The 72089-nt window shown below is 45.3% G+C and overlaps 3 protein-coding genes and 1 pseudogene across 4 annotated transcripts; 3 read left to right on the top strand and 1 right to left on the bottom strand.

Annotated features, from left to right (window-relative positions):
- Positions 1–389: 389 nt before the first annotated feature.
- Positions 390–3535, top strand: LOC310792385 (uncharacterized protein; the record flags this gene model as incomplete). The annotated part of the gene is made up of 5 exons (XM_083654102.1): positions 390–540; positions 1999–2103; positions 2207–2290; positions 3161–3227; positions 3523–3535. 5 exons carry the CDS (start codon positions 390–392, stop codon positions 3533–3535), a joined length of 420 nt encoding a protein of 139 aa, XP_083510228.1.
- A 4261-nt stretch (positions 3536–7796) lies between these two features.
- Positions 7797–8090, top strand: LOC310791823 (small ubiquitin-related modifier 2 pseudogene; annotated as a pseudogene). The gene has a single exon. The product of its transcript is annotated as a small ubiquitin-related modifier 2 pseudogene (transcript).
- Positions 8091–10800: 2710 nt separating this feature from the next.
- LOC310792066 (E3 ubiquitin-protein ligase TRIM35-like) lies at positions 10801–13879 on the top strand. The gene is made up of 2 exons (XM_083653766.1): positions 10801–10853; positions 11308–13879. Exon 2 carries the CDS (start codon positions 11657–11659, stop codon positions 13160–13162), a length of 1506 nt encoding a protein of 501 aa, XP_083509892.1. The 5' UTR covers positions 10801–10853; positions 11308–11656; the 3' UTR covers positions 13163–13879.
- A 6911-nt stretch (positions 13880–20790) lies between these two features.
- LOC310792384 (serine/threonine-protein kinase WNK4-like) lies at positions 20791–58199 on the bottom strand (the record flags this gene model as incomplete). The annotated part of the gene is made up of 21 exons (XM_083654101.1): positions 20791–20885; positions 22295–22500; positions 24188–24614; positions 25325–25382; positions 25689–27058; positions 28785–28916; positions 30688–30742; positions 30838–30990; positions 36267–36374; positions 36793–36928; positions 37127–37200; positions 38449–38514; positions 40774–41007; positions 44303–44522; positions 46507–46595; positions 48092–48249; positions 51061–51281; positions 52803–52975; positions 53291–53470; positions 54689–54990; positions 57773–58199. 21 exons carry the CDS (start codon positions 58197–58199, stop codon positions 20791–20793), a joined length of 4884 nt encoding a protein of 1627 aa, XP_083510227.1.
- Between the last annotated feature and the right edge of the window lie 13890 nt (positions 58200–72089).

Genomic DNA, 72089 nt, shown 5'->3' with positions numbered 1-72089 from the left:
CAAAGGCATTCAACACACACACAAACAACTGCCTGACTGACATCACTTCTGTCACAAATTGCACCCGTTCACAGTTGCTCAAGTGACATCAGAGTTGACAATTGCAAAAGCATCAACACACACACACACACACACACACATCACTTCCCTAACCCCTTCCAGGTGAACTTTTCACCTTGTGGAGGGGGGGGGCTTAGCTTTACCCCACTGTCACTTTGAGTGTTTCCTGTTTAAACAGCTTCCTGAAGAGAAGTGAGAAGAAACTGTCGTATCTGCAGAGACGCATGATACTGAAGGAGCAAGGAGACTGTAGACACAAGGCTTTATTTGGACATAGATCACAAAGTCCGGATTTATTAAGTAGCTCATGATTGAGACAGAAGATGGAGATGTCTGATCATGTTCACATCTACGAAGATCCTGTAGAGGAGCGTCTACGAGAGAGGGAAGAAAGGATAGTGGACATCTATGAAAGTGCAGACAACGATGGGGGTCGTGACCTCAAATCAAATATGGAGAACACACCAGATGCGCAGCTAGGTGAGTAACACGCGCACGCACGCACGCACTAATACACAAAAACATAATTCTGGTCTCATTATTTTCTCTCCCTCTCTCTCTGTCTCTCTCTCACACACACACACACACACACACACACAGCAAAATCACAAGTCATGCTGTGCAGGAAATGCTTGCACTAAAAGTCAGTTTTAGTGCAGTGTGCAAAAACGGCATGTTCTGAGCAAATTCAGTAGAAGTCTCAGCTGATTCTAATGACACTTACAATTTCTCATTTCTTTGTGAATGCATAGAGTAGTTTTTGATTTACAATGGCAAGTCGTTTATGGATCTCACATCAATAGAACTTAAACAAAAATCATCTTAACTTTACCCCACTGCCACAGTGAGTCCATCCTGCAGCTTCCTCTGAGCTAGGTGATTGCGTCAGCCACAGCACACTGGCCAAAAAAGCCTTACAAAAATCTCAGTGCGGAGGAAGTGCGATATAGTATCTGCACAGAGATGCATGATACTGAGGCCATGTTCAGACTAGAGGCGGAGGCCAAATCTGATTTGTGAACTTTAGTGACCTATTAGGCTATTAATGACTTTATCCAGATTGGTTTTATGAGTCTGGACGCTCCAAGTCTGATTTGTGTCACTTGTCCCAAACCACATATGGAGGTAGTTTCCAATCTGCTTCAAATGTGCTTTTGACTAATGTGACTTCAGTGCGGACACGCAGATCCACCAAATTTGATTTGAACGTCACTCGCAACTCCTCATCAAATGCTTCTGCACAGGAAAACCACGTCACCAACATACGTGTTTACTGACACCCACGTTGTTACCATAACAACCCATGCAGATAGGCTGTTTAGGTCTTGACACACAGATCCGACTTGAAAATCAGATTTGTGGCAGTGCGGACACACTCCCAAATCAGATTTGGGAAACCAATCAAGATAATTATGATTAATGACTTTATCACCAAATCGGATTTGCCTGTAATGTGAACATGGGCCTGAGTGGATCAAGGAAACACACGGCTTTATTTGGACACATGTCACAGAAAATGACTTCCTTTGTAGTTTAGTTAGTATGAAGAAAAGAACGGCAAACTGAAGACAAGTCTGGATATATCAAGTAGCTGATGATTGAGACAGAAGATGGAGATGTCTGGGTGTGCTCACACAATCACAATCTATGAAACTGCAAACAACTCTGAGGGTTGCGACCATAGATCACGTACAGAGGATATATATGAGCAGCTAGGTGCGTATCACACACACACACACACACACACACACACATTCTCTCTTGCTCTCTCTCTCTCAACCACCCCCCCCCCCCCCCCCCCCACACACACACACACACACACACACACACACACACACAGCAAAACAACATCACAAGTCATGTTGTGCGTTGAACAGCAATACTCACCCTTTGATGCTTGTGTTACTAAAACATCGCCGGTCTGTCTTGTTCTTACAGGTGATGCTATCCAGCCAGTGATGAAGCTCTGCAGGGTGACTGTAGTGTGTCTGCTGCTGATGTGCCTTCTCCTACTGGCTGCTCTTATAGGCGTTGTGGTCCACTGTGAGGCATAATTTCCTCTATCACACCAGAGATTATAGGCCTACTTTAAATCATTCATTTTGCATATAAAAAATTCTACCACTGTTTTTCATTTCCTGTGCAGATACAAAAGCTGATGGCAGATTAGAAGAAATGCTCAACAAGAAAAACAGAACAGCTGAAAACAGAACGAATGTGTTTGAGCTCAGTGAGTCTGTCTTATTCTGCCTGTGTGTGTGCGTGCGTGCGTGTGTGTGTCTGTGTCTGTGTGTTTTGTGTGGTGTGAGTGTGAGTGTGAGTGTGAGTGTGTGTGTGTGTGTGTGTGTGTGTGTGTGTGCGCGTGCGAGTGCGTGTGTGTGTGTGTCTGTGTGTTTTGTGTGTGTGTGTGTGTGTGCGTGTGTGTGTGTGTGTTTTGTGTGTGTGTGTGTGTGTGTGTGTGTGTGTGTGTGAGAGTGAGTGTGAGTGTGAGTGTGTGTGTGTGTGTGTGTGTGTGTGTGTGTGTGTGTGTGTGTGTGTGTGTGTGTGTGTGTGTGTGAGAGTGTGTGTGAGTGAGTGTGTGTGTGTGTGTGTGTGTGTGTGTGTGTGTGTCTGTGTGTTTTGTGTGTGTGTATGCATTTACATGAGCGTGCATGCTGTTATTTGCTGCAGACATTTAAGATCCTCTCCTCTTGCTGACATGAGGCTGTGAATCAGTTCTGAATCCATATGAGAACAACCAGTCTTCATTTGATCAAGACAAAGGAAATGCTTTCACTAAAAGTCACTTGTATACAGTGTGCAGAAAGAAACTGCATATTCTGAACATGGGCAACTCCAGCAGACGTCTCACTTGGTTATGCAAATGATATGGGAACTTTATAATAGATTGTCAATTTACAATTTCAAATTCCTTTATGAACGCATGTATTGGTGTCCTGTCCAATGAAGAGCAAATGTTGCAGATTTACAATGCCAGGTAGTTTATGCGTCTCAACTTAAAAAAATATCGGATCTTTGCCCCACTGCCATTATAGGCCTACTTTAAATCATTCATTTTGCATATTAAAAATTCCACCACTGTTTTTCATTTCCTGTTCAGATACAAAAGCTGATGGCAGATTAGAAGAAACGCTCAACAAGACCTGTGCTGAAAACGGAACGAATTTGTTTGAACTCAGTGAGTCTGCCTTATTCTGCCTGTGTGTGTGTGTGTGTGTGTGTGTGTGTGTGTGTGTGTGTGTGTGTGTGTGTGTGTGTGTGTGTGTGTGTGTGTGTGTGTGTGTGTGTGTGTGTGTGTGTGTGTGTGTGTGTGTAGGTGTGTGTGTGTGTGTGTGTGTGTGTTTTGTGTGTGTGTGTGTGTGTGTGTGTGTGTGTGTGTGTGTGTGTGTGTGTGTGTGTGTGTGTGTGTGTACACATTTACATGAGCGTGCATGCTGTTATTAAGATCCTCTCCTCTTGCAGAGCGTTTCTGTGAAGATGGAGGATGTAGATCATTCAGCAACAGTTTTTACTACGTGTCTACTCATCAAAAGAGCTGGGAGGACAGCAGGCTGGACTGTCTACAGAGAGGAGCCAACCTGGTCATCATAAACAGTGAAGAAGAACAGGTAACCCCTCCCCCCCCCCCCCCCCCCCAGTTGATGTTTTATTGAAAAATAATCTCTTTAACGCTGTGCATTTAGTTGGGTTAAAAAGGTTTCACATTCCACACTTTGTGTGCTTCATAAGTGTGTGTTGATGTCATTTGTCTTTTAAACAATTCAACAGACATTCATCAGTACCTTGCAGAAGAAGGTTTGGATTGGTTTGAGTGACAGGGCTGAGGAGGGACGCTGGGAATGGGTGGATGATACTGTACTTCTGAACACCACAAGGTAACACATCCATTCTTCAATCCTATTTAACAGTCAGCAGTGAACAGGTTGGTCTGAAAATGCATTGTGCATCTTATTTTCCATCAAGTAGAGTTGACTATTTTTTTATTTATTTTTTACAGGTTTTGGAAGCCAGGTCAGCCCAACAACGGTAAAAAGTCGAACTGTGTTAACACACATTGGCATGATGAAGAGCCACTAAACAGCTGGAATGATGGCCTTTGTTCCTCAACTCATTACTGGCTCTGTGAAAAAGTGATTGACTTCTAACATGATGTGTCATCTTGGGGCGTCCGGGTAGAGTAGCGGTAGATTCCCTGCCTACCAACATGAGGGTCGCAGGTTCGTATCCACGTGTTACCTCCGGCTTGGTCGGGCGTCCCTCACAGGCGATTGATTGGCTGTTGTCTGCGGGTGGGAAGCCGGATTGGGGGTATGTGTCCTGGTCGCTGCGCTATCGCCACCTCTGGTCGGTCGGGGTGGAATGCAACTGGTGGGAATAGCGTGATCCTCCCACGTGCTACGTCCTGCCAGTGAAGCTCCCCCTGTCAGGTGAAACTGACATACTGTGCATGTGTCGGTGGAAGCATGGTGCTAGTCTCGGCTCTCCCCAGATCGGCAGAGGGTGGAGCAGCGACCGGGACAGCCAATAGGGCAGCATGGGGATAAATTGGCAAAGTATGATTGGGGAGAAAATGGGGAAAATAAAAAGTAATCTCAAATGAAAACATAATTGTGACTTTACACCCCACACCAAGATTGTCATTGTCATTCACAGAGAACGTGAAATGCTCCCTTTAAGGGATTATCTTTTATTGTTTTAAAGCACTTTGTCATATATTGTTGTCATAGCTTCAGAACAAGAATGGCTGTTGAGACCAGGAGGATCAGTACTTTTTAAGCATCCAGTAGAAGTGTAAATTTGCCAGTTCCTCTTTTCTGCAGTCTCGACTCAAGACTGAAAGTGATGCTGTTAGCAAGATTGTTAATAAGATTAGACTGTGCAACATCCTGCCTGTGGAACTTATTATTATTGTTCAAATTCCGTCTCTATACGCTTTCATTGGCCTACTGTAGTTTTGCATGTTTTAAATTCTATTGCAATGTTTTTATTTTTAAGCACATTTGCAAGGTGCCTCCCAATTTTTTTTTTTTTACCTCTTTTTTACAATTGTTTATTTTTTGCCGTATGAGAAAGTACATTGCAAACTTCACTTTTATGATAGAACAAGAAGAGAAGTGCTGGATAAATAAAATGTATTTTGCCAACTCATTCTGTATGGATTTGAGAAATAAAATGTTTTTAGAAACACACTAGATTGTCTGACATTCCTGTGCACCACCATAAATTGGATGTTGAATCAACAGTTGATTCAGTTTGCTCACAGATTGGTCTTTTACAGTCAAATGCTGACTATGCTGACATGAGGCTGTGTGAATCAGTTCTGAATCCATATGAGAACAACCAGTCTTCATTTGATCAAGCCAAAGGAAATGCTTTCACTAAAAGTCAGTTTTATACAGTGTGCAGAAAGAAACTGCACATTCTGAACATGGGCAACTTCAGCAGACGTCTCACCTGGTTATGCAAATGATATGGGAACTTTATAATTTATTACTAATTATTTATTTATGACTAATTCCTTTATGAATGCATCTACTGTATTGGTGTCCAATGAAGAGCAGATGTTGCAGATTTACAATGCCAGGTAGTTTATGTGTCTCATGTCAAATATCTGAACTTTGCCCCACTGCCACAATGAGTCTTCCTGTTAAAACAACCTCCTGTGAGCTGGGTGATTGGGTCAGCCACAGCACCCAGGTTAAATAAATAAATAAATAAATAAATAAATAAATAAATAAGTCTCATGCTGACATCTAGACAAGTGAGGAGAAACTGTTACATAGTATCTGCACAGAGACACATGATACTGATTGGAACAAGGAGACACAAGGCTTTATTTGAACAGATCACAAAAAAATATTTATTTTGCAGTTTAGTGTATCCAGCCTGCACTACTGCATGAGAAGCTTCAAAGGATGCAGGTGGACGCCTCCACAACCTCCTGGATTATCGACTACCTGACAGACAGGAGTTCAGGGATCTGGTGAGCCGCTTTGTGGACTGGTGCGGAGAAAACCACCTCCTCCTTAACGTGTCCAAAACCAGGGAGATGGTTGTGGACTTCAGGAGGACCAGCACTGAGCCGACCCTATCTCCATCGGGGGTGAGGAGGTGGTGAGTGTGGACAGCTATAAATACCTGGGCGTTCACCTGGACAAAAAACTGGACTGGAGATGCAACACCGAGGCTGTCTACAAGAAGGGGCAGAGCAGACTCTATTTCCTGAGGAGGCTCAGATCCTTCAACGTGTGCAGCAAGATGCTGCATATCTTTTATCAGTCTGTGGTAGCAAGCGCAATTCTCTTTGCAGCCACCTGCTGGGGCAACTGCATCAGAGCCAGCGACTCTAACAAGCTGAACAAACTTGTTCGAAGAGCGGGCTCTGTGCTGGGGACCACTCTGGAACCCCTGGAGGTGGTTGTGGAGGGAAGGATGCTACAAAAAATACTCAAAATCATGGATGACACGACACACACCCTTTACGACCTGCTGGCTGGACAACGGAGCGGTTTCAGTCAGAGGCTCCGTCAGCTTCCCTGCAGCAAGGAGCGTTACAGGAGGTCTTTCGTACCCACCGCAATAACAATTTACAATAACTCCTGGACACGCAGAGAGAGGAGGGCCCTCCTCTCCCTACCGCCCCCTCCCCTCCCGCCCTCCTGAACATTGAATCCAATGCACTGTGCACATGCCCACATTGCACACTCACTATGTATAGTAGGCTATGTATAGTCATATCTATCATTATATAAATAACAAACTGTACAGCTTTAGTTTAGTTATAGAAATAATAGAAATATAAATAATAGTATTATTCAATACTATTTAGGAGTATTTTAGTTGATTTGATTTAATTTACCTACAGTTTCTGGGAAACGTAAGATGTAAAGGCGGTGGAAGTAAAGTGGTATATATTGTATATTGTATATTTTCGCGTATCGGTTTGTTTCTTTTCTTATTGCAATATTTTAATACTGCTGTTTCTGCACCTTACCTACGGAAGTTGTGTAACTTTTTTATTTGTGTAACTTTTTTTTTTATTGTTTAATTGTTTAATGTCATTGATGCTCTTGTCATTGATGCTCTTGTTGCTGTCATTGATGCTACTGCTGCTGTAACGCCAGAATTTCCCCTCGGGGATGAATAAAGTACTCTATCTATCTATCTATCTATCTATCTATCTATCTATCTATCTATCTATCTATCTATCTATCTATCTCTATCTATCTATCTATCTATCTATCTATCTATCTATATATCTATCTATCTATCTATCTATCTATCTATCTATCTATCTATCTATCTATCTATCTATCTATCTATCTCTATCTATCTATCTATCTATCTATCTATATATCTATCTATCTATCTATATATCTATCTATCTATCTATCTATCTATCTATCTATCTCTATCTATCTATCTATCTATCTATCTATCTATCTATCTATCTATCTATCTATCTATTCTTCACACAGCTAAGAGCTCACTCATTCAACTTGCCACTCCCACTATAGCCTCAGATTTATGACATCACTGATGATGTCACAATGACTACACAATCAGTGATTTATGACATCACTGATGATGTCACAATGCCTATGACATCATCAGTGATTTATGACATCACTGATGATGTCACAATGTCTATAACATCAGGATTTATGACATCACATCATCAGTCATTTATAACATCACTGACGAGTGTGGCAGTGTAGAGAAGCGCAAAAGGATCCATGGCTGATGAAAAGCCTAAGGAAGGAGTGAAGATGGAAAACAACACGTACATAGACCTGAGGGTGGCTTGTCAGATTGGGACTGTACTGCAGTTCAGACTCAAGAGGTGCTCACCGCTCAGCAAACTGATGAAGGTCTACTGCGAGAGACAGGGGATGTCGATGAGAGAAATCCGTTTCAGATTTGATGGACAGCCCATAAATGAGACGGACACACCAGCACAGTTGGAAATGGAAGATCAAGATACAATTGACGTATTCCAGCAACAGATAGGAGGAGGCCTGCTGTATTAATTGTCCCTGCACTTCACCGCTTCCCACCTCAGGCCACCATTCCATCCCAAAAACATCCAAGACGGCTTCTTTACAACTTGCCCTCTTGTCTCAACTGAATGCCATGCAGAAGGTGTCATTTTGGAATTTCCACACATAATCTTGTTTTCCTGCACCTACATGTATATGCCCTGTTATTTTGCACTATGTTGTAACAGAGTCTACAGCAAAAGAATTTCACATGTGATACTTGATAAAAATCTTGCATCTTGAATCTAATTGCGGTTGTATAGTGTTTTAATTTTTGCCTGTCTTACCTTCCTGTTTTTGTACATAAACCATGTTGAGATCACTCTTTCAGGTTTTGTTTGTTCATGGCATGTTGTGGCGAATGTTCTGAATTCAAAAGGCTTGTGATGCAGACGATTAGGGTAGGCTTGATCGCTGTCGAGAAAATCTGCTCTAGAAGTCTAATGTTTTGGGACTGGCACTCAGAGAACAATGATATTCCCAGTTTGGGAATGGGGCTGGATTGTTTGGTTAATTTTCTGTTACGGTATATGCAGAAAATAATTGGTTTTATATTTATTTTTTTATATAGTAGCGGATGTGTAGAGAAATGTCTCATCGTGACTAATAGTTTAACTAGGCCAAGCTTAAAATGTGGGAAGCCTGAAGAGATGTTTCTAGTCTAAATAAACATCTGTATTGTCTAATATAAGATGCTTTTTAAAATAAAGCTATACGAGGGATCAGCCGAGCAGCATTTTGGTGAACAAACTGGGGGAAAAGGCAATGGGACCCTATGGAGCCAGCCTTGAGTGCTCACTCTAGCCCCAGCTGTGCCGTGTACAATTTTAAAAACTGCGACAGTTCACACAACTTTAACACGACATGCATATATTATACATCAAACTCTTGAGCTACTTCTGCTCTCACTCAGAATGTTAAAATATAAGCGAGGTCATATATACAGGTCGTTTTTTAGCTATTAACGTTTGTTTGGCACAACTCAGTCATACTAGTTAACTGCTGCGGGCTTCCGCATTTCTGGGGGATTTGTTGTTGTGACATGACGATGATTCATCCTATTGTTGTTTTTTACAAAAAAAGACCAAGTTTAGCACTGATGACATCACTGATGACATCATCGCCGTTTCAACAGCCCAAGTTGGGCACTGATGACATCACTAATGACATCATCACTGATTACATCATCACCGTTATCCATTCCTGACTGAATGAATGCCTGACTCACCCCAAAACACCTTCTCTTGACCATGCGCTGCGCAGGCTGCACACGTGGTAAAAATATGTCACAATGTCTATGACATCATCAGTGATTGGTGATTTATCTGTGTCCCTCCACAATCATCATCAGTGATGTCACAATGGCTCTAAACCATAATGTGTTTGAGAGCATCTCCTCTGTGTGACATCGGCTTGGACTCTAAGCTGATGGCATTTTATATTGCCAGGTATTTTGCTCTTGTAGCCTTAGACTCTAAGGAGGTTGAATGCTCCAGGGGGTACATGACTTTAAAAAGTTTGGGAACCACTGCCTTAGAGCAACAACAAAAAAAAAGGAAAAGATCTGGCAATATAAAATGAATAGGCATAAGGGCCTTGTTGAACTATTATTATAACCATTGCATGCAATATGCATTAATGCATAACCACCATTATGTTCAGCCAGGGTGCGAATTGCTGGGGGGAGGGAAGTCCATTCCAATCACACCTTACAGGAGAAACTTTACACCAAACCTACAGTACTTTCTGCAGTGGGGCCTCTTCCGCCACTTTTTTTTTTTTTTTCTTCTTTTTTTTTACCTTTATTTATACAGGGGGAGTCTCACTGAGAGCAATTCTCTCTTTTCAGGAGTGCCCTGTTCACATTCACACACACATTCATACCTGGAAGCTGACCAGTACAACCACAGTCTGATCTGCTGGCCACTGATCAGCTCCACTGAAGCGGTTTGGGATAAGGGCCTTGCTCAAGGGCACCTCAGTGGTGGTAATGAGGGAGGGGCAAGCGCTGCCTTTTCACTTTCCCCACCCAGATTTATCCTGCCGGTCCCCCCACTTGATCCTCCTCCTGTAACAAATAACAATATAAAAAAAACAGCATAACCATGTTGACTGAATGCGGTCCTAATCACAAATCCACAGGACTGTTCTCCTTCCCTGGGTTATAAAAGGTGTACAAAGGTTCAACTTATTTACTCTCCTATCGCAAACACATAGTCCACTCCCTTGCATCAATAAAAATGAATTACTCATTACAGGGATATGCATGCATGATATATCAAGACAGGCAGTGAAGGACCACACATAGGCTACATACCATGACAGTCTACTATGACTTCCACTTAGAGAGGACAGCTACAGGAGGCAATACTGGAATATTCTATAGCTAGAGAGGGAAGGACACCCCTTCAACCAGCTGTGAGCAGGTGCGGCCAAAAATACAAAATCTACAAAGCACTGGCTTACAACTTTTTTAAATGTAATCAAAATTTCAAAAAGTCATGGTTTAATACATGTCAGAGTTTGAGTGGACAAACTATATAACCTCCTGATAAATTGGAGGCAGCTGAACCTAATCCGCATGTACAAAAGAGTTACTTCCTGGACTCAATTTCCCATGAGCCTCCACACCTCCCACTGAACTTTACCCTATACTTCACCTTAATCACGCACCTCACTGTTCCTTGTTCCTTGAGAGCACCAGCCTACCCTTGTGTGCTGCACCTTATCCCTATGTGTGCGTCTCTGAAGAAAGTAAGTAGTGATTTAGTAGTGTCTTCTCTCTGTTTTTTTTAGAGAGTTTTACTAAGAGTGAGAATCTATAAGTGCAATATGTTGTAAGGAAGGGGCAGGACTAGATAAGCACCGCTTCTTTCTGCCCCTTCTCGGACCAAACTTTATATCATATTGTTGATTGTTATTTCTCTTTCTTTTTTATACATATATATATATATTTTTTTTAACCAATTATTGTGATATCTGTATCTGTTGGTTCGAGACAAAAAAAAATCTAATCAAATCAAATCAAATTTGTCTTGTTTAATGGTAAATCCTGCTAAGGTGATATACTTGCTTATGGTGTCAGTGTTTTGGGGTTATTGTTTGAGTAAGTGTTTGCACCTGCAGCAATGTCCACATACGGCATTGGACGGGATTTGTGTATTGTTCGTTTATACTGATTGTTATATTCTTCCTTTCACTGTTTCAGAACCACACACCCACTTGGATTATATACCCACACAACATATGAATAAAAATTGCACTTGACCGGATTGGACTGGGTCTTCATTCTCTGAGCCCTCTTTCTAACACCGCAGAGGAGGCCAACATTCCCTTCCTGATTCTAGGAGCCTCGGGAAGTGGAGTAGAGACAAACAACAAGATACTGGAATACTGACACGTCAACCCGGTGCTGACTCAGGAGTTTTAGAAGAAACATAACTGAAACTAAGTCAAAGTAACTTTCAGGGAACATTCTGAGGGAGTGGTGCCCCACAACAACTGATTGCCTGTTTGACCGGCCTGTCTGGTTTTGTACAGCTTGACTGAGAAAGAAAATGGCTTCCAGATCAGAGGAGGATCTTTCCTGTCCTGTCTGCTATGTCATCTTTAAAGACCCTGTCATCCTGTCATGTAGCCACAGCTTCTGTAAAGCCTGCCTGCAGAGATGGTGGACAGAGAAACTAATACACGAGTGTCCAATTTGTAAGGAAATATCTTCACAGAGTGAACTACCTCGTAACTTGGCGTTGAAGAACCTGTGTGAGGCTTTCTTACTGGAGAGAGGTCAGAGAGCTTCAGCAGGATCTGAGCTTCTCTGCAGTCTGCACTCTGAGAAACTCAAGCTCTTCTGTCAGGATCATCAGCAGCCAGTGTGTCTCGTCTGTCTGCATTCAAGAAATCACACGGACCACAAATTCAAACCCATCGATGAAGCTGCACAGGATCACAAGAAGGAACTTCAGGAATCACTGAAGCCCTTACAGGAGAAACTGAAGCTCTTTAATGAAGTTATATTAAGCTGTGATCAGACAGCACAACACATTAAGGTCCAGGCCCGACACACAGAGAGGCAGATTAAGCTGGAGTTTAAGAAGCTTCAGCAGTTTCTACAAAAGGAAGAGGAGGCCAGGCTGGCTGCACTGAGGGAGGAAGAGCAACAGAAGAGTGAGGTGATGAGGGAGAAGATTGAGCATCTGAGCAGAGAGATAGCAGCTCTTTCAGACACAATCAGAGGCATAGAGAAGGAGCTGAGAGCTGAAGACGTCTCCTTCCTGCAGAACTACAAGTCTACAGTGGAACGAGTCCTGCGCCGCCCCGTGCTGGAGGATCCACAGCTCGTCTCAGGAGCTCTGGTAGATGAGGCCAAACACCTGGGCAACCTGAGCTTCACAGTCTGGGCCAAGATGAAGGAGATGGTCTCCTACACTCCTGTGATTCTGGACCCAAACACTGCAAATCCAAAACTCATCCTGTCTGAAGATCTGACCAGTGTGAAACATGGAGAGAGACAGCAGCTCCCTGACAATCCAGAGAGGTTTGCATCTCTGTCCCCGTCCGTCAAGCAACATCAAGCAAGCGGCAACCGCTGGTTTGGATGGTTTGGATGGGGCTCTGAGTCTCACACTCACTCTGTCCAGGGCTCTGATGGCGTTAAATCAGGGACTCACAGTTGGGATGTTGAGGTTGGAGACGCTACAGACTGGAGTCTGGGTGTGATATCAGAGTCTGCCCAAAGGAAGAGCTGCATACGGTCTAGATTATGGATAATAGGGTTCTCTGATGGTGAATACACAGCACGCTCCCCATCAGATCGACCCACTGCTCTCCTAGTGGAGAAGAAGCTCCAGAGGATCAGAGTGCATCTGAAGTGGAACAAAGGAGAGCTGTCATTCTCTGATCCTGATACTAACACACACATACACACCTTCACACGCACCTTCACTGACAAGGTGTTTCCGTACATTGAGACTACAGACAAACTCTCTCTGAAGATTTTACCAGTGAAGGTCTCTGTACAGTGTGGGGAAACAAGGCAGGTTTTTCGCTCTTTTTTCAGGTAATTTTGACAAAAAGGTGCAACTCTGTCCCTTGTTTTCTTACAGTGAACAGATTAGACAGAGATTCTGGTGATGGGGATTTGGATATAGGTTTCATGGTGGTGATATAATGATGATAATGATGATAATGATGAAGATGAAGATGAAGATGTCATGTACATAAGCCATTTATTTCTGTAAGGGGAATACCGCTCATTCATTACATAAATAGAAATGAGATTCCGTGCACACTGCCTTGCAATACACAACTTGCTGAGCTTTCGGGCATTATTCTTATTTCTATTACAGTGAATATAATCTAATCTCTAATCTGTGATGTCATCAAGATGTGCCCATGTTAGCATGATGATGTAGGGTAGCTGTCATGGTAATGTGGGTGACATCTATGATATGATATGATGATTAAAATAAATAAAGGCAATAGTAAGACAAATATATGACATAAAATGAAAAAAAGAAAAGAATAAATACTGAAATCTGTATATATTTGCTGATTCTTGTGCTTCATTTTGCAAAGGTACACATTTAAATGAGTTTAAATGTCTTTAAAATGTGAAATATGGATCTTAAACAATTTTTTGACAGCCAAAAATCCTGTAGTACTAATGTGTGGCCTATCAAAATCAGTCCCATTGAGCCCAAAACACATTTTGAGTTGTATACACTGTTTTGAAAGAGGATTATGTAAGCTTTCTGGTGATATCAAAATTGTGTTTGTACTCAAAACTGTTTTTGAGAGGAACAGCCTCAAAGTAAGCCAGGGTTTCCAACTCGCATCCTTCTGGCATGTGACACACTCTTTCACGTTCAATCTCATGTGCTCACGCTGGCCAAATGTCAAGACAATTAACACTGACTGAGGTTGCCACATGTCCAGAGCAGCAGCAGTGTGTGGACTCCCAAGCGAGTGCAGCGATAATCTCTGCACTTGCATTTCAAATCGTAACCTGTTATTGACAGGTGGTAAAACATAGGCTTGACACAACAAACTAACCGTGAAGCTCCAAGGATTACAGAGACATTCGAATAGCAGAAATATGTTCAGGATTACTCACAGGAGATCCATGTTTAATGTACCTGCATGCGGACACTCCTGCTGCACGGATTGAGAATAGTCAAGTGGAGACGGACCCACAGCCCTGCCAGGCCGGGGTCTCATCTTCGGGCACCCTTGCTTATCACACAGTGATAGATGACAGTGATGATGAAAGATGACAGTGATATCACACAGTGATAAGCAAGAGTGCCAATCGGAGAGTAAAATACAGTATAGTAATTCAATTAAGTATTTTTTTTTTTTACCATGATACTCGTTTCGTCTCTGTGGCTTTTGCAAAAGACTACAGAGGTTTCACTGTGATGAGAGCAAGTTGCTGTTTGATGAATGCAACAGCCACAATAATAGCGGGAGGTAACAGTACCATCAGTTTCTCACCAGTTTTTTTGGCTGCTTTTTTTTTTTTTTTACATTAATCAAATAAAAAAAATACTTGCTGATGGACAGACAGCTCCTTTAAAACTGTAACACTGTAAATGCAACATGTTTCAGATGCTGTGACTGGAAAATAAAGAGAAATGCTCTGAGAACGCATTGTTTGGCGTCCGTATCTTTTATGGGGTCGGAGGTGGGCCGTGAAAAGTTTTGAGATTTTCAAGTGGGCCCGGAGTTGGAAAAGGTTGGGAAACGCTGCTCTAAACCATATAGACTAGTGTGTTTGAGAGCATCTCCTCTGTGTCACATCAGCTTAGACTCTAAATGCCATCTGCTTTAGACTCTTAAGCATCCATCTTCTCTGGCGGGGATAGGTTTTATCCCTGCTTCTGGTCTGAGTTCAATAAATGCATTGTGGTCTCTAAAATCAAGATAGGCTAATGTGACAGCAGTCATTAGTGCAAACTACACTAAAACTGTGAGGCGCGCATCAGGGCCTCCAAGCGGCCGGAGAAGTGGAACTTGGCCGAAGTTGGAAGCTGACATGCCCATTGGCTATACAGTAGTGTATCTATCAATCTGGGAACCCAACGGACAAGTCGAAAGTCTCTCTCAAGAGATTAATAGTCTATGGACACGTGGGACAAACCTACACTGCTGAGCGTACTGTGAAATCACCACCAGTCGATCGTCCCGCTTTGTTGTTCCAGTGTCTACCTGAAGCTGTGGAGTGGGAAGCTTGGCGATCTAACACTACCAGTTGTGTTAGCAGATGCTGAGAAGATGCTGAGATTTGATCTAACCCAGCTGGTTGTGTTAGCAGATGCTGATAAGATTTTATATAACCCAGCCGGTTGTGTTAGCAGGTACTGAGGAAATTTGATCTAACCCAGCTGGTTGTGTTAGCAGGTACTGAGAAGATTTGATCTAACCCAGCCGGTTGTGTTAGCAGATGCTGAGGAGATTTGATCTAACCCAGCCGGTTGTGTTAGCAGGTACTGAGAAGATTTGATCTAACCCAGCCGGTTGTGTTAGCCAGTGGCGTGCCTGACCAAGTTGGTGCCCTAGGCAAGATTTGTGCTGGTGCCCCCCCCCAAAGAAAATATAATAAAAATTATATCGCAGCGAATTCCACCACTGCAGTGCAGGCTCAGAATCGCCCTTCCCCAGTGGCGCTGGAAGTACTTTTAGGTGGCGGGTGCTCTAAGGAAGGGACTCTCGATGCTGCCCGCAAGGGCAGCGGCGAAGAAAATTTGATGTTTTTTGGACTTTAATCCATATTTAGAAGAATATTTAATTTTAAATTAACATTAGGATTATACTGTTGTGATGTCATTATTCAGTATCTTCTCCTTTTCTCACTCACTTTCATATAAGCACCTGCTCTCCCTTTAGTCGTTTTACACTACAACAGACAGCAACACAGGCATAAACACTGAACTTATTATTATTATTATGGAAAACCAGATTATGATGAAAATCAAACACTTGTGAAGAGAGAGCATATTAAATAAGATCAGAGCTGGGAAGCACAAACTGTTTTTTAATGCATTTTGTTGGTGGTATAAACACAAATCCAACAATTTTGAAAATCCCATTTCTTGCCACCAGGGGGTGCTGCAGCACCCTCAGCACCCACCTTCCAGCTCCCTTGCTCCCCCCCCCCACTCTGGGAAAAAGCTCCGAGCAGGTAAAAGGGGGCGCGGCCGCGCAGGGGGTGGGGTGGTATGGATTAGGGACCATGGTGAAAGTGCTGCAGCCCAGGCAGCCATGAAAGTCAGAATTAGAAAAATGATTTCACTATTATTTAAAGACTTAAGATGTTGTTGTGCATATTTTTTGTCTACTATTGTAAAATAATAGTAGGCCTATTATCATGAAAAAGTATTTAATTTTTTTTTTTTTTTTTTTACCCTCTCTGGCGCCCCTAACGGCTCAAGCGCCCCTAGCATTTGCCTAGTTCGCCTAATGGACGGCACGCCACTGGTGTTAGCAGATGCTGAGGAGATTTGATCTAACCCAGCCGGTTGTGTTAGCAGATGCTGAGGAGATTTGATCTAACCCAGCCGGTTGTGTTAGCAGGTACTGAGGAGATTTGATCTAACCCAGCTGGTTGTGTTAGCAGATACTGAGAAGATTTGATCTAACCCAGCTGGTTGTGTTAGCAGGTACTGAGAAGATTTGATCTAACCCAGCCGGTTGTGTTAGCAGATGCTGAGGAGATTTGATCTAACCCAGCCGGTTGTGTTAGCAGATGCTGAGGAGATTTGATCTAACCCAGCCGGTTGTGTTAGCAGGTACTGAGAAGATTTGATCTAACCCAGCCGGTTGTGTTAGCAGATGCTGAGGAGATTTGATCTAACCCAGCCGGTTGTGTTAGCAGGTACTGAGAAGATTTGATCTAACCCAGCTGGTTGTGTTAGCAGATGCTGAGGAGATTTGATCTAACCCAGCCGGTTGTGTTAGCAGATGCTGAGGAGATTTGATCTAACCCAGCCGGTTGTGTTAGCAGGTACTGAGAAGATTTGATCTAACCCAGCCGGTTGTGTTAGCAGATGCTGAGGAGATTTGATCTAACCCAGCCGGTTGTGTTAGCAGGTACTGAGAAGATTTGATCTAACCCAGCCGGTTGTGTTAGCAGATGCTGAGGAGATTTGATCTAACCCAGCCGGTTGTGTTAGCAGGTACTGAGAAGATTTGATCTAACCCAGCTGGTTGTGTTAGCAGATGCTGAGGAGATTTGATCTAACCCAGCCGGTTGTGTTAGCAGATGCTGAGGAGATTTGATCTAACCCAGCCGGTTGTGTTAGCAGATGCTGAGGAGATTTGATCTAACCCAGCCGGTTACAGTATGTTAACAGATGCGGGATTCGTTTAATGCCTTCACATGCAGGTTAGCTGCTGCCGCAAACATAGTCAGAGAAAGCAGCTCCTCAGCCTTTTGCAGGATGTTGTTCATCGTGTGCGGTGAATATATTTACTGGAGACAAATCCCACAGCTGATTCTTGACACTTTGGATGTTAATCTGCTCTATCATTTTGCTTTGCTTCGCCTTCGGTGGAGACAGCGGAGCCCTCGGGCCTGCTGGCAAAACAGTTAGTGGGTATGCCTGCCATGTCAGGTCCACACACGCACGCGCACACACACACACGCACGCACGCACGCACACACGCACGCACGCACGCACGCACACACACACACACACACACACACACGCACGCACGCACACACACACACACACACACACACGCATGCACGCACACACACACACACACACACACACACGCACAGACACACACACACACACACACACACACACACACACACACACACACACACACACACACACACACACACACACACACACACACACACACACAGTGTTGATAGTGTGATGCCTCAGCACCAATCAGTCTCTCCATTACAGCCAGCAGACATTTATGAGCTTGTCATCCAAAACAATGGAAAAGGGATGCCGTGTCCACAGGGAACATCTTTTGAACTGCCAGCGCCTTTCTGCAATTCATTTTCTTCGATAAAGATGTGCTAGGAGGACCACTCCTCTTCCAGTCAACAGGGTCCAGTGGAACTCTGATTTCTCAAATCATTTGCATAATAGCTGCTCTCTGCTTCTCGGCGAACCTCTTGAGGAAAACAGCTCATCCTCCCCTCTCTCGCTCTGTCTCCTCCACTGTCATTTCTACCAAGATCTCATTCATGATTCAAGCTGTTCTCTCTCTGAGGCCATGAAGGAACATTATCTCCTCTCTCTCTCTCCTCCCAACAAACCTTTTCATTTCCACGCCTCCCTTCTGCAATCCTATAAAAGTGTCCATCTCTGTGTGTGTGTACGTGTGCATGTGCGTGTGTGTGTGAGTGAGTGAGCAGAATTGTGTTCGACCACAGCTATGCCATTTTACGTGCGATCGGGCTGAATCTCTCAGGAAGTCTAAAGAGCACCCCTGCAGGTGACCTAAGGTGTCTCAGAGGCTTTGTAGACCACTGTGTTCCAGACCAGCGGGGCTCTAACTCCCATGAGTCCACTAGTAGTTATAAAAAAAATATCTCCAGCCGGAAACCTGTGATTCCATGTGTAATGTATGTTTGTCTGTCCTTCACATATCTTGAGAACTGTTCGTCTGATCCACTTCAAACTTGGGTGCGCTGCTGTGAACCCGGCGGAGTGCGGTGCCAAATTTCATGTAATTCAGAGATGCACATAGTCACAGCACCACCTACTGGCAACACACAAAGTGGTTTATCTCGAGAACCGTTTGTCCGATCGACTTCAAACTTGGTGGGTGCGCTGTGGGGACCCCACAGAGTGCAGTGCCGGATTTCGTGCAATTTGGACACACGCATAGTCACAGCACCACCTACTGGCAACACACAAAATGGTTTATCTCGAGAACCGTTCGTCCGATGGTGGGTGCGCTATGGGGACTCAGGAAAGTGCAATGTCGAATTTCATGCAATTCAAACAATTGGGTTGGGTGGTGGTGCAAGCAGGGGGAAGATGGGGGGTGAAGAGTGGGAGAGCATGATGTGTGAATGTTAAGCACTTGTGGAAATAAACAGACAACAGGCCATGCATTTGATCAACAATAATTTATTATATTTACAATGATGCTCACAGGAAAATATAAAACTTGTTTAAGGCACTGAGTCTGTAAATATAAGTACTGTATATATATATATATATATATATACTTTTTCCATTAATAAAATATAACTAAAGCGAGCGCAGTGACGAGTGAGCACCACCTCTGCCTCTGGGTTGGGGCAACACAAAATGTGGACTGAAAGTGACTACAACAATATAAAAGCTAGAAGAAGCCTTATGTGTCGGACCTGCACCACATTTTTTCTATACCTTTTTGGGGGTTTCAAATTCCCAAACTATTCAAGACCTGGAAATGACCGAATTCAATGTCAATATTTTCCAGACTTTCCAGACCTGCGTAGGAACCCTGTATTACACATAGACACTACATTATTTACCCTGTGGAATGTGCATTGTGTCAGAATGTAGGAGACATTCAGGTGTTATGTTTTGTCCCCAGAGCGGGCATCCAGAGACTTACGCACATCCACTGGTTGGTGCTGAGCTCAACTGTACTAAACAGGAAAATAAATGAAAAAAAGGGCTTGCTACATAGGCTAATAAAAATATATAATATAAAAAAAAAAAAAATTGAGCTATCTAAAATTATGTTGCGAGCCCTTTTTTTCGTTTATTGTCCCCAGAGCGGACCTGTGGTGCAGGTCTCCACAGCACATGGTCCTGTGGACCTGTGGTGCAGGTCTCCACAGCACAATCAGCACATGGTCCTGTGGACCTGTGGTGCAGATCTCCACAGCACATGGTCCTGTGGTGCAGATCTCCACAGCACATGGTCCTGTGGACCTGTGGTGCAGGTCTCCACAGCACAGTGAGGATGTGGAGACTCGTGGGTTTGATAAAGTGACTGCAGCCTGGAGGCTGTGGTGCAGGTCTCCACAGCACAGTGAGGCTGTGGAGAGACACCTTTACTGTGAATCTCCCAAAGCTGAAATAAAACAAACAAGCTGGGCTCTACCTTTCTCCTCAGCTCAGTTTTCTCATCATCTCTTTGGGAATCTGTCTGCATGACAGAATCTTCCATGACTGCACTGATCTGGACACACATAGCCTACAGCTTGACTAATATAATCTAACTAAACTAACTAAATGTATCTGAACTGAACTGAACTAAATAAAACAAATCTAAACTAAACTAAGCTAACATAAATTAAAGTCAACTGATCTCTACAACCTCGCTTCTGAAAATTGGCACAGACGTCATCATTTCTACACGGATGATAAATGAAAGTAAAAGTAGATTCTTCTTCCTCATATCAACGAACAAAGCTCCTTTTGGCAGCCATCTTCATCATCAAAGAGTCCAGAGATAACTGAGTAGGCCTATTCCTTTAAATCCTGATGAGTTCCCACCAGCTCTACTGCAGCTTTAATATTCTAACTGCTCCGGCAGCAGCTGCTTTCACGGCTCCACTGAGAAATTCAACTGGTTGGAGGTTTGAATCCCAGCCGGCTAGAGGTCACCGGGCAGATAGCTGTGTGTGTGTGTGTGTGTGTGTGTGTGTGTGTGTGTGCGTGCGTGCGTGCATGCGTGTGTGTGTGTGTGTGTGTGTGTGTGTGTGTGTGTGTGTGTGTGGCTAGCTGTGTCCGGGGGCAAAGGTCACAGCCTTCCCTGAGCGCTCCTGGCATCCTCCACCACTGCTACTGCTGAGGGAACTCTTCAGCACCACACCTGATGGAGAACAACACACACACACACACACACACACACACACACACACACACACACACACACACACACACACACACACACACACACACACACACACACACACACACACGGTATGAACAAGTGATTCCAACAATGGTCACATAAAACCCTCTTCAAAAAGAAAAAAATTCTTAACTTTAGTCTTTTTCTTAACTTTCTTCTTATGTGTCTTCATGAGAAAAAATATTGAAATGAAAAACTTCTCAAATTTGTTGTTGTCCCCGCTCCCCTTAAAATTCCTACAGTGAAACGATAAGCCTCTAATATATATTTCAACACATTGTAGACAAGTAGGTCATAGTTCAAAGTCTTATATGTTTCCCTACACCTAACATTAAGATTGACATACTGTACTGTACAGCTGCATTTGGTGCAATCTGGGCATAGTCAGTCTGATGGCTAATGGGACAGACGAACGATGTAGAGCCATGTCCGCTCGATGTAGAGCCATGTCCGCTCGATGTAGATCCATGTCCGCGCCAAGACTTAAGCTTCCATCATTGTTTAAAGTCCGACAACATCTCGTCTGCAGTTATCTGTTCATATAGATTAGTCGAAAAACACCTAATTGTGGACCTAAAACACCTAATTGATCAACTCCGACTCCGTTCTCATGTCAATCAGACTGTAAACGGTGCACGGAAGCACAAGTCTTGGTGCGGACGTCGGCTAAAACACCGGAAACATCATCTGTCTGTCTTATACACAGGGCAGCAATCTTCAGCTGAAGGCCTTTCCAGTTGCCAAACCAAAGAACTGAACTTTGTTACTACACCATAAAGGACATTGCTTTTAGAAAAAACGAATGATATATGCTGTTTATTAAGAGGTTGAATTGGTTTAAGTTATGATAAGATGTGTTAAGTTAAGTTTAAGTATATTAAGTTAAGTTTCTGCGTGTTATCTTCGTTTAACCTGGCAAGGACCTGTCAGGGACGTGCCAAGGCCCAGGCGCCAGACTGATAGACTCTGGCTTCCCAGATTGCATTTGTGTAGGGCCAAGTAGGCCTCTGATCCATGTCTGTTGAAAATACACTAGCACATTTTACAGTTAGCCTACCGAGAGCAACCATGTTTAAATCTTTTCCCTAGTGGCCCTGAATTTAAGTTTCCCCCCACACAACCACTGGGGACAAAGAAAGTTCTTGAATCTTGAATTTTTTTGTAGATTGAAACACTTTGGTTTGCCTCCTAGCCTCATCTCCTAGCCTCAATGGCAGTAAGCCTAAAGATTATTAACCTCTTATGTATTTTCTTAAGATGTATCTTAAGAACACATTGGTGAATCTGGGCCCTGGTCTATAACCTCAGGTGTGTCAGCCATGTTGGAGTCTTGTTACAGTAAAACAGGGTGCAGTGTGCCCTCCCACCTGCAGGGGGCGTGTCCAGTCTGTGCAGGCTGCTCCTGCGGGGGGTGGGGGGGTGGCTGCCCGTCTTGGAGAGCCTCCTCTGTCGGGTGTTGAGCATGGCGGCAGGCGACACGATGCCAGGGGGCGCCACTTTACCCATCCTCTCATACAGCTCCTCGATCTCTCGCTTCTGACTGACCTGCAGGTCGTGCACCTCGGACTGGTGTCTGTAGGGGGGAGGGGTCATGTCACATGGTAAAGACATCGCTATAAACACTCAACTACATCCTGTTCAGCTTCCAGATGATACAAACTACAGGAAACACCTTGAGTTTTCTTCTTCAGTCTCACTCTTGAGTTCTGTGTTCATCATCCACCAAGATCACACTGTAATGTTGACTTTGTGCCACTAGGGGGCAGCAATGACAATGAAGAAGAAGGGGACTGGTAAAGCAATGCAGTTGATCCAGTTATCATAGGTGATAGGAGACTGGCTTGATGTGTTGAAGTAAGAGTCACTGGAGATTTTTTTTTTTACAATTTGTATTGTTGTGTACAATGTGCAATGTATGGATTTGTATTCATTGTGTGCCTGCCCCTGGGGGTTGTGACCCTGGTGCCCTGGGGGGTGTAGCCCCCGTGCCCTGGGGGTTGTGACCACAGTGCCCTGGGGGGTGTAGCCCCCGTGCCCTGAGGGTTGTGACCCTGGTGCCCTGGGGGGTGTAGCCCTCCATGCCCTGTGACCCTGGTGCCCTGGGGGGTGTAGCCCCCGTGCCCTGGGGGTTGTGACCACGGTGCACTGGGGGGTGTAAGAAGTGGCGCCGGCAGCCGTAGCAAAGAACTTTTATGGAAAGAAATGACAGCTCCATATTGCCCCATTGCAACATCAGCGCCCAGCACAGCAGCCTCCGCCATTTTTTATTTTTGGAAGCGTGACAGCGCCAAAAGAACCTCGCACAGGCTCGCAGTGGTCAGCTGCGGTAGCGCTGGCCCCTATAATCAGCCTCTCTAAACAGTAACTCAACGGGAGAACACTCTAAACTTTGGGGATTCACATCTTTTCCGGGCGTACTGCAAATCTTGATTGAAGTGGTGTAGTGCAGGGATGTAAAACAACAACCATATTGTGGAAACTAAGCTAAATTTTTCGTTTTCTTTGTTTAGTTTTTTCAAGATAAATATCTAATGAAAAGGACCCGAGGTTCAACTCCCGTTGAGTTACTGTTTAGAGAGGCTGATTATAGGGGCCAGCGCTACCGCAGCTGACCACTGCGAGGCGCATTCTGTTTCCAAAAATGGCCGGAGTGTCGTCTCTTTCCTTCCATGCTCTTTGGCCGTAGTGCATACTTTTTTCTTCTTCTTTTTCTTTTACAACCACCCCTGTGTGTGAAACCATTCCTGCTCTGCTGCAGCACCATTACTGGACACTTAAGCTGCACGCACACCATGTTGTAGTTCAACAGCATACTGGCAGTATGCTGTTGAACTACAACATGGCGTTACTAAGTAGAGTTGGCAGTATTACTGCCAACTCTACTTAGCTCAGATGGTTCAGGGCAAAAAGGTTTCAGATGACATGAGAGCGCTCAGCATCGACCAGGAGATGGCCATGGACCATCCCCGGTGGAGGAAAGCCATCGTGAGGATTCAGTCCAACCCAGCGGAGCCTGGAAAGAGGACTTAAACAGATGATGATGATGATGATGATGATGATGAATGAGCTGATGTGTGGTGATGTTATGGCGCAAACTGGCTGCCATGCATCACCCAGGTGGGTGCTACACATGAATTGAGTCATCCCCCCCCCCCCCCCCCCACACACACACACACACACCCTGATATGTAAACCGCTTTGGGGGCCTTGAAAAGTGCTATGTACTGTAAATGCAATTACTTTTTTAACTGTGTGTTCACCTTTCACGTAGGTCCTCCAGCTCCGCCCACATCTCCTCATCCCCACCCTCTGATTCGTCGGAGCTGACGTAGGAAGCGGAGCGGGTGTAGCTCATCCATGATTGGCTGAGCCCGGGGCTCCCTGCTGGCTCCTCCCACAGGCTGATGCTCAGCCTCCTCGCTCCCCTCCTCCTCCTCCTCCCTTCCTCCTCTTCCTCTCCTTTCTCCTTTCCTCGCACACCTCCAAAGTTGCCCTGCTCCTCCGTGCTGCTCTCTGATTGGCCGTCGTCGCTGTAAGGAGGGGGCGAGCCGGCGGTGGGTGTGGCCTGGTCGAGTTGGCGGGGCTTGGCCTGGTGGTGTGGGCGGAGCTCCTGGCGAGGGGAGGGGGGGATTTCTTTTGTGGTCGTAACCTGGAAACGGCCAACTGTGACAACTGGTGATTTTTTCTCTGGAGAGAGATAGGGAGAGAGGTGGGAGGAGAGAGAGGGAAAGATACAGAGAGAGGGAGGGAGAGAGACGGAGTGAGAAGGGGAGAGACAGAGAGAGGGAGAGAGACAGCGAGAAAGAGAGAGGGAGAGAGACAAAGATAGAGAGAGGGGGAGATAAGGGTAGAGAGAGAGAGACAGCGACAGAGAGAGAGAGAGAGAGAGAAGGGAAGAGAGAGAGGGAGAACGAGAAAGACAGACAGAAGAGAGCGAGAGAGAGAGTCAACATGCCATCCAATATAAATACAGCCAATCATAATTTAATGGGAAAGCAACACACAGGCAGGCAGAGATACAGACAGACAGGCAGGCAGAGAGACAGACAGAGACAGACAGGCAGGCAGAGAGACAGACAGAGACAGACAGACAGGCAGGCAGAGAGACAGACAGACAGACAGACAGACAGGCAGGCAGAGAGACAGACAGGCAGGCAGAGAGACAGACAGACAGACAGGCAGGCAGAGAGACAGACAGACAGACAGACAGACACAGACAGACAGACAGACAGGCAGGCAGGGAGACAGAGACAGACAGGCAGAGAGACAGACAGCGACAGACAGGCAGGGAGACAGACAGGCAGAGAGACAGACAGACACAGACAGACAGGCAGAGAGACAGGCAGGCAGGCAGAGAGACAGACAGACAGTGACAGACAGGCAGATAGATGTCTTACCCTCTGATATCCATGACAGTCTGGTTGACACAGCAGGCAGGGTGAGGGGAGAGGACACCTACACAACAAGAGGACAAAAACAGAGACTGCATATCTATCATTTCATTGGCCAGCTGAGATCAGGTGACACAGGTGCATTGGTAATAGGTACACAGGAGCAGAGAGCAGCATGGGCTGCTGCTCTCCAGAATTCCAGTTTCTGATTATATTAAATAGTCAATGTGTGTGCGTGTGTATGTGTGTGTGTGTGTGTATTTGTTTGTTTGTTTGTTTGTTTGTTTGTGTGTGTGTGTGTGTGTGTGTGTGTGTGTGTGTGTGTGTGTGTGTGTGTGTGTGTGTGTGTGTGTGTGTGTGTGTGTCTTACAATGTTGTGAGGGTTGGGAGCAGCTGAGGAGGGCCTGGAGACACTGGGCAGATTGGGGACACTGGGCGAACTGGAGACACTGGGTGGCCTGGAGACAATGGGTGGACTGGGGACACTGGATGGACTGGAGACACTAGGTGGACTGGAGACACTGGGCAGACTGGAGACACTGGATAGACTGGAGACACAGGGTGGCCTGGAGACACTGGGTGGACTGGAGACACTGGGCAGACTGGAGACACTGGGTGGCCTGGAGACACTGGGTGGACTGGAGACACTGGGTGGACTGGAGACACTGGGTGGCCTGGAGACACTGGGTGGACTGGAGACACTGGGCAGACTGGAGACACTGGGTGGCCTGGAGACACTGGGTGGCCTGGAGACACTGGGTGGACTGGAGACACTGGGCAGACTGGAGACACTGGATAGACTGGAGACACTGGGTGGCCTGGAGACACTGGGCAGACTGGAGACACTGGATAGACTGGAGACACTGGATAGACTGGAGACACTGGGTGGACTGGAGACACTGGGCAGACTGGAGACACTGGATAGACTGGAGACACTGGGCGGACTGGAGACACTCGGGTCACTGGGTGGACTGGAGACACTGGGTGGACTGGACACACTGGATAGACTGGAGACACTGGATAGACTGGAGACACTGGATGGACTGGAGATACTGGGTGGACTGGAGACACTGGGTGGCCTGGAGACACTGGGTGGCCTGGAGACACTGGGTGGCCTGGAGAAACTCGGGTCACTGGGTGGACTGGAGACACTGGTTGGACTGGAGACATTGGACAGACTGAAGACACCGGGGACACTGGGTTGGGGGTGGGGGGCAGGAGGGCGGAGGTTTTGGGTGTGGGGGTAAAAGCCCTGGGTGGGGGTCCCAGTGGTCGGCATGAAGGAGCGAGCCATGCTCATGGCCAGAGAGAGCGCACTGTCCAGGGAGAAGAGAGGCTGGCTGGGGGGGGACCAGGGAGCAGGAAGAGGAGCAGGAGAGGACACCGCACCTGCTACAGACATTGGCCTACCCCCCCTGTTCACCTCCCCCAACACAGATCCATGTTTGCCTGGGGAGGGGGATGAAGAAGGGGAGAGGGGGGAGGCAGGGAGCGTCGGAGGGACCCGGGGGACGCCAGGGGAGCGGCTCTGGGGCACAGGGCTCTTGGGGGCGGGGCTCTGGGGCACAGGGCTCTTGCGGGCAGGGCTCTGGGGGACAGGGCTCAGGGGGGAGGGGGACGAGGTGTGGGTGGAGTGGTGAGGAGAGGGGAGATGATACTGAGCCGGGGGGAGGACGGAGAGAGGAGGGACGGGGTCTGGGCGGGAGTATTGGGGAGGGTGACGGGAGTGCCGGGAGGAGCCTGCAGAGAGAGAGAGACAGAGAGAGATCTCTGGTGAGTTTCCACACTGCGTACCACTCTAACCTGCACACACCTCGAGACAGGCTTTGTCTGCAGGTTTTCAACAGCTAGCGATCTGTCGCTAACGGTTAGCGGCTAGTGCTTCCTCGCCCTCACTCAATGGAGGAGCAGGGTATGTCTGATCAAGGGGAGGGCGGTTTGGCGCCGCAAGGGGAATCTAGAGCGCACAATGGCGGCACGAATGTGCTCGAACTCCGCCCCGTGTTCCTGGCTCTCCGCGCCGGGCTTCGGGCGCCCCCTGTGGGACGTTCAGTGCAACAACACCTCAGCAGTCTGCTACATAAATCAGAGAGACTTGTCACAGGTATTCAATTTCATCTGCGCTGTATGGATCCATCCACCAACAACAGCCTGCTAGAAAGCCCGTCTATATGCATGTGTGTCGTAGAGTCGTCGGTAGAAAGCTAACAGTAAAACTACAATCAAAATAACTATTCTTCTACATTCTCTCATTGTTAGCTTGTTGTAAATCAATTTGCTGGGGACCCCTCCAATCCAAAGCCCCTCAAAGGCCCCCTGGTGGTCACCGGATGTCGAGGACCACATAGTATAAATCCCAAATCTGGGAACCAAGAGTCTATTTCGGCACATAAATAGACTCTGGGAACAGCCGTACCTTTTTTTGAGGCTTCCTGTACAGCGCGAATCTTCCGGCCGGGACTTCCGCCTCCGCCCGTGCCGCTCTGTTGTTGTTCCGGTGAATATAAGAGTTCCGGTCCCGAATGCTAGTGAATATATACATATATAATATATATATATATAGTGAACGCTAGTGAATATACAGTATGTAAGGGATAATGTATAGTGAGGCGGTGATTACGGGTGAAATAATGACCGACAGGTGAATGATTGAGCCCGACGCGCAGCGGAGGGCTTAATGATTCACCTGAAGGTCATTATTTCCCAGTAATCACCGCCTCACTATACATTATCCCGCTTAGAACACAGCCTACAACTAAATCATTCAATAATCTGACAAAAATAATTATTCAAATAGATTTTTTAATAGCGTTTTCAACGACAAAGCGGTTTCATTTGTAATTGGCACACAAGACACCACAGCTGCAACTGGTTTGCCTAATTAGTAGTGTCTGCTGACAAAAGGCTCTTACCAACTGATTAATCCAGGTGTGGCAGAGCAGCGGTCGGTTGTCGAGAAATAATGACCGGTGAATCTTGTTGATTGACCAATCAGAATCGAGTATTCAAGAGAGCCGTATTCTAAACATATATAATATATATATATATAGTGAACGCTAGTGAATATATACGAATTTTGACGTTTAGCATTCAAAATAAAAGAGACGCAATGTATGTTTTTTTTCGCTGCGCAGAAGTGGAAGTCCTGGGCGGAAGATCTGCGATGTACAGGAAGCCTAAAAAAAAGGTACGGCTCTCCCAGAGTCTATTTACGTGCCGAAATAGACTCTGGGTTCCCAGATTGATAAATCCCCCCAATTTGCAAAATGGATTTTAGGCCCTGCATGTTCTCAGTGAAATCTCCACACGGCAGCATCAGCTTCAGGATTGGTCAGAAGGTCTGATGTCACTGATAGGTTTAGTGTGAACAGTGTGAGTTGTGCTGCTCTAGTTAGAGCATGCGTGCGTGTGTGTGTGTGTGTGTGTGTGTGTGTGTGTGTGTGTGTGTGTGTGTGTGTGTGTGTACCTGACGATGTGTGGAAGGACTGTGACCTCAGCGACCTGACGGGGGGCGTGGCCTCGGGGTCTATGTAGAAGTCTCCACTCATTAAGGGGGAGGAGTCTCTGGTCACATGACCAACGCTCACTGCTGCATAGTCTGAGAGAGGAAGACATTACAGGATGAACCTGTCTGTCTGGCTACGTTTAATTCTGGACGGCTAATCCCTATCGCCAGATTGGCGTGTTTTCTGCCCAATGGCATTGGGCTGGTCTGAGTTGCATTGTGCAGGGGAAGTGTGCGGTGGGTTTTTATTTGGAATATTTTACAAATTATGAGGTTTGAGTCTTCCATGTAGGCTACATAGTTCTAAGTTACATCCAGCTGTGTTTCTCAGTCAGTCCAACAAATTGCAACCAACAGCTTGCTCGCATGCTCTCTCCCTCTCTCTCTCTCTCTCTCTCTCTCTCTCTCTCTCTCTCACACACACACACACACACACACACACACACACACACACACACACACACACTGTCTGCCGACGATGAGACACAGGAAGCAAGCTGACTGTCGTCCTTTTCTATAAAAAAAAAAGACAGCAGGTTTGTTTTTATAATATTTAGATGCTTTATTGGCTTCTTGTTGGACTGAGTTCTGAGTCTATGTTTTGGGCATGTCCCATTTTCTAGGCTACTTGTTAAAATCACCATTTTAAAAGAACCATGTTTTCACATAATTTTAGTTTAAGACTAAATTCACTTCAATTGAGCTACTTTATTGCTGCAGACGAGGATTTGTAATTTCTCCTGCGTGTCGCATTGTCGCCGACATGTGGGCTATGTGCTATACTGCCTTCACAGTCTAGTTTAAAATTTAATTTCAATGTCAATTTCAATTTACGACAATGTTTTTCGTTTTCGTTTTTCGTCTTTTTCGTCTCAGTTTTAGTTTACCATGATATCCTTGTAGAAGAATTACACTGTCCAGCAGTGAACGATTATCTTATATTATATGCTTACACCCCTACTAGCTACTATTTTGGCATGTTTATTAGCTGAACTGGTCGCTGCCGGTTGCCACCGTTGTCGTTTAGCCTCGAGACGTCGCAAAGAATTGTGGGAGCAAAGTGACCATCGCGTATTCACCTGGAAAACGACCGTTACATAGAGGCCTTTGAAGGGGCCGTTACATAGGATACTTTGAAGGGGCCGTTACATAGGAGTACTTTGAATGGGCAGTTACATAGGATACTTTGAAGGGGCTGTTACATAGGATACTTTGAAGGGGCCGTTACATAGGATACTTTGAAGGGGCAGTTACATAGGATACTTTGAAGGGGCCGTTACATAGGAGTACTTTGAATGGGCAGTTACATAGGATACTTTGAAGGGGCAGTTACATAGGATACTTTGAAGGGGCCGTTACATAGGATACTTTGAAGGGGCTGTTACATAGGATACTTTGAAGGGGCCGTTACATAGGATACTTTGAAGGGGCCGTTACATAGGATACTTTGAAGGGGCAGTTACATAGGATACTTTGAAGGGGCTGTTACATAGGATACTTTGAAGGGGCAGTTACATAGGATACTTTGAAAGGGCAGTTACATAGGATACTTTGAAAGGGCCGCTACATAGGATACTTTGAAGGGGCAGTTACATAGGATACTTTGAAGGGGCCGCTACATAGGATACTTTGAAGCGGCAGTTACATAGGATACTTTAAAGGGGCCGTTACATAGGATACTTTGAAGGGGCCGTTACATAGGATACTTTGAAGGGGCGAGTTTTACACACTTTGGATTGGAACGCCCGCTGTAAAGTGGGCATTTTTTAAATAATCCTAATAATGTCCTTCTTTCCTTACTACCTCTTCCCTGTCTCCTTCACTGCCTTATTCCCTCCCTTCTGTTGCTCCCTTGTTCCCTTACCAGGTAGTGAGGAGGAGGACAGTGTTCTGGAGAGGCCCCGGGTTGCCAGATTTGGCTGCGTAAAAAAAAGAAGAAGAAAGAAAATCAGGAAAAAACATTCACAGGATGATGCATTGTTTAACACACACACATACACACACACACACACACCTGGGATTCACACAGTGCTGAGGTGAGTCTGTCGGTGTAGGCTGCTGTGATTGGCTCTCGTTGGCGCAGCGTGGACTCCGCCCTCTTGATGATGTCACTCATGCGGTTGATGAACCCGTCCCGCTCTGACGGCAGAATGAACTCTCTGTGGACCTGTAGACACACACACACACACACACACACACACACACACACACACACACACACACACACACACACACACACACACACACACACACACACACACACACACACACACACACACACACACACACACACACACACACACACACACACACACACACACACACACACTTAATCCCAGCTGGTCGAGAGGATTCCCCAGCCTTTCTTGAGATTGTTTAAAAGGGATTGTTCAGGTAAGAAAAGCAAGCAAGGCTCTGTAGCTCAGTGGTGAGTGCAGGTGCTTTGGCAGCAGGAGGCCGTAGGTTCGATCCCTGGCAGTGGAAGTGTGGAGGGAGGCTAGCTGGAGGGTCAGTGGGGTGGACTAACTGCTTGGCTATTTGGCTATGGTATTTTCCCACCCAATTCATCCATTTTGTGTCTGAAAGGCAGGAAGTAACAGGTGCAAGCAGAACACTAATGAGGGTTTCTGACTTCCTTATGTCTTGCCTGTGTTAATTCCTGCCTTTTAGACACACAATGGTTGAATTGGGTGAGAAGTGAAATAGGCTAATTGTGCGGGGAACTGGGGTTTGAAAAGCGGGTGGGGCTTAAAACCAGAAGGGGTGGGGTTTAAGCAGGTAGGGGTGATGCTTAAGCAGGAAGGGGAGGAGCTTAAGCAGGTAGGGGTGGGGCTTAATCAGGAAGGGGAGGAGCTTAAACAGAACACTTCCTCCACTCGACCCATCCTCCACATATGTCGTGGTAACCGCTCATCATGAACTAGAACGAAATCACCGACCTTGAATGAAGTTGATTTCACATTTCTGGTACAGTGAGCGGAACGCAACTCCATCAGATATTCGAGGGTAAGGTGCTTATTCTTTGTCCAATCAGGAAATGAGCTGGGGTGAGCGGTGATGGGTCCTGAGAGTCAGTATGCAAATAGGTAAGCGGCCTTGAATTGATAGGCCTTTCCAAGGACTTTTCTGATGCAGGTTTTGACAGAGCGGACAAGACGTTCCCACATCCCGCCCCACCATGCAGCTCTTTCCACTATGTATTTCCATGTGATTTTCCTTCCAGAAAAGAAACTTTTCATTTGTTCTCCCTTCACCACATTCCACATTTCCTTTAAATCCTGTTCTGCTCGCTTAAATGTTTTTGCATTGTCGGAATAGATGGTAGTGCAGATTCCTCTTCTTGCAATATATCTCTCCGGAATGACAGCAGAAACGCATCTGTGGATAAGTCAGAAACGAACTCCAGATGGACAGCTCGAGTATAACCGCACATGTAAACAGGGCGATATAAGTTTTCTGTCTGTCTGTTTGGTTTAACAAGTAAGGGACCAGCAAAATCTACACCCACTACCTCAAATGGCTGGGCTTCTGTAATGCGATCTCGTGGCAATGGTGCAAAGGGTTGTTGGCCAGCCTTAACTTTACTTTTGCGACATATCAAACATTTCTCTATACATTTCTTTGTGGTTTGCCTACCTCTTACAAGCCAATACCTTTCTCTGACTTGGGTCAAAGTGTCCTGTAAACCAGAGTGCATGACGTCATCATGGGATCTTTTTTATTAACAACTCTGAAAACTTGTCCTCTGATGGCCGAATCCACGGATGTTTTTGGCTGTAAACCCAGTTTGCCTTTTGCAGTCTGCCTCCGACTCGCATGATTTTTTTCTTCATCCAAAAAGGGTTTCAAGGTGAGAATTTCTGATGTTCTATCCAATTCCCCTTTTGTTTCCAGTCGTCTCATTTCCTTGGAGAAACATTTCATTTGTGTCAGCCTAATCCAGTATTTCTCTGCTGCTTCAATCTCCTGAGCGCAGAGCTCTCCTTGTTGTTTTTCTGTGTTGCGCAAATTGTGCACAAATCTCTTTGCCCATGCAGTTACTCTAAGCAACTTATTTAAACTGCTATAGACATTATTCAATTGACGTCACTCACGTACGGGCACGCCCACCGCCGCCATATTGTTGACATAGCGCTGCAGCTTTAAGTGACAGCCTATGTGAGAGCAGCATTTATAGGAAGCTAGTCGCCGTTAGCGTTACCTCTATCGTTCCAATTGTGTTCGGATGATGACCTGCGGCATGGCTGTAGTAATGACAGCAATAAAGTCCCCGTGGTTTGTTTCTATCTCTACCGTCCACAGGCGTGAAGGGAGCGAGACGGAGGATACAGCAGCACAGGAGAGGGGTGTGGATAGTTGGGAGAGAGACAGGTGAAACTTTCTGACAGCTCCTCACAGCAAAGTCTGTTCACCTCGTTTTTTCTTTTGTTTATTATTACAGGCATTAACGGCAGCAACAACTCTGGGGTTTTTATTGCTGTCATCACTATCGCTATTTTGTAATGGAACAGAAACGACAATAAGGCCGTTGCTATAGTCGTCAGCTGCAGGACGGTATGTCAACAATATGGCGCTGTCCGGGGTAAGCAAATAAGGTCTATAATTGTTCATTGTTAGAATGGGCTCAATTACTGAACAAACATCCTCTCCATCTTCTGTTATTTGATTTTGAGTGATACACTCACCAGTTGGTAGACTAGAGGCGTGTTCATTTCCTCTGCAAATGTTACGTCGGCTGAGTTTAACCAACTCGGTCCATTCCACCACAGCATGCCATTTGCAAGTGTGTCTCTGAACTGAGTCCACGGGTTCCGTGATCTGCAGGATTTTCTATTCCCTTGCAATGTCTCCAGTTCTCTGGCAGTGTGAGACTCTGAATCTCCACTACTCTGTTAGCCACAAACGGCTTCCACTGCTTTGCTGTGCTCTTGATCCAATGAATGGTGATCATCGAGTCTGTCCAGAAATTACACTTTACATTGTTCAGATCCAAGATCTTGCTCAGATAATTACCAAGTCTGGCGCCGATGAGGGCTCCCAACAGTTCCAGTCGGGGCAAAGTTACTCTTTTTAGTGGAGTAAACTCACAGTGCCTGTTCCATCCGGCTTGGTTGTGCGTAAATACGCAGCGGCTCGTTCACTAGCGTCACAAAACACATGAATTTCTTGCATTTCTTGGGAGATTTCTTGGCGGCTACTGGCTTCTTAGCTGCAGCCTTCTTCTTGGGGCTCTTCGCTGGTTTCTTGGCAGCAGGCTTCTTGGCTTTAGGAGCGGCTTTCTTAGCGGCGGGCTTCTTCTCCTTTTCAGCCTTAGGGACCTTGAAGGAGCCGGAGGCCCCGGTGCCCTTAACCTGCAGCAGAGCGCCTTTTTTCCACCAGCTTCTTGATGGCGATCTTGACGCGGACATTATTCTTCTCCACGTCGTAGCCTCCGGCAGCCAGGCTCTTCTTGACGGCGGCCAGAGACACGCCGCTCCGCTCCTTGGAGGCGGGCACAACTTTGAGAATGAGCTCACCGACGCTGGGGCCGGCCTTCTTCGGCTTCACCGCCGCCTTCTTATTTTGCTTACTTAGACATACTGTATTCTACTTATTTTTGCTTCTATCGCATTTACTACTGTTATTCTATGTTATGTTGTGTTCTTCTGCTTATTTTGCTTAATATCGCATTTACTACTGTTTATTTTATGCTATGTGTGTTCTGTGAGCGAGCTACCGTAACTTGTCCCAATTTCCCCCCGGGGATCATTAAAGTCTTTCTGATTCTGATTCTGATTCTGATTCTTCTTGGTGGCTTTGGCCGCTTTAGCCGGGGCGGCAGCGGCAGGAGTATAGGAGACCATATCCTTCATCTTGTCCCAGACTGTGAAGCTCAGGTTGCCCATGTGTTTGGCCTCGTCTATCAGAGCTCCTGAGACCAGCTGTGGGTCCTCTAGCAGGTGGCGCTGGATTCTTTCCATTGTAGCCTTGTAGTTCTGCAGGACCAAGACATCTTCAGCCATCAGCTCCTTCTCTATGACTCTGATTGTGTCTGAAAGAGCTGCTATCTCTCTGCTCAGACCCTCAGTTTTCTCCTTCATCACCTGACTCTTCTGCTCCTCTTCGTCCCTCAGTGCAGAGATCCTGGCCTCCTGTTCCTCTTGTAGAAACTGGTGAAATTTCCTAAACTCCCCCTTAATCTGCCTTTCTGTGTGTTGGGCCTGGACCTTAATGTGTTCTGCTGTTTGATTACACTTTCCTTTAACTTTATTAACGAGCTTCAGTTTCTCCATCTGATCTCCCTCTGATCTGGAAGCCAATTTTTGTCTCTCACTGAAGCTGAAAACCATCTACTGGTTCTATTTATCAGCAGGGCAGGATTTATGACATCACTGATAATGTCATAATGGTAAGTAGAGATAGAGTTATGACATCACTGATGATGTCATAATGGATAGAGACAAAGTTATGACATCACTGATGATCACTATTTATTTATGATGCCATCTGGATATGTCACAATGCCTGAGTAGAGAGGGATTTATGACATCTCTGAAGATGTCACAATGGAAGAAGATACCATCTTACTAATAGGGCGGTGTTCCTTGGCGGTGTATTTATTTGTTTGTTTGTTTATTTATGATAATAACACTAGAGAGAGAGATTGAGAGAATGAGAGAGAGCACTATTTTGGGGTCAATTAGCTCAGCTTTTTAGGCTGAGAGGGATTCATCTTACAGAAATGGATGCTTTGTGTCATCATCATCACCAGTCGGCTGCGGAGCCGACTGGTTTCCTACATCCCACACGGTCCCGGCAAGCTCAGTCACTTGAGATTCGGAAAGGAGCCTTTCGTTGTCCCCAAGCAGTTACATATCTCAGATAGCTTGTATTTTGTTTGCCTGGTCTTCTCTTCCCAGGTTTTGGTTTGTAGATAGCATATTGTTTTGCGGGTTCTTCATCTGGTATTCTCAGAATGTGTCCCAGGAACATGATCATCATCTCTAACTGTGCTGTTCCATTGCTAGTTTTCAACCAATAGAGGGCAGTCGCTATGCATATTTATAACACAATATGTTGATTTCAAATACTTTGCACTAAAATATCATCAATCCATCAACAACACTAATAGTTTTCTAGTCTATACAAAATTGCAAATTAACAATGTTTAAGTGAACAGCTCACCCTAAAATCCAAAATACATCCCTCTCACCTGTAGTGCTTTTTATCCATCTATATCATTTTGTGTTAGTTGCCTGAGATTTGGAGATATCGTCCGCAGAGTTTCTGCCTTCTCTCCAATACAATGGAATTGGAATACAATGGAACGTAACGCCTCCGCCGCAGCTGTCACCGGCGGAGGCGTTACGTTCTACTGAAGCAGCAACAGAACAGAGATAATGTACGATGTGTAAACACACACACACACACACACACACACACACACTAGGGCTGGCTCCTCACCATCACAGCAGCGATGTCATCAGGGTTGTCACCGTCCAGGTCAAACTTGAAGGTCACCATCTTACTGTTATGAGTCTGCAGCTGACACTCCACCACCATGTCTGACAGCTACACACACACACACGCACGCACACACACACACACACACACACACACACACACACACACACGCGCGCACACACACACACACACACACACACACACACACACACACACACACACACACACACACACACACACACACACACACTTAAAGGTTAGTGTGTGTCTGAACATTTAAACTTTTTCGCTTGTATTTGGAAGTCTAAATGCCGAAACTTTTCGGATTATTCTGGCCAGTGTAACGTAGAGCCTATCAAGGACCTAGATAGCAAATCCGAGAGTACGAACCCGTGGGTATGGATTTCAACATCACTCCCTCCCCCAGGTGCCCCTAGGGGGGCTACATAGAAGCCTACTAATCCATCCAAAACCAATACAAATTTAGACAGACAGACAGACAGAGAGACAGACAGACAGGTTTTACCCCTGTGATTCGGAGGCGGGACCTGGCTTTCCTCCTGAACAGCTTAGTGGCTGGCCTTTTGGCCATACCTGAACTGCTCTTGTCTGATTGGCCGTCATTGCTGTCACTCAACCCTGAGGTCACATCAGAGGCATTGCTAGAGAGAGAAGCAGGAAGTCAGAGGGAAACAAACTCAAAAGAGACAAAGAAGAGTCAGACACAAGCAATAAAGCGGCTCACACCCGATACTGTGATTCCTGTGTTGTGTGTGTGTGTGTGTGTGTCGTGTGTGTGTGTGTGTGTGTGTGTGTGTGTGTGTGTGTGTGTGTGTGTGTATTGTGTGTGTCTGTGTTACCTGTCGACAGGTGAAGAGAAGCCACTAGCTGTTTCAGAGTGACCTCGCTCAGCATTGTGGGATACGGCGATGCTCTGGAAAGGGAGTGAGTATACACCTTAGACCTGGGTTGACTCTAGGGATGTTTGTTTGTGTGCCTCAGTACATTTGAGATATTTACACAAATCTTACTGCAAGATTACCAACAAACCTTCCAGAACCCTGCTGACGCTCTAGAATGCCTGAGACCTTCTAGAACTCTGACATCACTTTAAAATGCCTGAGACCTTCTAGAACTCTGACATCACTCTAAAATGCCTGAGAGCTTCTAGTTGTTCCCCATTCTCTCCCCAATTGTACTTGGCCAATTCCCCCTGGCGTCCTGGTCATTGCTCCACCCTCTCTACCAATCTGGGGAGAGCCGTAGACTAGCACATGCTTCCTGCACATGTGCAGTCGCCAGCCGCTTCTTTTCAGGCTTCTATAACTCTGACATCTCTATAGAATCCCTGAGACCTTCTACCTCTGACAACTCGAGAACAGTGACTTTCTAGAACCATGCTTTAGGATGCCTGAGACCTTCTAGAAATCTGACATCACTCTAGAATACATGAGAACTTCTATAACTTGTTGATGCTCTAAAACAGCTGATACCTTCTAGAACCCTGCTGATGCTCTAGAATGCGCGAGAACTTCTAGAACTCTGACATCACTCTAATATGCCTGAGATGTTCTATAACCCTGACATAACTCTAGAACTGAGACTTTCTAGAACTCTGATCGGAATCAGAATCAGCTTTATTTGCTAAGAATGTAGACATACAGGGAATTTGACTCCGGTATATGTTGCTCTCAATGTGCTTACAAAAGAAAAAAAGAACATTGAAAGCAAATTCAAATTCCCTCTATGTCTACATACTTGGCCAATAAAGCTGATTCTGATTCTGAGCAGTTCTAGAAAGTCAGTCAGTTCTAGAGTTATGTCAAGGTTCTAGAAGGTCTCAGACATTTAGAGTGATGTCAGAGTTCTAGAAGTTCTTTGGCATTCTAGAGCATCAGCAGAGGGTAAGCTGATGTTGCTCTAGCAGCCCTGAGAACTTCTAGAACCCTGCTGATGCTCTAGAACACCCGAGGCAATCTAGAACTCTGACATCACTACAGTATACAACACCTGAGACCTTCCAGAACCCTGCCAACTGTGACTCCTCTAGAGCTCTGGATCCTCTAGAACAGACAATTGTAATTCTAATACTTTGAAATATGGCTCACTGTTTACATTACTGGACCCACACAGACACAGAACTCTCCATGTGTTCTACTGGTTTAGGCCCTGACCTGCTCACCGAGGGGAAACGGAGCACAGGGATTGATGGAGCCTCGGCTACAGCTGGAGCCTCGCAGAGGAGAGCCTGGAGGCGTGGGGTTTCCCAGGCCACAGGAGCAGGGGCGGGGGGAGAGAGCGGGGTGAGGGGAGAGAGCGGGGTGAGGGGAGGGAGCGGGGTGAGGGGAGAGAGCGGGGTGGGGGGAGGGAGCGGGGTGAGGGGAGAGAGCGGGGTGAGGGGAGAGAGCGGGGTGGGGGGAGGGAGCGGGGTGAGGGGAGAGAGCGGGGTGAGGGGAGAGAGCGGGGTGAGGGGAGGGAGCGGGGTGAGGGGAGAGAGCGGGGTGAGGGGAGGGAGCGGGGTGAGGGGAGAGAGCGGGGTGAGGGGAGGGAGCGGGGTGAGGGGAGAGAGCGGGGTGAGGGGAGAGAGCGGGGTGGAGGGAGGATGCGGGGTGGGGGGAGGGAGTGGGGAGGGGGGAGCGACCGGGGGGAGGGGTGGAAGCGAGGTGGGGGGAGGAAGTGGGGTGGGGGGAGAGAGCAGGGTGGGGGGAGGAAGTGGGGTGGGGGGAGTGAGCGGGGGGAGGGGTGGAAGCGTGGTAGGGAGCCAGATGGGGCGAGAGAGCGGGGTGGGGGGAGGAAGCTTGGTGGGGGGAGTGAGCGGGGTGGTGGGAGTGAGCGGGGTGGTGGGAGCGAGCGGGGTGCGGGGAGGAAGCTTGGTGGGAGGAGCGAGACAAGTGGCTGGGGCTTCTACATCATCCAGGAAACCTGAGGAGCTGAGGGAGCTGTCCATCTCACAGACCACTGTCATGGACAGGGAGAGAGAGAGAGAGAGAGAGAGAGAGAGAGAGAGAGAGAGAGAGAGAGAGAGAGAGAGAGTACTTTATAAAAGTCAATCATATTTAGATAGATAGATACTTTATTGATCCTTTGCAGGAAATTCATGTGTCACGTAATGCAGCTACATTCAACATGTCAGGACAAAAACAGGAAAACATGAGGACATTGAAACATGTAGCAAGGCACACAAAAAGTACTGTCAAGTACTGAGAAAAGAAAAAGGGGCAGCAAAATACTGATAATAATAATACTAAAGTGCAAAAAATGTGCATAAAGTGACTTACAAGTATCTAGATAAAGAACAGGCACCGCTGGCCATTTCAATAGAGAGTTAAAGTTATGCCCTCGTCCAATTAGGCACGAACCAAGGAATTCATCTGCCATTCTTCTTTCCATATTCCTTATTACGGCTGGTGCGCGAGACTAGACGGTGGGGGGAAACACCCATATATCTCAATGGGCTGAATCACCAAAGGATGGTGCTGCGGCTCTACACTACAGGATTGGGGATTCAAGAGCAGGTACATGTACATAGACGTCTGTTCAGATGTGCGTTTACTTGCGGTGGTTGAATCCCTGATCCTGTCTGTCCGGGCTGGGCTAGCAGCTAAATGCTAACTATGCTAAATGGGGACAACGTGAGGATTTCCCCCATGCTGACCCTTTGACCATGCGTCTATGACCAGACACCGGCTGAATGTATGGTCAAACCAAGCGATTCAGCTATAGTTAGAATCAGAAGAGACCATAGAATGTTTCACTCCAGAACTTTGCTATTGGGCCTTTTTGCCTGATTAAATCCCTTAGTTCATATGCCTAAAGCGGAAGAGGATGTGACTTTGGCTCTCTCTACTATACTCTAACATAATTTGGGTACTGTCTGTCTGTGTGTCTGTGTCTGTGTGTCTGTGTGTCTGTCTGTGTGTCTGTGACTGTGTGTCTGTGTCTGTGACTGCGTGTCTGTGTGTCTGTGTGTGTGTGTCGGTCTGTCTGTCTGTCTGTCTCTCACATGTAGCAGAGGAGTATGAAGTGTGTTTGGGAGTCTTGTCCTCCTGCTCCACTCCTTTTGCTTCTATCTTGGTGGAGTCGGTGCTGATCCCAGAATGCACTGGGGTGCTAGCTGATGACATCATCACCGGTGATGACTCGGTTAGTGCAGGCGTGGCTTGTATCCAGCCAGAGGCTGGTGCCTGTTGGAGAGTAATTAAGGTTAATTGTTTTATTTTATATTATTACATTACAGTTGCGCAGCAACAGGGTTGAGCAACTTTAGACACTGAGATGTCAACAGTGAGGCTTGCCCCTAAAATGACAAAATTCCCACCCTGGTTAGAGGTAAAAAAGTTTTTTTTGGAGGTACGCAGTTGTCTGCAAAGAGCCAGACGAAATTTACGTCACGCCGACATGCGGATCCACAAAGTATAACTTAGGCTTTAATTCTGTATTTTCCGACGGAGTAGTGTGTCCTTTCACACGTTTGTGAGATCAGGTCGCAACAACTCCAAAAACACACCTGATTGGCCCGCTTGCCAGCAGTGGGCGGGTTAATGGCAGAAGCAGGCTTGTGATTGGTCGGTTCTGGTGACTCAGGCTCATCCTCCTCGACGACGGCTTCCTGTCTGCGGCGCAGCGCCTCCTCCGCCAGCCGACGCTTCTTCTCCCGCCGATGCTTCACCGACGTCAACCCGTCTCTGATCGCCTTGGCAACCAGCATATAGTCAGCTTCACACACAAACCCCAAAGTAACCTGAGAGAGAGAGAGAGAGAGAGAGAGAGAGAGAGATAGAGATAGAGATAGAGAAGGAGAGAGCGACAGAGAGACAGAGCAAGAGAGACATAGTAGGGGAGAGAGAGAAAGAGAGAGAGAGAGAGTCAATACAAATATGAGCAAACATATACTTATCAAACAGATGGAATTAGAAGTCTCTAATATAATGGGTCCCTTTTCTCTACTGTCCAGTCTAACCTTAGAAATCTTGGTGTTATTTTTGATCAGGCTATTAATTTGATCAACATAGTCATTGTCCCGTCCATATGTTTCGCCCCCACATTTAGAAAGATTGACAAGCAGGTGGGAATAGCGTGATCCTCCCACGTGCTGGTGGAGCTCCCCGCTGTCAGGTGAAAAGATGCGGCTGGCAACTGCGCATGTGTCGGAGGAGGCATGGTGCTAGTCTACGACTCTCCCCAGATCGGCAGAGGGGGTGGAGCAGTGACCGGGGCAGCAGGGGGAAATTGGCCAAGCACAATTGGGGAGAAAATGGGGGGAAATCAGAAAAAAATAAAATAAAATAAAATAAAAGAAACATTGACAAGCTGAGTTGGAGATGATTTTTCACATCATTGTATCATCTCTCTTGGGTTATTGTAATTCCCTTTTCACCTGCCTCACCACATCATGCTGGACCGTCTACACCAGTGGTTCAAAAACCCCCGGGCTGCAGACCGCTGCCGATCCGCAAAGCATTTCCTGCCAGGCCACGAAGGAATTATATGATTCGGAAGGGGGAAAAAGAGAGAGAGGGAGAGAGCGAGAGAGAGACAGAGAGAGAGAGAGAGCAAGAGAGACAGAGAGAGAGAGAGCAAGAGAGACCGAGAAACCTATACCAGTGGTTTTCAAAGTGGGGGCCGGGGGCCCCCTGGGGAGCCGCCAGGAGGCACTAGGGGGGCCTCAGGAAATTAATGGAAATGCTTAAAAAACATCTTTATGGGAAAGGAAATTATTACGTTATAGTTGTTAATACTACAGTGTAATAAATAAAGAAATCTGTTATATAACATTTTATAATTATATTTAGTGTAGTATTAAATAATATAATTGAATCCTTTCTAATTTGTCTAATTGCCTGCAAGTCAAAACGCCATCACATTCATTGTCATTTCCCCCTAGTGTGGGTAAGTAAATAGTCTGGATGGAACAATAACGGAAAACAGAAATAAAAGAAAAGATTTGAGATAAAAAATGTGTCATTAGGTTCTTACTTTAATAAAAGTAAGTGTATATATATTCTGAGGTTCTATGGATGTGATTGTTGACATTTTCAATAGCATTGTTAACGGGTTTCTTTCTTCTTGCAATAGGCTAGTGGGTGCTATTTGGGAGGCCTGTTTGGGATTTGGGTTTGAGAACCACTGACCTATACAATGGTCCATGCATTAAGAGAGGGAGCGGCAGCCAAAGTGAATGTCTCTCTCTCTCTCTCTCTCTCTCAACCCAACCCCTCATGGTAGATGAATGCCCACCAAGAGCCAGGTCTGCTCAAGGTGTTCTTGCCCGTTAAAGGGGGCTTTTCCTTGCCGTCGTCGCCAAGTGCTGCTCTTGTTGGGTAATTGTTTCAATTGTCACATGACCTCGCAGTGCATGTGACAATAGACCCATTTCATGGGGGCCATTTTGTGCCGAAAAGACAGGGTAAACACAGGTGCAAGCAACACACTAATGAGGGTTTCCAACTTCCAATGATTGGAAGTTGGAAACCCTCATTAGTGTTTTGCCTGCACCTGTGTTTACCCTGCCTTTTCGGCACAAAATGGCCCCCGTGAAAAGGGTCTATTGTTTCAATTGTTGGGTCTAAAATAAAGAGCCTGCAGCCTGTTGCACCAGCTGAACGTAAGTTCTGTCTTAAGTTAGGGTGTAAAGTCCACACTAACTGCTACGTTCAAACTAGTTAGTTTGACACTAAAGTTGTGTCTTTGTTTGGTTGCACCACGGAGACGTAAGGTAGGCTACATCTTAACTAGTAGACCCTAAAGTCCATACTAACCAAAATAGTGTCGCAGACAATGACGTGTACAGTATCTGTGACCAATCAGTGAAAAGCACGGTGGAAACGGTGTTTATTTACGGTTGTTTAAGTAAGTGGAGTGAAAACAGGACATGTTGCCCACCGCAAATGAGTGCTTTCATATTTCATCAACACTAACCAAATGAGAACGTTATTGAGTAACGTTCGTTTAGGTTCATATTACTGTTAACGTTTATCTGTGAGCTCTTCATCAGTATTGTAGGCTAATTTACCACCATCCTGCCTCGCTAAATTGTTGCGGTTATTTTAATTTGTATGCAGTGCTGCAGCTTGTGGGAAACAAAAGCGTGAGTCATAAATATCAACGGGTGTAATAATTGATCATGGAGAGCGCGTTGCGGACGCAAAACAACGATGCGCCACGGTGCCAAGTTGCAATCCGTGCCAACTGCTATCTTACGGAGGACTTTACACCTAGTAAGACGTAGGTGTAAATTTTAAGTTCTAACTTATGCCTACGTTGTAACTATTTCACTTGGTGCAACCCAAATATTTTTAGTAGTGCGTAAACTCGGACTTAGTGAGACTTTACGTTCACACTAGCTTACGTTTCAACTTACGCACAGCTGGTGCAACCCACTGCTGGTCTTCTACCTGCTCTATTTGTAAAGTGCCTTCAGATACTGTCACTCTTGTTATGATTTGGTGCTATATACATATACAATTGATTGATTGATTGATTGATTGATTGATCGATTGGATCATAACATTGTGCTTTTCTTCCACGCACGCATTAAAAAGACCCCAGGCTGGATCGGTTTGCACATTGGGTTACAATGCACCCCTCTTTTGTGTAGTAAAAAAGACGACTAGTGACGACTAGTGAAATCATAAATTGTTGCAAACGCATTTCTATCTTGTGGCCATGCATCAACATAACCTGACGCTGCCAGATGGATGTAGGTTGGTTCACATTTGTTTCACAACGAGGGATTGTGAATTTGTGAACAATACCGCCCCCATCTGGCAGCGTCAGGTTAGCGTCAACGATGATGTGTATCGATTTGAAGAAAGAGAGGGAGAGAGAAAAGATACACAGGCAGAGACGATTTCAGCTAAAAACAACGTCTAAATGATGTATTTTCAACTCAACCAGATGAGCAGTATGTTGTTATTGTTGTCGTTTTCTCGGACTAAAAAACTTCACCCGTCCTTCCATCGGCATGGGGGTGAGTAGATAATGACAAAATTCTCATTTCTGGGTCAACTTATGGACTTATGGATGGACGGACGTACCATCTCCTGGGCGACCTCCTCGGGAACGTCCTTGTAGAGCTCGAACAGGAACTCGATGGCGTTGTTGCCTTTGTACTTCCCGTGTAGCTTCTTGTTGTCGTTCATCCTCAGCCACAGCTTGAGCGCGGGCTTGACTCCGTCGTCCTCCTCGGCCAGCTCCACGTGAGCGCCCAGCAGCTTCTGGAAGAAGCGGTGATCCAGCAGGTCCTGCACCGTGAACCTGCAGAGCCAGGGGCCGGATGCACAAACACCCTCTAAGATTTTGCTTAAAGAGTTAAGGTTTCCGTACTGGTGGTTCTCCTTGAGGTCTCCTTAAAATGTTCACTTAAAGTGATCATCTCAAAGATCTTCATGTAAATATATGTCCTGTTAACTCATTCTCCGCCACAGTTTTTCAGAAAAAGTCACTAGCCGCCGCCAGGGTGTTTGATCATTTTCATTAATTTTCCAAGACCCACAGAATATTTTCTTCTATGACTAGGCCTACGTAAAGACTGAATATCCCAAAAGAAAGAAGAGAGCCTCGACTTTCATATGAAAAAAAAGATTGATTCTACCTTCATTCATTCTTTAATTAGCGACACCTGAATGTAGGTCGTTTTCACCAAAAACAGCAGTCTCTGACCAGAAAGCGGAGGAAAAGGCATTTTTGTAAATTAAGTCATCTTCATGGCTCCTGACCCGAATAAATGCCTTTGATGGCGGATACTGCGGTGTTACACTCAACTATGAACCCCATAATGATTTTGTTTCCCCTTCCGGTCAAACTTGCCCGTGGGCACAGCTTTTACCGTAACACCGGTGTGAGAAAGAGATGGTTGTCTGTGTAGCCTACTGTATGTCAGGAGCAATCTACCGTCTGAAATTGACATGGCGTCAAGAGTTTAAGAACTGGATTACTATTTCTTGGGGACAAGTGACTTGTGGACGTGTTGCGTGCAGGTTGCGTGGTGCGTGGTGAAAACAAAATCCTTCACGTTTGAGTGACAGGCTGTAATGGAGTCCAATCCCAGATCGATAAAAGCTGCTGGACCAGCGGTTCAGCCGTGCCATGGAGCTGTGCTATGGACCTTTTCTCATGGGAGATAGTTGCTTTTTTCTGCTTCCTGGTTTTGTTAGACAATCGTGGTCGTTCCTGTACACCTCTACACGTGCTGTAATGTTTCACAAGGTGAGTAAGAGAGCCATCAATCACCTGACAGTGAAAAAAACGTATGCCGTCCAATGACGTCAATGGCGGGGACGCGTTGTCTCGTAAATGACGTTCCATGACGCCAATGGCGGAGAATGAGTTAAGTGGGTCACTATCTACCTGATAGTGAGTGATGAGTTAACACAATGGTGATTGAGCCTATATGGCCCATTGATGGAAGCGTTTGCATTTCCAGTATTGCAGCATTTATGAACATGGTGTCTGTTGTGACACAGGGTGGGCGGAGCTATCAGAGAGACAGTTCAGAATGACAGCAGACAGGACGGACGAGGCGAGCAGCTAAGCAGGAACACAGACTGTTGACATCACCATGTGACAGACAAGGAGATTTATACTTCTATATGTATACTTACAATCATTACCAGCCACGACAGTGGCGGCTGGTATATTGTTTTTGCGCGCATAAATATGCGAGTAATGGTAAGCCAGCAGAGATTCGACCTCATGACCTTGAAAAAAAACGTAATGCTATCAGATTGAAACAACTTTTGGCAATTGGAGATATGTGTGATTTTGACAATGTTGACGATTGGATGACGAGCACGATTTTCTGAAAATGGTTCAGAAAACCCCACTTATCTTCAATGTACATCCCACTTTTTCCCCCATCCCATATTTACAATAAGGTCAAGTGAAAAAAAGCTGTCATCGCATTTCAATTGTTGCTATGAGGCCAGTTCATCACACATTCATGTAGCTAATTGGGCTCTTTGGATTCACCAGAGTCTCAGCTTTGTAGCCACACCCAATGTCTAAATGCCATGACTGTTTTAATACTGTACCACAGTGTGCAGCAATAGGGAAACAAATAAAGCATAAAGCAATAAAGTATAACATACATGTCCGCCTTGACCAATCACTACTTCTAGAGATGGCTCAACAATGTTCAGGGAATCAAGTATAGAAACCAGACCAGTTCACTTCACATGTAAACCTGTTTATGTGTAGATGATCCGCAGCGCCACCCAGAGGCTGAGCGGAGAGCACCTACCTCTCATGGCTGTTGGTACGGATGCAGCCCTCGATTATCTCCATCAGCTCAGGGACTTTTACTTTGAAGAAACTGTCCGGTTTGATACCCTGAGAGAAGGAGAGAGAGAGAGAGAGAGAGAGAGAGAGAGTGAGGGAGAGAGAGAGACACACACACACCTTTGAACCGGTTTCATTGCTCTGTATCAGATGAAGCTGCTGTGTGCTCTTATCAGTGTGTGCTATCTGTCATGGTGACTGGTTACTGTGTGACTGGCTTTATTGTGCTTTATTGGAGGAGTGTTTTTATTGTTCAAGTGATTCTGTTACATGTTTTTACTATCCGTGAACACTGTGTGTTCATCTCCCTTACAGGACAACAGCAACACAAACTGAAGTGAACAGTAGTAGTAGTAGTAGTAGTAGTAGTAATAATAATAATAATAATAATAATAATAATAATAATAAACAGAAATGGAAAAGAGTACATAAATAGCTTAGCAGATGGTAAAATTGACAGGAAGAAGATAAACTAACTACATGTGTAATTTAGAAAAGGAGTAAAAAAAAAAATAATGACTTCAATAAAAATAAACATGTTTTTAGGTGTCATTTAAAACTGTTCACTAACAGTGAGACCAATAGGACTTCCCAGATCTCTACCATTACAAGCAACCAATAGTAATGAGGTCACTGGAAATACAATATTACATACATACATTTCTCTTCTGTCACTTCTCACTCCACGCTACAGAAGCTACAGTTGGATGACAGCTGTATTTTGAAGCGGCTACTACAAGAACTATTAACTACTTGGCTAATTGCCTGTTTGTGCGCCCTGGATGCCTGTTATTGTTTTATTGTTCTGTTTTTGTCCGTCTGTTTGCAGCGCACCAATGTACCAAGCTAAAGTCCTTGTATGTGCATATGTCATGTCTGAGTCTGAATATTAATGGGGGGTTTTGGCCTCGTCCCATGGCTGACAGGGGGCCCGGGTTGAGGCATGAAGGATTCAAGGCTGTGGGATGCCGGTACGTTATGGCTGTAAATGAGCTAGATTTTGGTTGCTAGGTAGTTCAGGATAGTGTCTTTTTGTTCTGTTCTCTCTCTTCTCCGTCCCTCTGTTCTCTCTCCCCCTCTCTTCTAGCTATTTTTATATGCTTTATATATTCAATTCTGTTTATTACTAGTGCTTAGCCACTGTTAGACACATTCCCTGTGAAGCCCTCTGAGACATGCTTGTGAATTAGGGCTATACAAATAAACTTGACTTGACTTGAACTTGATTTCATAATTTGATTACACCCGTTTTAGTGTTCATTGTCACTCCCATGGTCATTTCAATGGTCATTTCAATGTGAATTTATTGACATTGTTTTGACAATAAGTATTTTTTGTATTTTTTTTTAATTGAAATTGTATCAAATTACGAAGAGACAGAGAGGGACAGGATGAGGTTACATGCATGTCACACTATTAATGCAAACACACACACACACACACACACACACACACACACACACACACACAAACAAACACACACACACACACACACACACACACACACACGCACACACACACACACACACACACAAACAGAGCCTTACATTGGTGACCTTGCGGTAAATCTGTCCGGCGTTCTGGCACTCGGCGTAGGGATACTCAGAGGTGGCCATCTCCAGGATGCACATGCCCAAGGCGTACACGTCCACGGCCTCGTCGTACTTCTCCTCATACATCTCTGGAGCCATAAACTCTGGGGTTCCTGAACGCACCGCCAGCCACAACATTCACTACATTACTACCCATAACAACTGCACCAGCCACAACATTCACTACATTACTACCCATAACAGCTGCACCAGCCACAACATTCACTACATTACTACCCATAACAGCTGCACCAGCCACAACATTCACTACATCACTACGCATAACAGCTGCACCAGCCACAACATTCACTACATCACTATTCACTACCCATAACAGCTGCACCAGCCACAACATTCACTACATCACTACCCATAACAGCTGCACCAGCCACAACATTCACTACATCACTACCCATAACCTCTGCACCAGCCACAACATGCAGTATCACTACCCATAACAGCTGCACCAGCCACAACATTCACTACATCACTATTCACTACCCATAACAGCTGCACCAGCCACAACATTCACTACATCACTACCCATAACAGCTGCACCAGCCACAACATTCACTACATCACTACCCATAACCTCTGCACCAGCCACAACATGCAGTATCACTACCCATAACAGCTGCACCAGCCACAACATTCACTACATCACTATGCACTACCCATAACAGCTGCACCAGCCTCAACATTCACTACATCACTATGCACTACCCATACACCTGCACCAGCCTCAACATTCACTACATCACTATGCACTACCCATAGCACCTGCACCAGCCACAACATTCACTACATCACTATGCACTACCCATAGCACCTGCACCAGCCTCAACATTCACTACATCACTATGCACTACCCATAACAGCTGCACCAGCCACAACATTCACTACATCACTATGCACTACCCATACACCTGCACCAGCCTCAACATTCACTACATCACTATGCACTACCCATAGCACCTGCACCAGCCACAACATTCAGTATCACTATCCATAACAGCTGCACTAGCCACAACATTCACTACATCACTACCCATAACAGCTGCACCAGCCTCAAAATTCACTACATCACTACCCATAACATCTGCACCAGCCTCAACATTCACTACATCACTACCCACAAAAGCTGCACCAGCCTCAACATTCACTACATCACTATTCACTACCCATAACAGCTGCACCAGCCTCAACATTCACTACATCACTATTCACTACCCATAACAGCTGCACCAGCCTCAACATTCACTACATCACTATTCACTACCCATAACAGCTGCACCAGCCTCAACATTCACTACATCACTATTCACTACCCATAACAGCTGCACCAGCCTCAACATTCACTACATCACTATTCACTACCCATAACAGCTGCACCAGCCTCAACATTCACTACATCACTATGCACTACCCATAACAGCTGCACCAGCCTCAACATTCACTACATCACTATGCACTACCCATAACAGCTGCACCAGCCTCAACATTCACTACATCACTATGCACTACCCATAACAGGTGCACCAGCCTCAACATTCACTACATCACTATTCACTACCCATAACAGCTGCACCAGCCACAACATTCACTACATCACTATTCACTACCCATAACAGCTACACCAGCCTCAACATTCACTACATCACTATTCACTACCCATAACAGCTACACCAGCCACAACATTCACTACATCACTATGCACTACCCATAACAGCTGCACCAGCCTCAACATTCACTACATCACTATGCACTACCCATAACAGCTGCACCAGCCACAACATTCACTACATCACTATTCACTACCCATAACAGCTGCACCAGCCTCAACATTCACTACATCACTATTCACTACCCATAACAGCTGCACCAGCCTCAACATTCACTACATCAATATTCACTACCCATAACAGCTGCACCAGCCTCAACATTCACTACATCACTATTCACTACCCATAACAGCTGCACCAGCCTCAACATTCACTACATCAATATTCACTACCCATAACAGCTGCACCAGCCTCAACATTCACTACATCACTATGCACTACCCATAACAGCTGCACCAGCCACAACATTCACTACATCACTATGCACTACCCATAACAGCTGCACCAGCCACAACATTCACTACATCACTATTCACTACCCATAACAGCTGCACCAGCCACAACATTCACTACATCACTACCCATAACAGCTGCACCAGCCACAACATTCACTACATCACTACCCATAACAGCTGCACCAGCCACAACATTCACTACATCACTACCCATAACAGCTGCACCAGCCACAACATTCACTACATCACTATGCACTACCCATAACAGGTGCACCAGCCTCAACATTCACTACATCACTACCCATAACAGCTGCACCAGCCACAACATTCACTACATCACTATGCACTACCCATAACAGGTGCACCAGCCACAACATTCACTACATCACTATGCACTACCCATAACAGCTGCACCAGCCTCAACATTCACTACATCACTATTCACTACCCATAACAGCTGCACCAGCCTCAACATTCACTACATCACTATTCACTACCCATAACAGCTGCACCAGCCTCAACATTCACTACATCACTATTCACTACCCATAACAGCTGCACCAGCCTCAACATTCACTACATCACTATTCACTACCCATAACAGCTGCACCAGCCTCAACATTCACTACATCACTATTCACTACCCATAACAGCTGCACCAGCCTCAACATTCACTACATCACTCAATGACCACATCGCTGTACATTATCCCTTACATATTTAGGAACACTGCAACAACTTAGAATTCCCCACTTGTAACAGCAGGTGTTCTCAAACTGAATTAGCATGGGGAAAACATCCTACAGGATCATTGACTGATGTGGGCTTACTGTCTCATGATACATACCGATGACGCTCTTGGCGAAGGAGGCCCTCTTCAGCGTGGCGAGGCCCAGGTCTCCGATCTTGACGTTGGCACTGGGCCCGGTGATGAACACGTTGTCACACTTGAGGTCGCGGTGCAGGATGGGCGGCCGGCGCGAATGCAGGAAGCTCAGCCCGTTCAGGATCTGGGAGCTCCAGCTCCGCAGCAGCTTCAGCTTCATCCCACGAAACCGCCGCACGTACCTGGGGGAGGGGAGGAGCCAGTGGAATCAGGAGCACTGTGTGATCCAGGGCAGCGGGCTTTGCTTTGATTTGATTGGCTCACGAGCGGAGAGTGTACGCTAACCAGAAGGGACTTAAAAAGAGAACTTTGCCGCTTTTCTCTATGTGAAATAATATAATATGTGCAAAAGAACATCATTTTTTTATGCTCTGTGTCTCTGGGGGAGTGGCTTGACAATCTGCTCTACTTCCTTGATCCAGTGATGTCACTGGTTGTAGGAAGAGAGCAGATCTTGATGCTGTGCCAGCTCGCATGGCCGTTATTCGAGCTACAGACTGTATTTACTCATTTTTGTTTGCCTGCATTCATGGAGAATCACTTCGAGAGCTTTACCAGCTGCTTCAGGTAACATCGAGGGAAGGGAAACATAGTTCATCTGCATACTACCCACAATGTTTTCCTTGAAGGCACTTTTCCACCGCATGGTACCAGTGCACCAGATGTGTTAAGCCTGCCAGATCTGTGCAGGGTGGTCCTGCGCATGCAGATGACATCATGAGAACAGCCATCAGCGCAGGTGAGCAGTGGCCAAAACAACTCAATTCAATAATGGTCGATGTTAGATCATGTTAGCTTGCTTGCTAACGCAGGTGAATTGCTATCTAGCTAAGGTCACTCTTTTGGCCGCTGCTCGCTTGAGCTGACGGCTGTTGACTCAGACATACCGCCAATCATAATGCATGATGCTGTGATGTCTGTATGTGCAGGCCAATCATAATGCATGATGCTGTGATGTCTGTATGTGCAGGCCAATCATAATGCATGATGCTGTGATGTCTGTATGTGCAGGACCTGTCGCGGTCCTGGGAAGCTGTACTGAGGGGGATGGCTTTCCCACTTGCGCTGGCCCAGTGAACCACCTGTGTTGGAGAGAGACGACTACACCACCCGGGGAAATACAAGTGCTGGATGGATGGAGGTATGTGCTTTGCCCTCACTGATAAGGCATGGTTACGTGTGCTGATGTTTGCTCAAACAAGCCCTGATGCTAATTGTATGGCTAACCGGCTGGTGGCTATATATACAGTTAAACCTACTGTATTAGGATATTAGGCTACTTGAGTAAAAGTCTTAAACTATCTGATACTCACTGTAGGCTACTGTGAAAAGTATTTTTCCGATATTAATTGTACTTGAGTGTTGAAAGTATCTCGGAACGAGTCACCCGGGAAACCATTTTATTAATACTTTGGCTAACAATTAGCTAGCTAACGTTAGCTCACACAAAAAATCTCAAGTTAACGTTAGTGATGATATTACCACCTTGGGGAATTTCTAGAAGTTTGACCAATCAACGTTCACTTATGTCTGGACCACTAAAGTTTCCTCTTGTATTGGGAAAGTACCTACAGGAAGTAGGACCTAAAGTCCCTCAAAATGGTGTTCTAAGAACTACTATGCTGTAGTTCCCAGTTCCCAGCTCCCAGTTCCAAACACAGCAAAAAGGGGGGAGTTCCTCCAACTTAGAAAAATGAACTCACGTTTTGAGTGTGCCTGAGGTCATGAGCTCCGTCACCATGACGATGCACTTGTGGCCTTTGAGCGAGGACTTCCAGGAGTCATAGAATCGCACGATGTTGGGATGCTGCAGACCCTTCAGCATGTCCGCCTCCTCAGTGAAGCGCAGTCGCTCCGCCCGGGAGAGACCGCTGGTCTGTGGAGAGGGGAGGGGATAACGTAACAAGGATGCGCCTTTAATATATTTTAAATATGGGGATATTTGTGGGGAGTTATATTTTTTCCAGCGGATATCTGAACATACAAACAGGGAAGAGTAGCATTTATTAGCATCCTGTATTTACCACTTGTTACCTTACCAACTTGCTGTTGCTGCTGCTCAGCAGATTCCTACATGTTGGGGCTTTAGACCATAAACCAGAATACTGAATAATTGTGCGTGTGTGTGTGTGTGTGTGTGTATGTGTGTGTGTGTGTGTGCGTGCATGCGTGCATGCGTGTGTGTGTATACCTGCAGCTCACACCAGGCCACCTCCACCGTGGTCTCTGTGTCCAGGCCTCGGTACACCGTCTTAAAGGCCCCTCGGCCGATCTCCACGTTGAACTTGAGGTAGCGTCCATCTGGAGACGAGGCCACTGCATGCGTCTCCACCTCCTCCGCTTCCGGGTGCTCACCGCTCGGCCGCTCGTCCTGGGAGGCAAGATTTGGATCATTATTTTCTTTAATTGATATTGATACCAGTTCCGAGTCTTTATCGATACCACTATATATCCTTTTCTATTATTTGATCCGACAAAAACAGAACAGGTGCGTAATTTTTCTGTACCACACGTATTGCTCATCGATTAACATGGGCAAGAGTCGATCTTTACCGGATCCGCAACGCAGCCGGAACACATCTGGGGCCGGTTGCACCAAGTGGTCTTAACTATGCCTGGTCGTAACTCCTACGTCGGTCTTAGTTAAGACCAGTCTTTAGAGTGGATTTATGCCTGTTGCACCAACACGGCTTACGTCTGGTCTTAACTATGCTGGTCGTAGCAATGCGCGTCCATGTGAATTGCCAGGGAATGCACCCTGATTGGATGATGTTGCAAAAAATGTGCCTCGCGACCTGCTTGGAGCGTCACTGTGCCACTACGCTCTCTCAGCCACTACTGTACCTCCCACCCTCCCTCGCTCCGGGGGAAAAATGGCGGCGATTGAGCCAGACAGACAGTCTGAATGAAATTGAATGTAACGTTCCCAATTCTATGTATTAAATTCTAAAAAATTAACGGCAACATTTGGGAAGGCTAAGCCACACAACTAGTTAGTTATAATCTAACATTGTGCTTTCAAAGACGGAGAACTGGCTGTGTTACGACGATGACGGTAAGGACTCAAAAAGGTCTCCGCGGAGACAGGCAGGCTCTACGCCCTCCTGCTGACCAGGCGTAAGAGTTACGCCTGGTCGTAGTGAAAAGAAGGCTTAAGCCGTCTTGGTGCAACCGGCGTAGCTGTTAGGTCGTAAAGTTACGACCAACTTAGCTTAAGACCAGTGTAAGACCAGTTGGTGCAACTGGCCCCTGGTGTACATTGCCTGTAACTGTGAGTCTGTGACTGTTTGACTTCTGAGAATGCAATTTGCTTTGCCTGGTGAAGCAATTAAATTTTTCTTTGTATGGTTTAATGGGAGGTTGGCAGACAATTCAATTGAATTCAAAAACTTTATTAGACAATCCATGTATGTCTGTGCACCAGTGAGGTAAATTACATGACTCTTATCTCTCGAGACATACGGTTACGTGATAAGACCCGCCTAGTCTCAATAGCAGTATCGATAAGCTCGGAACCTTATTGAATTTCGGGTTTTGAGAAATTATCGATCGATACCAATTGATACTGGGTCTCGATCCCCATCCCTACCTGGGAGGCGGTCACGTTAACAGGAGGAGGTGAGCTCCAAGTATCAGGATGAAGAGGAGGAAGAGCAGAGCTGCTGGTTTCAGCATAGCGAAGAGGAGGAAGAGCAGAGCTGGTGTTTCCCAGGACCGGGCGCTCCGCTCTCTCCTCTTCCAGTCTCTTCTTGGTTTTGTCCAAAATGTCGTCAGTTGACCAGGATAGCATTCTGCTCAGAGCAAGGGGCAACCTCTGCGGCTGAACGATGAGGCCAATGCAGAAGCGCCTTGAACCTGCTTTCTTGGGCCTGCAGAAGGCAACTCCACTGGCTGCAAAAAAGAAGTCTGATTGTATAGAAGTCAATGGGAAAATGACCCTACTTCTCACTTGATTTATGACCTCAGTCAACACTTTCCTGATCAGTTTATGGTCTCAATCACTAGTTTCAAGTCTTCTCCAATACAGGATGATGTTCATTTAGTAAATGATGGTCCCATTGAGAGTAAAACAGTGGATAAAACAGGCTATGCTTTAGGGTGTGATTGACAGGTCGCCTGTCCAGTGATCGCGCAGCTCGCAGATCACAGACCAATAGCAGGCAGTGCTGCGGCTCTGTGGGAAACCCATGGTCTCACGCTCGCTGCTGGCTCCAAATAACCAAGATGGCGACCATCAAAATGCGAAACTCGAGGATTCAAAATGGGAGTCCACAAACCAATGGGTGACATCACAGTGGCTATGTCCATATTTTCCCTTTTTTTTAGAGTACAGTCCACATTGATACGTAATCAGGCAATCATATTTTTCAATAAAACAATAATATGTAGCTTAGAATGTACAGTCTCCCCCTTTTTTATAACCAACACACAAAAAAGAACCAACTCAGACATAAGAAAAGAAACACACACACACACACACACACACACACACACACACACACACACACACACACACACACACACACACACACACACACACACACACACACACACACACACTCCAATATTACAACATGATGAAAGTGCTTGTAAATGTTATGTATGGGATCCCACACAAGGGGGTCTATTGGGAGACCAGCCGGGCGAATCACCCGTCACCCCTAACCTCGTCAAGGTAGGCCAGAAACGGGTCCCAAACAACTAGAAATCGGAGTTGGTTCTCAGGAACCTGAGTCCATCCGTATGACAGAGATCATGTCCGCGGACCTCCATTCCTGCAGAATGAGTTTCTTGGCAACGATTGTCTCCTATGTCAGAGATTGCTGCACAGCTGTAGGGAAGTTCAAGCCGAGCAGCCACTAGAGCTGGCGTCCATTTTCAGTCACAGGGTAGCCCGGGAGTTAGATTAACAGGGATCCCCTGAAGCCAAAACATTAGAGCCCTAACATTAGCAGCCCAGTAGTAGTGCCTAAACACATTCAGACTTAGGTTTTTACAAATGAATTTTCAAAATTCTATGTTTTTTTTGTTCCAGATGTAAGACAGAATTATGGAGTCCAGTTTTTTAAAGAAAACCGATGTAAGAAAGATGGGAAGGTTTTGACACAGATAGAAGAACCTGGGAAGTGAAACCATCTTAATTGAGTTTATGCGACCAATCATGGACAGAGGCAGGATTTTCCAGTTTTCTATAGACTGTTTAAGTCTTAAAACAAAATCATCAAAATTCAATTTAAATATTAGTTTAGGATCTCTGGGTTTGGTCAAGCCAAGATAGGTGAGGCGGTCCTTTGTCAATTTGAATGGGAGATTTTCCAGGAAACCAGGAGTGAAGACATCAGAGAGAGGCATAAAGTCACACACTTTGTCCAGTTAATTGTGTATCCGGACAGCTTATCGAAGGAGGTGAATAATTCTAGGAGAGGGGGGATCGATTTTTCTGAATTATGTAGGTATACATCGTCGGCATACAAACTGATACGCGTTTCAATACCACCGACCTCCAGGCCTGCAAGGCTTGGGTGACTACATATTTTTAGGGCAAGGGGCTCGAGCGCAACGGTGAAGAGGGCCGGCGAGAGAGGGCAACCCTGCTGGACCGAGCGAAGTAGTGGAAATCTGACTTGTCACCATTGGTTATAACGGAACATGTTGGGCTAGTATATATAAGCTCTACCCAAGATATGAATGATTTGCCAAACCCGATTCTACGCAGTGACTCAAACATATAAGGCCACTCAACATGATCAAATACCTTCTGTGCGTCAAGCGATAGAATAGCTGCCCCACTGGTCTTACTATGGTCTGCGTATATAGTGTTGAGGAGGCGTCTGAAATTGAAGAAAGAGAACCTATTTGGAATGAACCCTGTCTGATCAGGATGAATGATGGATGACAAATGTTTATTTATTTGTTGGTGATTATCTTTCTGTCAAAATTCTGAAGTGCTATGGGTCTGTAGCTGGCCGGGTCTACTTCCTCCTTCCCCTTTTTTTAGAATAAGGGAGATGTTCATACAGTGTTTTAGGCAAGACATCGTCCTTCTTGGAGCTAGATGCCATTCTGAGGAGGAGTGGGGCAAGAATGTCACAGAATGTCTTGTAGAAGTCAGCGCCAAATCCATCTGTGCCTGATGGGAATGGCACAGTAGTAAGTACGGGGTACCACCCCTGTACTTACAGGGTAACTACAGGGTACAAGATGTGAATTTAGCCTGTAACTACAGGGTAACAAGATCTGTACTTATAGGGTAAGTACAGGGTACCACCCCTGTATTTACAGTGTAACTACAGGGGCGCGGGCTGTATTCTAAAGCAGTGTCAACTCAAGTACAGGGTAACAAGATCTGTACTTACGGGGTACTTACGGCAGTTACGGGGTACTTACAGGGTAATTACGGGGTAAGCACGGGGTACCCCGGGTAACAATAATTGTAATAAAAAAGGAAGATCACCGATTAAGTAATCAGGTTGAAACGTGACTCTTGATGGGGGGAAAAAGAAAGTCAGACAAAGTTCCATTTGGTGTGACAGTCACAGGCAACGTTCATCCCGTGCTGGTAACGTTAACGAACATCTAGAGATTAGACTGCACCAACAGCATTTTCTCAGGTAAAGTGTTGGTCATAAAAACCCTTGTGCTTCTGAAGCAGTCTTGAAGTCGTGGGTCTTACCCTCAAAGTCCACCTTTAAAAGAGCGGGGTAGGCCAGACGAAACTTGATCTTCTTCTCGTACAGCAGGGATTTGATCCGGGCAAACGAAGCGCGTTGTTTGGATGTGTTGACACCGTAGTCTGGGAAAAGTAATACTTTTCGTCCACGCCAGGTGAGCTGTTTTCGCTCGCTTCTCACGGCGCGGGCTTTATCCTGCTTCCCAGTAGGACCAGGACGCTCCTGGTCAATCCGGTGGGCACGGTCCAACACTGGGAGTGCAGGATAGACGTCTTTGCCAAGGATTTCTAAAAAAAACTTTACAGGGTCTGTTCCGTCCGCGTTTTCTGGGATGTTAACGATCCGCAGATTGCACCTACTGGAGCGGTTTTCGATATCTTCCGCTCGGCTGGCGAGAGCTTCGCAGATCTTTTCCAGGGCTGCTACCATGTCACTGTATCCGGAGAGGGCCCTCTCTAGCTCGGATATGCGTTTACCATGGCCAAGGGTGGTTGACTGAACAGCGTCCAAGGATTCCTTCAGTGGCGAAAGGGCACGTTGAATCAGGCTCTGAATCATTTCTTTCATGTCTGTGACCAAGGCTGCGTGGAGATTCTGCAGGTCGCTCGGTAGCGACGGTGTGTCGGGCTGGTCCTCTGTAGCTCCCTTGCCCGTCAAGTTTAAGGGTGGGTGGTGGGTGGTGGTTGAGTGCCTCTTTGACTGCGTGTGTCAACGGGCATAACTCATGGCAAGTTGTAGAACTTCATTCTTACTTTCCATGTTAGACGTGATAAATGGAGCTTACAGTTTGAAACAGCGGGAGCCACCCCTCCGCGCGTCCTCTCTTTCACATCAGACCGGATGTCCCATATTTTCACATTTGGTTGTGGGTCTGAGTTTGCCTGGGACATGGGTGGAAGCCCACACCCTATAATAATAATTTACGCTTTACATTTTGCTATTTAGTGAGCATTCTCATTCATATGGAATGTCCTCAATTTCTGTCCAGTAGAAAATTCAGTGTTTGGGAACCTTGATCTTTTAGGCAAAAGTAGTCATTATGCACAATAGCCCATTTCAGAATCCTATCATGTCATTGGACTATTATTATTTATGCATGATTCATCACTCTGATGTTGCAGCTGGTAAAGGCTGGAGCTAATTTTAATTAGCCTACTTGGGTTTAGGTTAGCCAGTGTAGCCACCCATAATTTTATAATCTGCAAAGTAAAAATAGCCCAATTAAAGCTGTCACATAGTGGAGTAAAAAGTATGACCATTTCCCTCTGAAATGTAGTGGACTAAATGTTGCCTATAAAGTAGCCTATACAAACCACGCATGCAATGGAGATACTCAAGTAATATCCAAGTAGCTCAAAATGATTGCCCTACTTAAGTATCCTACAGTAGGCCTACTTGAGTAAATGCTTTACATTCCCCCACTGCTTATAGGTTAAACTGTCACCAGCAGCTAGCTGCAGGTGTGTTCCTGCATGTCTGTCTGTGTCTGTCTGTCTGTCTGTCTGTCTGTCTTTGTGTCTGATCCAATGAATCAGGAAAACAACACAAACCTGTACCAGCCACCTCTCCTGCCTCCCCCCTCCCCTTCCTCCCCCACGCCCGGGCCCAGTTCACACAGTTTAAAGGCACACAGGAGTGTCTTTAAGGTCACCAGTCTTCTTACCGATAATCACATATTGATAGGAGTAAAGCAGATCGATGAGAAATGATCCAAGCCTCGCTCCAGAAGATAAGAACTATCCATTCTGTCTGCCAGTCTGTCTGTCTGTCTTGTGTTTGTTAAAGGAATAAGTCAAGCTGGTTTCAAACTGTCCTCACACTGTCACTCTGTCTATCAGCAGAGAGCAGACGGCACGTGGCGGCCCAAGCCCCGCCCACCCCGCGGTACCTTTCACTCTATGCTGTGCTCCAGTCAGGCTGCGGTGACTTTTGACCTCCTTGCTGTTTATAATATTGTTAACCTGCACTCCACAGTTGATTTGACCATTTAAATAAACTGTCAAGTTAAATATTAATAATATGATTCTTCTGATGTTATATAATTATGATTATTAATGAATAATACAACCAGTTAGGATGAATATCAACTTGACTGAAACAAATGAATGTAGTTTAATTATCTCAATTAGATGTTAAAACACATTTCAGCTTCCTCAGTCTGCTGTGTGTGTGTGTGTGTGTGTGTGTGTGTGTGTGTGTGTTTTCAGAAGATAAGCCCATAGCCCCTCCCCTTTGAATGCTCATCTAGCAGGTGGGGCTCACTTGCTGGTAAACACACACCAGTGTGTGTGTGTGTGTGTGTGTGTGTGTGTGTGTGTGTGTGTGTGTGTGTGTGCGCGTGCGTGCGCGTGTGTGTGCGTGCGTGTGTGCGTGTGTGCGTGCGTGTGTGCGTGTGTGTGTGCCTGTGCGTGTGTGTGTGTGTGTGTGTGTTGTGTGTGTGTGTGTGTGTGTGTGTGTGTGTGTGTGTGTGTGTGTGTGCGTGTGCGTGTGTGCGAACTTGTAACAAGAGTCAAAGGAGATGTCAGAATCAGAATCATCTTTATTGGCCAAGTACTGTATGTAGACATATATACAATTTGACTTGCTCTTAATGTACTTACAAAGGAAAAAGAAAATATATGCATACAAGCTAAAACAACAAACAAGGACAGTGATCAAAGTCTGTAAATGTAGAGTGACCATTATAAATATGTATAGGGGGAAAATATAACAATAATAATTATAAACTATATGTACAGACTATGTAAACCACACTGGATTGTAAACAAGGCTATAAATCAGATATTGCACAGTTATTTATTGATCTATATAAGCAAAGCTTTGAGAGACAAAGTTTTTGGACAGTTATTACACAGTTATTACTCAGTTAACACATTTCACCTTAGAGTAGTGTGTGTGTGTGTGTGTGTGTGTGTGTGTGTGTGTGTGTGTGTGTGTGTGTGTGTGTGTGTGTGTGTGTGTGTGTGTTGGGGGGAGGATGTGACTGAGGTAGGTGCAACGGTTGATACAAGGTGAAGTGATTCAAATGTACAGCCAAGTGTTGGAATGAAGTGATGAAGTGACTGGTCTAGTGTTCATCAGAGTGATGGCCTGTGGCTGTGGGAAGAAACACGTCTGGTTGTCTTGGTGTGTGGTAGTCTATACCGATGGTCTATACCGATGGTTCCCAAATGGTGTGCCATGACTCACTTGCAACACAGTCTCACAGAAAATTGTATAATACCAACGATATGGACCAACGTTGCTATTTTACAATTTCGGCTCGAAAATTGTAAAATAGTAACGTTCTGAGATTTTAGGGTTAGGATTAGAGTAGGGGGAGGGGTTAGAAACAGAAAATCTCCGTAAAACACGCCCAAACCACGCCCACCGCTGTAGACGCATACGTTCCCATTTTACAATTTCTTAGCCGACATTGTAAAATACCAACGTTTGTCCACAAACGTTGCTATTTTACAATTTTTTTGGAGATCGGGTGGACTCACTCATTATTTATAGACTCTATACTGCCTAGAGGGGAGGAGTTCGAACAGGTTAAGTCCATTAAGTGTGTGTGTGTGTGTGTGTGTGTGTGTGTGTGTGTGTGTGTGTGTGTGTGTGTGTGTGTGTGTGTGTGTGTGTGTGTGTGTGTGTGTGTGTGTGTGTGTGTGTGTGTGTGTGTGCGTGTTTGCGTGTTTGCATGTGAGCCTTAGACATGCAGGAGTTAATCTTTAGCCTGCAGGCAGAGTTTCCCAAACACATTTAATTGATTTTATTTAAATTGTATTTAACCCTTATTTATTCATTTGAATGCCTATAGTTTTGATTGAATTGTTGTTCATTCATGCGTTTACAATAGGCCATGACAGTCACTGTATGTGACTCTAATCATTGGTATCTGAAGAATAAGACATGCCAGCAGTATGACTATAATGATGTGCCTGTCAATGACATCAGTTAAAGTCATAACTTTTGCTACTTTTGCTATACTCTGTTGCCGATTGTACCATCAACCATGATTTAACCTACAGGCAATTGATGAACGCTTTAACATTTGCTCTTCTAAACGTCTAAAGTGGCTCTACCACACAGGAAATGATGCATACTGTAATATGTTTACGGAAGCAACAACAGTGTTTTGCTGCTTGTTTGGAATAAATTAAAGAAGATCAGTGCCTTTATTACAGTATTCTATGTTGGGCGAGTGCTGATACAGAGTGCAAAACACCAAAAGCAACTACTGCTGATCACCAGAGGTGTCGCCAGAAACAAGAATCTCTACAACATCTGGCAGAAGAGTATACCTTATAGAAACTATCTACAACCAATTCTACATACGGGATCTGTTCTTCTGACTGTACTGTAATGTGTTCATTCAGTCACCTCACAGATCATTCCTGTCTGTTGACTCTGTCCAGATACAAGAAGAATTTCTAATGAAACAGCCAATACAGAGAGCAGACTGAACAAGTCCTGTCAGCTCCCACTGTATAACTGTCGCCAACATCTAACGTTAGTGTCAAGCGTCTCTACACACAGAACTACTGTACCAACACACACCTAGAAATGCTTACTCCACAAAAATGCTTGCATGCTTACTGCCTCCTCTTCACATTTATAACCAGCAGCATCGCATGCTGTGCTGATCTAAGAGATAGAGGGGGAGGAGAGGGAGAGAGAGAGAGAGAGGAGGGCGACAGAGGGAGGGAGAGAGAACGAGAAAGAGACTGATAAAAAGCTATAGGGAAAGATTGTGGGACACAGAGGAGAGAGAGGCATAAAGAGAGAGAGAGAGAGAGAGAGAGAGAGCATGTGTTGAAGTTTGTATTTGCAGCCAGCTTCTCTCTCCTCATCTCCTCATGGGGTTCAAACTGTGCTCCTCTCAATGCCTCGGCAGTTATCAAATCATTAATTAAGCCTGCATCAAATCTTCCCCCACGGAGCCCTGTGTGTGTGTGTGTGTGTGTGCGTGTGTGTGTGTGTGTGTGTGTGTGTGTGTGTGTGTGTGTGTGAGTGAGAGAGAGAAAGAGGCCTGGAGCTTGCTCTGCCCTGCTGCTTCTAACAAGTCTTCATGTTGTCCTCTGCTGTTCAAAGCTCACTGACTTCTCCATGGGGAAATGGCATGAGATTATATTACAGTGTACGCTGAAACATGACAGCAATCCGTTTGTATAAAAAAAGAAGTAGAACAACAAAAAACAATCTTTCTTTATTAACGGGCTGCTGAAGATGACATTGAGTTGTTATGATTTCACTGCAGTGAGAGCTGTACTTTTGGGTCAGTGTTTTTTAACCACTGGAGAGATTGTCAGGTGTGCCGTGGGAAATTGTCCCATTTCACTTAATTGGGTCCATAAAAATGAAAAATTCATATTTAGTTGCATCAAACCAAATAATTGATTTCATACAGTTCTTGTTGAGCGCTACCGCCACCCACAGGCATAGAAGGGTAGCGCAAGCATGGTTGTGCTGCTTTCATCTGTCAAGGCTTTGTCACCACTTCCTCATGGATGGGAAATGGACATGCACGATCCAATCAGAGCTGTTGGTATGGGAGTTACCTCTTCAGTGTCAGCATGCATGATCCAATCAGAGCTGTTGGTATGGGAGTTACCTCTTCAGTGTCAGCATGCACGATCCAATCAGAGCTGTTGGTATTGGAGTTAGCGCTTCAGTGTCAGCATGTGAGAAAGTATTAAATAAGTTCTTCAACCCAAGTTTGCATTATTTTCAGCTACAGGTTCATTGATGCCAGATTCTTTCTTCCAGCAAACACAGATAAACAAATCAGTTTTAATTTAACATCACATATAATTGCTTTTCATAATGTGTATGGCTTCATTTTGAGATTCCAAATGTAAATACAAAACAAAGACTCTGAGGCACCACATCAAGAATTAGTAGATGTGCAGTGAAGTAAAACATAACTTTAAAAAGCTGAAGTTATATTCACCAATATTCAATTTAAGGAAGACTGATCTGCCTTGTAGTTTAGATACATTTTCTTATATTCTTTGGTCCTACATTTGTTGTGTTGTTGTATGCCTTGTCAAAATGTTCAGATGTATGTCAAGCCAATGAATGGGCATTTAATTGAATTAACATGTCCAGACTGGGTCAGATCTCAGCTTCTTTCTCACCGACACTATGGAGAATGGAGGGGTCGCGCGGGATCAGATGACTGAGATTAGCTCTTGATGAACGTGAGAGAGCGAGTTTGTGCACGAGTGAATGAGAGAGAGAAAGTGTGTGTGTGTGTGTGTGTGTGTGTGTGTGTGTGTGTGTGTGTGTGTGTGTGTGTGTGTGTGTGTGTGTGTGTGTGTGTGTGTGTGTGTGTAATGCCCTGGAGGATCTCCATTCAGCAGCTGAACACAGCAGCTCCAGTGTCTGCTGCTTTCAGTTTACTGACCTGCCAGCAGATGAAACCTGCTCCTTCTTTTATTGCCATGCAGACACCTGGAGGGACCATCATCAGACAATAACAGACTTTACTCCTCTCTCTCTCTCTCTCTCTCTCTCTCTCTCTCTCTCTCTCCACTCTCTCTCTCTCTCTCTCTCTCTCCCACTCTCTCTCTCTCTCTCTCTCTCTCTCCCACTCTCGCTCTCTCTCTCTCTCCCTCCCCCCCCCCCTCTCTCTCTCCCAAATTCAAATAGACTTTATGGGCATGGCCATGTACAGTAATTGCCAAAGCCCAAAGTAATCTCTCTCTCTCTCTCTCTCTCTCTCATTTGCATGCACAGTTACTTACAGACAGTAGATTTGACGATTGTTTGATAGCTGAGATAATCCTACATGAAAATGTGTCCTTTATCAAATGTAAATGATCAGTTAATGCAAAATAAGAAACTATTTTGGTCAGGAGATGATGCTACGTTGGAATGGCTATTCAGAGATGAAGTCTTCAGTTTGGCCAGGTTTATTGGGAGTGCTTGGAAACTCAGAATGGAGAAGTTGTTCATCTGAATATACAACTCTGTCTTGTCTTGTTTATGTTTGAGCTTTTTGTAGCTTGTTTGTTGTCATTTGTTTGTATTGTTGAACTTGAATGATTTGTGTCTTGTAAGCCCAGACAGGTTGGGCACCATGAATATGGTGCATGACACAGAAATAAAAATGTATCTATGTATCTATGTATCTATCTATCTATCTATCTATCTATCTATCTATCTATCTATCTATCTATCTATCTATCTATCTATCTATCTATCTATCTCTATCTATCTATCTATCTATCTATCTATCTCTATCTATCTATCTATATCTATCTATCTATCTATCTATCTATCTATCTATCTATCTATCTATCTATCTATCTATCTATCTAGTACCTGTAATTCTTCACACTAAAAGAAACTGGAAAATGTTGAGGTTTTCTCAATCATAGAGACCAAAGTGGGTCCCATGTGGCCCGTGAACTAAAATGAGTTTGACACCCCTGGTTTAAATTCTATCATAAGCAGAACTTACTTTTCCCAGAGTTTCGCTTCACCACCTGAGCGTATCAGAGGTGCAGGGAATCCTGCTGGGACAGGAGGGCTTTTAAACGGTAAACATCGATCCTGTAAGTGCTCCATCTCTCTCTCTCTCTCTCACTCTCTCTCTCTCATCCATCTCTCTCTCTCTCTCTCTCTCTCATCCATCTATCTCTCTCTCTCTCTCTCTCTCTCTCTCGCTCTCTCTCTCATCCATCTCTCTCCTTCTCTATCCGCATGTGTCTTTTTCTCTATCGATCTCTGTCTCTCTTTACCTCCATCTGTTCCCTTCCCCTCTTTACTCTAATTTGTTGTTGCCATCCTCTCTGGAAAGCCCTATCCGGTACGGATTCATTTTCAGGACGATGGCCGTAAAGTGATTAACGCAGGACGTCTGTAACGTTAATGGACAATTTGCATGGGATAAGAGATGACATGGGAGTGTCTACTCCATTTTGTGCATTGTCATAACACCAAAATGGGCCGCAAATCATGCTGACGTACTCGAACGATGTGAAAAGTTGCAACCTGGAGTTGAGTTGAGACTTTGCGTCTGGTCTCGATCACCCAGGTGGTGAAGTAAACAAACCATGAAAAGCCTTGATAAGAAACCTAATAATTTTCACCGCTGCGAGTTACTTGAGAAATGCAACCTCTTGAGCTGGGGAAACCTGATCAAACATGCAAATATATGTCTTGTCTATAAAACTGTTCATGGCATGGCTCCTCCCCCACTCAGTTGCTTTGTTAGGCAACGAGGAAACACAAATCATATTACAAGAGGAGCCACAAGAGGGGACTGTCACTGCATTCTCCCTAAGAAAATATGCCTTTAGACAAACATGAATGGAATGCTGTAGCAGCCCACATCAGAGAAGTCGCCACCTACAGGTCATCTTCTAGCGCGCTAAGAACATGGCTCACAAGCATAAGTGTCCTGTCCAGCTTATGTCCGGTATGTGTTTTATCTTGACTATGTCTTGACTATTAGTCCAGGCATTTTACACAAATATGTGGGTCAACCTCACACTAATTGCAACAAAACCAAACTCAACTGATTTTGTATCCTCAATATGTCCTCAATGAAGGAAAAAAAGTGTTAAGGAAATGTATGAAGGGAAAGTTTTGAAAATGACCTAAATATGATGGTAGCCTATGGAAGCCTATGGAAGCCTTTTTTTTTTTTTTTTATGTGCCATAAATCTCATCACTTATATCCCGTATGTGTTTTTTGCTTCAAGGAGAAAATAAAAAAAATAAAATAAAAAATAAAAATAAATGTTAAAAAATAAATAAAAAAACGTTTTTGGTAGCATCATATGGGTAATTTTCAAAAATTTCCCTTCATACATTTCCTTAACACTTTTTTCCCTTCATTGAGGACATATTGAGGATACAAAATCAGTTGAGTTTGGTTTTGTTGCAATTAGTGTGAGGTCAAGTGACATTTTTACTGGACTATATGTCTTACTGCATGTCTATTGTTTTTACACTTGTTTCTTGATTTTAGGCTGCCAACTTCACACCTGGCCAGGGACTACAGGTGGAAACTAGCCTCCTGGCTAAATCTGCCATATTCATGGTGTTTTTAACATGCACTGTTGAGCAATATGCACTGTCCCTGTGAAATAAATAACTAAATAAATTAAATGAAAATAAAAGTAAGCAACTACAGGCTCAATACGCCACTGAGCTTAGCTACCGAGCGTCATTAACAAGTCATTTTTGTTAATTGTCCTAATGTGTGTGTGTGTGTGTGTGTGTGTGTGTGTGTGTGTGTGCGTGCGTGTGTGTGTGTGTGTGTGTGTGTGTGTGTGTGTGTGTGTGTGTGTGTGTTGACGAGCCGCCCCCCTCACTCTCCTTGTGTGCGTGTGCATGTGTACGTGTTTCACAACCACGCTCTCGCTCTGTCTCTCTCTCTCGATCGCTTGCGGTGCTGTGGGGAGGGGCCTAGGCTACATCCTCCCATGACACACACGGACGGACGGACATCTCACGTAGGCTATAGAAGCGGCTGCACCACAATCTTTGGCTGTGACAGGAATAGGGCCGCCAAGTCATTACGTTCCCCCACCTTCATAATGCCATATATACGGCTTCCCAGCGAGCATTTTTCGGTTGAAAAGACGTTTAAAAAACGTTTAGGGTCAACGTTGAAAAAACGTGCAAGGAAGGTTTGAAAGTGAAAGTTTTTTCACCCACTATTTGCAGACGTTTATTGAACGTTCAGATTTAGACCATATTTCACCAGCATCTTAAATTAAAAACTCGGGAGTGCACACGGGATTCGAACCCCGATCTCCCACGTGCAAGCCACTGCGCTCTGCGTCGTGAGCTATAGATTTGCTTATACTACACAGAGAGCCGGGCATATATATACTCTATCTCGCACACAACTTAGACTACACACAATTGTCAACGATTGGGAGGACAAGTTATTTTATGTGATGCGTACGAGACTATCATATTATGTAACAGACTAAAATTATGTTGTGTGTGTGTGCATCTGTAGTCTGTAGGCTGTATGGCTTCAGAGGTTAACAGAGAGTTAACTTTAACACGAGAGACTCAAGGGGTACACAGAGCCTTGTATACAGTATGTTACAATCATAGATATATAGTTACAATAACATAGCGTGCCCAGAGCACCTCGTTCCGCACTTGGTGCAGACCGGTGCAGACTTGCTTTGGTCTAGTCAGTCACAGCTAGCGACTAAGTACTTGCGCATGCGCGTTGCTGCAGGAACTGAATTCATTATTTTACAGTATTGCGCTAAACTATTAACCATAGTTGTGTCCTGGAAGCTTTTTGCTGGCACCACATAGCCTATATAGTCCCATATTTATGATATTCCATGTGACATAAAATGCGTTGAAATGTAGTTTTCGTGTAGACGAGATTTCAACTCTCAGTTACACAATAAAATGGACAAATGCCAATTCACACACTATCAATATTGTCTCTATTCCAAACTACAACAAATGTTTTAACAATATGATGAACCAAATTGTGTTTTTTTACACGTTGACGTTGTAACCGCATTTTAGCCGGTTGAAAAGAGGGTGAAATTAGGTCTTAGACGTTCAAACCCAATATCACCCAGATTTAAACTAAAAATCAACGTTGAAAAAACGTTTTGTGCTCGCTGGGTTAGGTAAAAAAAAAATGACTTGAATGTATTGTAAAATGTATGTATCAGTTCCCATGAAATCAACTAAAACAACAACTCAAATTCACGACCCTCATGTCAGTCTGAAGGATGATGACGGATGGTGGAGAAGCTGCCATCAAATCTGAATTTACTTCAAATTGATTCTGCGCTCTTTGCTCGGGTCATAGGCTACTCCACTCCTCTGTACACAGTATCTGTATCAGATTGCAATCTGATGGCAGAAAACGCATGTTAACACCAGGTGTAAATGGAATCAGGTTAATGTGGTCAAGCACAATCTGATTGCAATCTGATTGCAATCTGATGGCAGAAAACGCATGTTAATGCCAGGTGTAAATGGCCTCATAGAGAGGGAATTTCCCAGAGCCGCAGCACCGCCTGCTATTGGTCGGTGATTGGCGAGCTGTGCGATCACTGGACAGGCGACTTGTCAATCACCCCCAAAACATAGACTTTAACAGTTGTCATAAACGGGGGAAATTAACTAGTGACCAAAACCATTTTCTGAACCAGGCTGTAAACATGTTTATCTCTGCTGTAAAGTCTGTATTTCTTTTCTTTTTTTGCATTTATTGATAGGACAGCAGGCAGACAGGGGGGCGGGGAGAGAGAGGTGATAGGACAGCAGGCAGACAGGGGGGTGGGGAGAGAGAGAGGTGATAGGACAGCAGGCAGACAGGAAGGCGGGGAGAGAGAGGTGATGGGACAGCAGGCAGACAGGAAGGCGGGGAGAGAGAGAGGTGATAGGACAGCAGGCAGACAGGAAGGCGGGGAGAGAGAGAGGTGATAGGACAGCAGGCAGACAGGGGGGTGGGGAGAGAGAGAGGTGATAGGACAGCAGGCAGACAGGAAGGCGGGGAGAGAGAGAGGTGATAGGACAGCAGGCAGACAGGGGGGTGGGGAGAGAGAGAGGTGATAGGACAGCAGGCAGACAGGGGGGTGGGGAGAGAGAGAGTTGATAGGAGAGCAGGCAGACAGGAAGGCGGGGAGAGAGAGAGGTGATAGGACAGCAGGCAGACAGGGGGGTGGGGAGAGAGAGAGGTGATAGGACAGCAGGCAGACAGGGGGGTGGGGAGAGAGAGAGGTGATAGGACAGCAGGCAGACAGGAAGGCGGGGAGAGAGAGAGGTGATGACATGTGACAAAGGACTAATGGGTCAGATTCAAACTTGGGTTTGCTGCAAAGGACTAAGCCTTTGTGGCATGCGCTCTACCAGGTGAGCCACTGGGATGCCCCAAGTTGGGCATTTAGACATGGGGGTGAATGGGGAATGACTCCCTTTCGGAGCCAGCCTCAAGTGGCCATTCAAGGAACTGCAGTTTTTTATACTTTCGCATTGGCCTCACTGTGACTAACCGAAACTGCGCATGGTTTAGACAAAAAATAAATAAATACAAATCTACATGGTTTGATTCTGTTGGCCTATATTTTCTCCAGGTTCGATGGATTAATCTACTTCATTATGCAATGTACAGTAGTCAAATGTATTCACATCAAATCAGTTTAATGTGTTTATATCTTAACTCCTTACGATGTATTTATGCAAAACCAGTGTCGTGTTGATGTCTATGTCAGCTGAATTTCTTATGTTTAGCATAATTTATTCATGTCAACTCGTAATGTGTTTACATCAATCTCAGTATAATGTGTTCAATGTCAATCTCAGTATAATGTGTTTATGTACCGACTTCTACTAACAGGATTGAGACTGACCATATACGGTCAGAGGCAGCAAACCTGCAGCACAGATGCCTCTACCAGCTCCGCTGATCATTATGATTTGACATGTAAACCATAATGTGTCGCCTGCTGCCGCTGCGGGCGGTGGCAGTGTGGTTAACAGTGCACTGGGGGCTGTGGTGTGTTGTTGGACTCAGTCAGGCTCAGACAGAGTGCAGTGTCACCCCACCTGCTTCCCATCAGCCACCAGCCCGGCCGCCAATTACCAGCCAATCAGCCACCAGCCAGGCCGCCATTACCAGCCAATCAGCCAGCAGCCTAGATAGCCCTAATACATTACAGTCTCATAAAATGTTGTGAAATTGGCACAAAGTCTGAAACACAGATTACATGTTGTAGACACAAACAATGCGAAGATTATGTTCCTTGCTCCCAGTAAATGTATTGTATGTATCAGTCAATACGACCTTCATCAGAAACATATTGACTGAAACATACATTACATACATAATACATTTACTGGGAGCAAGTCTCTATGCCGTGTGCTTTTTGCCTCTTCCTCTTGCTGACCATCTGTTTGTCCTGCACCTACAACAGTGGATGTGTGTGCGCTCTACTTTCATTTGTGATTATGCTTGTGATTAGCCCCTTTCAGGACTGTGTTGTCACTGTGTCAGCTGAGGTCATACTAAGGTCATACAGTCCCTTATACGATCGTTATTAGATGTTTAAAAGCTCACACAAGTGATTCAATACACCTAGGAGAAAAAACAAGCTCTGACTTGTAGAAAATTAACTGAACGGTTGTCGACGTAACCCGGAGGGTCGTTGGCACCACACACAGACGATCTGTTGACAAGCTCTCTCCATCTCTCTCTGTCCTCGGCACGAGTCGGCAGCTCTCACAGAGTTTTAATTGAGTCCACTCTAAATACTCCCATCTTTTATCTTGTCTCCGCCGTTTCCCCGCTGCCAACATTCTATTTCCCACTCAAAAAAAGAACCCAAATTGCCTCAAATCACAGATGTTTTGAACAGGTATATGATGTGATGTTATTGTGAGATAGGCCTATCCAAATTACGCATGGAGAGAATTACAGCATATTGCATGCCTCGCGCAAACTGTATTACAGCGATTGTGAGACGGGAATCTGATTGGTTTGATTGATGTAATGCCTGCATTGCCTGGCCACACCTGTGAATAATTCTGATGCTTAAGACCGCCCAAATCCCGTTTGCGCTGACATTTTGGGGTCGCAGATGACTTGGCACACCTCCAATTTGCGCCTGCTGCAAATGATGGAGACAATTCCGCACCCCGGCCGAGAATTGCATCCCCACCATATTTCGGGGCTGTTTTAACTTAAAAAAACAGGTAGGTCACATCTACCCAGACAATTATATCATTTTTAAACAGTTAAGTTTCTGTATAAATCATTACAATATGCTCCCATGAGGTGGTGATGCGTTTAGAACACCTGGACACTCGTGCCTGGCGGACTGCTATCGGCCCTGCAGGGACGATAACATAAAGCAGGCGTTAAAGCACACAAACAGGTGCACAAGCACAAAAAGGGATAGCGCCTGCACCAAGATAGGGCCCTTATTGTTGTAAATTAAAATATATAGAGAGAATATATTGTATTAATCGTGTTATCCGTGTCGTCAGGGATTTGGGGGGAGGGGTGTTCAAGCACTTTTAAAAGACATTGTATGCATGTCACATTCTGATTAGGGGTCTGATCATTCCCCTCGAGGTCTGATCCTAGAATCACCCCTAGCGCTAGTCAAGGCTAGCAGGCAGGAATGCTTGTAACGTAGTTTTGAGCATAATATATATATATATATATATATATATATATATATATAGAACACGGCTCTCTTGAATACTCGATTCTGATTGGTCAATCAACAAGATTCACCGGTCATTATTTCTCGACAACCGACCGCTGCTCTGCCACACCTGGATTAATCAGTTGATAAGAGCATTTTGTCTGCAAACACTACTAATTAG

This window comes from Poromitra crassiceps (genome assembly GCF_964638095.1).
Source record: "Poromitra crassiceps genome assembly, chromosome: 17".
In the NCBI taxonomy this organism is placed as follows: domain Eukaryota; kingdom Metazoa; phylum Chordata; class Actinopteri; order Beryciformes; family Melamphaidae; genus Poromitra; species Poromitra crassiceps.
The sequence above is the reverse complement of the archived record's forward strand: the minus strand, read 5'-3'. Positions and strand labels throughout refer to the sequence as shown.

What these genes read in the sequence shown, in the direction of transcription:
- LOC310792066 (XM_083653766.1), top strand. Translation starts at nt 11,657, where the DNA reads ATGGCTTCCAGATCAGAGGAGGATCTTTCCTGTCCTGTCTGCTATGTC.